Source organism: Solanum dulcamara, chromosome 4 (genome assembly GCF_947179165.1).
Source record: "Solanum dulcamara chromosome 4, daSolDulc1.2, whole genome shotgun sequence".
Lineage (NCBI taxonomy): Eukaryota > Viridiplantae > Streptophyta > Magnoliopsida > Solanales > Solanaceae > Solanum > Solanum dulcamara.
The window spans coordinates 58,815,871-58,887,959 of record NC_077240.1 but is presented as its reverse complement, the minus strand read 5'-3'; the positions used below and the strand labels follow the sequence as shown (position 1 = coordinate 58,887,959).

At 37.2% G+C, this 72,089-nt stretch overlaps 1 protein-coding gene and 1 pseudogene across 1 annotated transcript; both read right to left on the bottom strand.

Moving 5' to 3' along the window:
* Positions 1 to 37,404: 37,404 nt before the first annotated feature.
* LOC129888196 (5S ribosomal RNA) lies at positions 37,405 to 37,527 on the bottom strand (annotated as a pseudogene).
* A 16,499-nt stretch (positions 37,528 to 54,026) lies between these two features.
* On the bottom strand, positions 54,027 to 58,359 carry LOC129887458 (probable serine/threonine-protein kinase PBL16). Its single transcript, XM_055962569.1, has 6 exons — positions 58,159 to 58,359; positions 56,868 to 57,175; positions 56,639 to 56,774; positions 55,111 to 55,247; positions 54,891 to 55,014; positions 54,027 to 54,579 (listed from the first exon to the last, which is right to left on the bottom strand). Exons 1-6 carry the CDS (start codon positions 58,220 to 58,222, stop codon positions 54,182 to 54,184), a joined length of 1,167 nt encoding a protein of 388 aa, XP_055818544.1. The 5' UTR covers positions 58,223 to 58,359; the 3' UTR covers positions 54,027 to 54,181.
* Between the last annotated feature and the right edge of the window lie 13,730 nt (positions 58,360 to 72,089).

Genomic DNA, 72,089 nt, shown 5'->3' with positions numbered 1-72,089 from the left:
ATTTTCTTTAGATTGCGAATCATATGTCTATGTGATCTATATAAATATAAATAATCATAGTAAACTTCTTCCTTTAAATTTATGATACACATGTACTCTGTAGCTTCTAAGACATTCACTGATGACACATACATTGACGTTAAATGTATGACTTTCCTATCTTGAAAAAGAGTACTATAACTGTATAGGTTAAGACCTCCAACATGGGATGATTTGCAAAGTAGGAATACTTCTTCATGTAATCTCATACGACATTTATATTAGGAATATGCGACTCTAGGTTGTTCCTTAATAGCGAAAGAGGTTTTAGCTTTGCATACCTTACTTGAGGACATATTGTCTTACATCGTGTCATCAAACGCATTTTCTAACAACTTTATCTATAACATGGCATCATATAGGTAAGTATAAGAAACTAATAGAAATGTGCAAAAAGGCCTAATAACACAATATGTCATGACCCGACCTAGGACCTAGTCGTAACACAATGACCGAAACCCCGAAGGTTCCAACAATGCCTCTTGACATATTAGAAAGCATACATAAGGTAAAGTAAATGTGGAAACAACATAAAAAGAGTCTAAACATGAATCATAAAGAGATTGTAAAGTTGACTATATAGACTTGTCACGACCCGACCTAAGGCCTAGTCGTAACACAGCGATCAAAACCCTAAAAGGCTCCAACCAAGCCTTTTGTACATATCATAATCATACATAACGTAAAGTAGAAGAGGAAATAACATAAGAGAGTCTAAACAAATAAATAGTAAATGAAGAATGTCACATAACAACATAGACTCAAAACATTTGTCCAACTAGCTAGACGCCTCTAGTCATGAATATGGGCGGCGGCTAAGACATGTCCCTAGCTCACCTTCAATATGAAATATAACAAAAGTCTTTGAAACAATACCAACTCGATGACTAGTCCCCAATAAATGAGGATTCACTACAAACATCGCCAGATAGAAAAACTTAACTTGTCACGTGGACGAATATGATCTTCAACCTCAACCCCTATATTATAAGACAATGTAGGCAAAAGTATGCATTAGTACGTTGAAATATACTAAGTATGTAGGCAATGCAATGCATAGAAAACCATGTTTGTACAAATGACCATTTTAAATAGAATGATAGGAGAAGTAGTCAAAAATTATAAGTAGTCTTCAAGAAGGATCAATGCATAATAAATCATAAGAGTATCATATAAAGTAAAAGATAGGATTAGTCATTTAGAACATAAACAGGATCATACATATGTGGGATAGGAACCATAATTGACAATAAGACCATATGATCTATACCATGGAATCCCAATATTACCCCTACATCGGAGGAAAAGAGGAGACTACTTGCCAAGGTAGACTCCTAAATGCCTAATTAGATCCACTAAGTAGTTATGTGAACCGGATAGTCACCCCTAGTTCTTAGACTCAGGATCTCACCTCTAAGACTTGATATTTTGGGTACTCACCTCTTAAAGATTTGGGTATTCACCTCTAATCCTTTTGTACCTACAGCGGCACGTAGTTATACGACAAGAGATTTTATATAAGGACCCCATATTTCAAGCCCCCACCTCAAATTCACATTCGGTGCTAAGTCAAATCCCTAGGAATACATACATAGCATAGAAATCATAATGAAATCTATCATAGTCATGATCATAGGTTTGAAAATACTAGAGTAGCTCATTTTCATAACATAAGTGCAATGCGGGAATTATCCTTCAACATTACAAATCATACATACATAAACATAATTCATGCTTGGAAATTCATGATCATAGCTTATACTTGAAATTAGGGTAAGACATTAATGCATGATCAATTGACTTGAAAATCATGAAATTAACTTGAAAACATGCATGATCATAAACTTTATATCAGCTCATACGTAATTCATAAAGATAATATAATTAGGAAGTATAATTGAAAATAATCATATTTTACATCATGAACCCTAGAAATTAAAATAGGAGAATTCATAGAAAAACTCTTTAATTCAATACAATAACCATCAATTTATATCAAAATAGACTCATGATCATACTTTGAATCATAATTCATGCAATAGGAATGGGGATCATAAAATCCATAAAATACCATACTTTAATTTGATAGAAAATCTTAAGAAATTAATTGGGATTCATGAATGAAACTATCCATGAATCAATATCCACATACCTTAAGTAAGAAAACCAAATAATTTAGAAGAACTTGAGAGTTTTGAGGGAGAGCATGAGTGAATTTACTTGAAGTCTTCAATGGAGCCCTTGATAGTCTTTTGTAGAGAGAGAAATATTTAAGTAGGTGAATTGTAGAAGAATGAATAGAATTAAGGGTTTTGGTTAATTTATAGAGTTGGATTAGTTCCTAAAAATGTCTAGGTTCATTAGCTAATAATTTGGAAAAAGTCTAAAACTCCCTTACTAAAAACTCAACTCGGCCAGAAAACCCTTGCTAGGTCTGCGACGTGGACTTGGCACGGATCTTTCTATTTTGTGCAGTTTTTCCTAAAAATCTATCTTTCGATATATGGGTCCTAAAAATCCACCAAAACTATTTTCCCGGAGATTTTGACCCCCTGATCGATATTTTGTACTCGAATTTGCCAAAATATTAAGGATAATGCATTATATGAGCAGCCTATTCCTAAGGCATTCTTAAGGCACTTGTGAGCATTTTGAGGGATGTTACTAGACATTAAATGTTTCATCCAACGAATGCCTCTACTATACTAGAAGGGAGGGGGATAACACATGTCTCTAGTTCACCCTCAATTCTGAGTGAAGTAAAAAGTCTTTCAAAGAACCAACACATACTAGTGCTCGATAGATGAGGACTCATCAATAATTCGCCGGTTGGAAGCTCATTTGCCACGTACAACAATATGGTCCTCAACCCCTACATTATGAGACAATGTAGGCAACAAATATGTATTAGTATATTTGAATGTACTAAGTATGTGGGCATGACATGAAATATAAACTATAAGATGCAATGATCAAAGAACGTACATTGTAAAAAAAGATAAGTGAAGTTGTGATAAAACCATAGTGATCAAAGTATTTAAAGGACATAGTTGAAACCATAAATGAACATAAGAATAATATATATATGTGGGCTGGAACCATAACCAAAAATAAGACCGTGCGAGCTATAACATGGAATCTCGATGTCTCTCCTACAATGGAAAAAAGGGGAATCTACTTGCCAAGATATACAATACCCCGCTAGGTGGTAATGTACATACGCTATATATGGATCCATTTGTTAGGCCATAGAGGCATATCCTATGGTGACACGTAGTTATGAGACTAGAGAATTTATATAAAGACCTTGTAGATCAATCCCCCACCTCAAGTCATCATTAAGTGCTAAGTAAAATCCCTCAAATTGCATACATAATTATCATACTTAACATATGTCATGAAACTTGTACATAGACTTAACATTCACAAAGTCGGTTGTTTTCATAATATACTTTCAATGTGAGTATTATAATTTCGACATTATAATGTTGTAAAACCCTAAAAGTCAAAAAGTAAAACCAAGGAGAAAATTTGGGCTGACTTCAAGTCTAGGAGTCTCCTTATGACTCGTATAGATTCCTACGACTCCTAGAAACCAATTGTAGGGTGAATCTTTGAACTTGTTCAGGGCCATCCATTGAAGAAGGTTCTATGACTCGTCAGGATGATTCATCATCAAAACAAAGAGTAATAAAGATGATTTGTAGCAATATATTAGAGGTTCAATTTTCGCAGGCTTTCAGGACCTGCAGGATGAGTGGACAATATGAGTCGTAGACTCCAAGATGACTCGTAGACATGACTTGTAGCAAAACTTCAGATACCCAAATTTCAAGTCTTTTTTAGGGCCTGCAGGACGAGTTGTTCCTATGACTCATCACTTTGTCAATGAATCATAGAGTGCCATAGTAGGGTTGACCGAAAAGAATTGAATGAGGGTAGTTTTGGTCTTTTTCCTAAATTCTATTAATGTATGTAGATGTTTTTGGCATTAGATTCATTATAAAACTACCTAAATTCTATTAATGTATGTGGATGTTTTTGAAATTAGATTCATTACAAAATAATTCCTAAATACTCGTAAGCCTATTCTTTTCAAACATTAACTCCCAATCAATTTTTAGATTTCTCTCCAAAGGTTCTTCAAGAGTTCATCATCTTCATCAAGCTTTGGTTAGGGTTTCTTCAAGATGAAGTCTTGTTTTTCAATTTCTAGTTCAATTTGAAACCAAGGTATGTGGGAATTGATCCATGGGCTTCTTTCACCAATAAAATCCCAAGGTTTTCCTTAAAAATCTCATGAAATTTTATTACCTTTGAACTCTAATTTTTATAAATTGTGTTGGGTTGTTTCATTTACGTTTTTAATCATTACCTATGATCATTATAACTATGATTTCACATTAATTTCATTATTTCAAGTTGAATAATGAATGCCCATGCATGAAACTATTTTCAATAATGATATACATTAGTATTGTTATGAATTCAATGATTATTAGTATTATCATGATTTTTATCCAAATTGACTATGTAGTTTTACTCTAAATTTAAGAATGAATTATGATTATGAAATATAATTATGTTCAAATTATGAATTACATGCAAGTTATGAAGAGTGGTGGCTTAGCGCCCTATTTGGGTGACCTAGGAGCCTAATGGCATGAATTATGCAAGTATGAGATTGTAATGTGCAAAGGCTTATGCTCACATTGCAAGTATGTTATGAAAATGCTTTATTCTATGAATCATGAAATTTATGAACAAGTTATGATATATGCTAAGTATGATAATTATAGTATGTATTCCGTGGGATTTGACTTAGCACCGAGTGGACTTTGAGGTGGAGGCCCTACCACAATGCTTTGTAGAAGCATCAAGTCCCTTAAACTATATGCCACCATAGGTTGCCTTCATGGATTAGCTAGTCGATTCACATATAGCCTATGTACATGACTTGCCTAGCGGGGTAGAGTCTATCTTGGCAAGTAGATTCTCTTTTTTCCATTGTATGTAGAGACATCGGGATTCCATATTACAGCTCTCATGATATTATTGTCGGTTATAGTTCCTATCCCACATATATATACTATTCTTATGTTATTTTACATTTTTAACTATATCTCCAAAATGCTTTGATTTGTATGGTTTTCTCATGACTTTACTTATCCTTTTATTATGTACTTTATTTGATCATTGCATCTCATGATTTATATTGTATGTCATGCCCACATACTTAGTACATTCAAATGTACTAACGTATATTGTTTCCTATATTTTCTCATAATGTAGGGGTTGAGGATCATATACATACATGTGGCTAGTTGAGCTTTCTCATCGATGGAGTTGTGGTGAGTCTTCATATATCGAGGACTAGTTATGAGTTGTTGTTTTTACTTCAAAATCATTTGTTATGTTGTGATTTGAGGGTGATAAAGGGACGTGTCTTAGCCCCCACCCATTTTCTTTAGTAGAGGCATTTGTTGGACAAAACATATAGAGTCTATGTAGTCGGATTACACTCGCTTTTATGCTTTATGGTGTACTCTTTCTTACTCTATGTTCCGCTTTACTTTACCTTATGTATTCATAATGATATTCCAAGAGGCTTGGTTGAAGCCCTTCGGGGTTAGAATCGCTGTGTTACGACTAGGCCCTTGGTCGGGTCTTGAGAAATGTCGTACTTGCATAATTCATATCATTAGGTTCGTTGGTCACCAACATAGGGCCCTAAGTCATCTTTTCCATAACTTTCATAAAATCCATAATTTGACATAATTGAAATTTATAATCATAATTCATACTTGAAATTAGATTAAAACTCATATACATGGTCAATTTGGATGAAAACCATGAGAATACCTGAAACCATTGAACTCCTAATCATACTTCATGTATATCATTATTGAAAATAGCTTCACACATGAGAATTAATAATTCAACTTGAAATCATGATATTAATGTAAAATAATACTTATAATGAATATTTATAACAATTAAAAAAAGTAATTGAAATAGCCCAACACAATTCGTAAAAATTATAGTTTAAAGTTAATGAAATTTCATAAGATTTTTGAGGAAAACCTTGGGACTACATGGGTGAAAAGAACCCATGGATCAATTCCCGCATACCTTGGTAAAATTAACCTAAAATTGGAGAGGAACCTTGATGAATTTGAAACCCTACCTTTAAATTTGAAGAAGAAGCTTTGAGAGGATCTCTTAGTCTTGCCTTAGGGAAAATTTGAAGAGTGAATTGAATAGGAGGAGAATTTGAAGAATTAGGTATATATAGACTTTGAACTTTGCCATAAAAGTGTTTAGGTTCATTGAACCGAAATTGGAAGAAAATAAAATTAACCTTCATTAAAACATGGTCGGACCACCCTATGAGGGTACTCTACAAATGTATGCTTTTAACATTCTTAGTGCATTCCATGTACGAACACATAATTTTCGCCTACATTGTATCATAATATAAGATAGGATGATCACGCTTCTACCATTTCTGGCTAGAGCCTCATATTGCTATCATCACTTAATTTATGAGTCCTCATGTCCCAAGGCATAACCAACATGAGTTTTATCTTCTTTTAATGTGATATTTCTTTCTTCGTTGGATGAGCTAGTAACAAGTATTATGTCCCCATTTAGACTAAAGTAGAGGCATGTTTTAGAATATCATGAGTTGTAGTTACGATTGTTCGAATATGTTGCTTTATACTTTCTTCTTATTGATTAATTTAGACTTATCTTTCACTTATTTATTTTTCATTGATCTTTTAAGCTACCTTATGTAAAAGATATATGCTAACATTCATGGTTGGGGTCCCTCAAAATTTTAATCGATGTGTAATGCCTAGGGCCTAGCTTGGGTCATCGTTACAAGATGTGTGCCAAAATATCTTGAATTGACTATGTCAAAAGGTCCTACTTAGCTCTCCAAATTTGTTTCCTAAAATGGAACACACTTCGGTGCTCAAAACAGCCACACAAGCATCATGCAAAATTGAAAATTAAGGCTAAAGAGAAGATGGTTGGCAGCCTCTTTAAAGCCAAAATTACCTCAACCGAATGTCCCCCGACAGTCCCCGAACACTCTAACATGTTCCCACAAACTTTTGGAACACCCTAAACTTCGAATTACCTCAAATGGACCTTTGTAGCTTTCAAAATTGCCAATTGATGTTTCTTAGGAAGAGTTGATCGCGTCTAAAAGTTTAAATAGAAAACCAGACGGAATTGACCTTATCTAATGTGGCCAAGAAAGTCCGCGAACGCTGAGGTTCTGCATCACTTTTATGCCTTCTCAGAGGTGCTCTAAGTTTGTCCTAAATCACCTGGACTCTATCAAAGCCTCTGAAGCAAATTTGTACCACACGACCAAGGCTATAAATATTGAAACCAACCAACTAGAGAGCAAAAATATCTAACATATATGGCCTCAAACGGAGCAAACTAAATGCTCGAGTGGCAGCTATTATTGTATGAGAACTCTGTCATAAACAAATGTTGGTCGTACTAACCCTAAAAGTTTAAAACACAAGCACTCAACATAAAAACACTAGAATAGTACACACTGACTGCCCATCGGTCTGCAGATGAAAAGTTATGACAAGATCAATATGAGTACCTAACTCACCTTGAAAGATCCTTAAAATGATGGAGGTGAACTAAGAACCCCTATCTTAGATAATAAACAAAAGAACCTCATGGAGACAACCACCATCTGGATGTAGATATGAGCTAACCTTTCCACACTAAAGAAGGTTTGAAAGGAAAGAAAGTGTGTTGACTTGTTCAATTAACCAGGATGACACAAAGATATTCTTTTTCTTTTCAGACAAAAAATTAAAACCCTAGCTCATCTTACCCCATCTCCTTGGAGTTTTCCCCTATTCCTATGATTAAGCAGTCATTTTTCTTTCCTGAAATTATTTGCTTTTTTTCTTGTTCTTCCAATGGTGAACGTATTAATGGAGTTAAGAATTTAATGTTTTAATACCACTCTATAAATACTTGAAAACAAATTTAAGACCTTGTAAGTTGGAAAGTTTGAATCAAGGAGAAAATTCTCAAAAATCTTGGACTGAACCATGTGAACGAGTCACTCTACGACTCATAGGGCTTTCTACGGCTCGTAAAGTTGAGTCGTAGAGTAACCCCTCAAGAACAATGAGATGTTTCCCTCATGAGAGGTTCTATGACTTGCCAGGATAAGTCATCAAAGATGTTACGGATAGTTAGAACGACTCGTGACAAAACTTTAGAGCTCTCCAATTGCAGGTTTTTGGATCCAGCAGGACGAGCCCAAAGGAAAGCTCATAGACTAGTTGACGGGTTGTAAGCATGACCCGTTCCCAAACTTCAAAAACTTAATTTTTTTCACTCTTTTCAGACCTGCAGGACGATTCATTTAGAGGACCCATTATCCCTTAAACGACCCATAGAAGGTGATCTCTAGGTTCAAAATTTGAAATTTAATGAGGGGTATTGTTTTTTATTTCTATAGTTCGGATCAATGAACTTGGACACTTTTATGGACAAGTTCAAAGTCTATAAATATTAAATTTTTTAAACCCCTTCTATTCAATTCATTCTCTCAAAATTTCCTAAGGCAAGAACTCTCAAAGTCTCTCAAGGTTTTTCTTGAAAGTTCAAGCTAGGGTTTTCAGATTTCTTCAAGATTCTTCTTGAATTCTTAGTGAATTCACGCAAGGTATGTGGGGATTGATTCATGGAAAATTTCATTCATGAATTCCCAAACATTTTTCAAGTTTTTATTCAATTTTAAATTGATTATGAACCCTAGTTTTGATGAATTGCATTGGGCTCATTAAATTTCAGTTTTAGATGTTATCAATGATCATTATATGCATGTTCTCATATGAATTGCATGATTTAAGTAGAATTATGAATGCTCATGCATAAAGCTATTCTCATTCTATGATTATGAGTTAAAGACAATTTTATGAGTTGATCATGAGTTAAATAATTTTCAATGAAAGTTTTATGAGTTAAAAATAAAAGTACAATTTTGAAAGATGAAGTTAGTATGATGATCAAATTTAAGATCAAATATGTTATTAAAGATGGTGATAAGTACAATTCTCACCGATTTTGTAGATTCGTAAGAATCACTAGGTTAATGAGCTATTCATATATGTTTTAAGGATGGATTATGTTACACCCCACCTTTTTTTTAAACTCGGAATGTCTCATAAGTTCTTTGGACATTATCATGTGAGCCGAATAAGCTACGACACTATCAAACGACTCTAAGGAAGGGAGAATGTGATACCCTATAGTAGAGAAGGTTGGAAATGGAGTCATAAGAATCCGAAAGGAATTGGAGGCCAAGTAATGAGTCGTAGGACTCGATTTACCTACATAAGCTACTAACTTGGAAGTCATACATACTTAGGCTATTGGAGTACGTACCAATCTTGTGTAGCATGGGTTACATAGGCTCTTAAAATAAGACAAGATTACGAACCTATGAGAGGGAGCAGAAACTAGTTTCCGAAATTATGAAAGTCAAGCAAGCAGATGACAAGCAAGCACCTAAAGCAAGAAGGTGACAAGCAAGCAGGTGACTCACCTGCCTGCTTGGGGGGGTGGACCCCTCTTCCACGTGGTGATATGTGATAGGCCGCATGAACCTAGGTGGCGTTCTAGGGGGGCTGCCACGTGTCACCCTAAGGGGCTTCCATGTGGCACCTTATTAAAAGGTGGATATATGTGTGTGGATGACTATTAAGTCATTTTGAACTCAAAAATCAGTCCAAAACATAGAGAGAAAAACGTTGGACGAAGAAGAGAAAGGGACAGCCATGGTTTCTAAGAATTTAAGGTGAGTTCTTCATTATTTCTCCGCGCATTAATTGTCTATGGTGTTCTTGAAACACGTGGGGGTGTATATATGTATATTGGGATGCTTATGGAATCATTTAATCAGCTTAGAACTAGGAAGAGATAAGGAGAAGTTGAAGGAAAACCTTAGGAACAACAAAGAGGGAGCTATGAGTTTGGGAAAAAAAAGGGGTAAGTCCCATTTTCATTCCGTACATTAATTAATTATCATATACTATGATGATATGGAGGTATTAGTAGTATAAAATTAAGGTTTGGTGCAGCAAAAATCGGAGAGCAAGCTGCCACGATGTTACAACGCGTTAAACAAAGTTCTGAGGCACAATTTCGGCAAGTTCTAGCCAATTTCGGGAAAGGTAAGTTCTTCCCCTCAAATTTGAAGTTTATGATGTTAAATTAGGGTGTATTACACGCCTTAGGGGCTTCTGGAAGTTAGGTAAAAGGTTTGAAAAGATCAGCGTTCAAAATAAGCAAAATTGGAGTCGCTATAGTTGAATTGTCGTCGAAATAAAGTATTGCTCTTGTGAGGTGCTCCTGCAGGGGTGTGGCTTGTTGTTCCAGGGCCTAAATATGTCATAATGTGGGTTATGGTTCTGCTGGTCTGAGCCAAATGATCCCCCGTTGTGTATAATTCAAGGCGTTAAAAAATAAAGGCTAGACGCCCTATTGTGATATCTTATTTTTGAATAAGTCATTTGGAGTTTATGTTGTATATTGTTGGTGTGAATTGCTGCAGGTTGTTGTTGTTGGTTGGATGTAGGTATTAGGGACCTAATTGGAAATTTGTATAGGGCACATTATAGGGGAGGTGCTGCCCAATTTTCGTCAACCCCTTAGCGAATAACAGAACTAGTCGAGGAAAATGACTAAGGAAATAGATTACATTAATACTAAGGTGTAACCTAGGGTGCTGGAAAGTTAAAAGGGGTTGATGTTCATATTACTTTCATGTTGAATAGGTTCAAAGGACGGCGAGGCAAACAGGATAAGGAATAATTCAGACAAGGTATGTAAAGCTTCCTCTTGACATGTTTTGTCATAGGTAAGTAAAGCTTATTCTCTTTCTTCTGTTGGCATGTCCTAGTTGTAAGCTGAATGTGATACGAGCTCCGGGGTAATTCCATTCTTGAGTATCTCTTATTTACCACTGAATGTTGAACTATATGGTAGTTAAACTATTTCCCTAGAAACTCTTATATGTTAAAGAGGTATGAATGTACTGACTCCGAGTCTTAAAACTATTAGATAACAAATGTTCTGGTCCCATAAGTGAATTGGCCTTACTTTAGTATGCGTCTAGGGTCCCTGAGATCCTAACTTATATAACTCCGAGTGACAGTTAGAGGGCACTTAAAACAATTGATTCTACTAAGCTCTAGTTTGTAAAAAAAAGAAAGGCTCTGAGATAACCAATGCTCGGACTGCTATAAGATATTTTACATTGGTATATGTCTAAGATTTCCAAAAACTCCTTTTTTTACATAGTCCTCGGTAATAGTTAGAGAGTATACGTCAGATACCTTCTGCCCTGATCCTAGGTGATGGTTCACTTGATGACTTCATTGAGTCTCAGATAATGATTTAAACTGTGTTTTGTTTCTCACTACTCTACTCGTGTATACTGTAACACTTCTTCTCTGAGTCCCGGGCCAGTTGTCAGATTCGTGCAATTCACTGCATTGTTCACCGAGTCCCTCGCTTGAAGGCCGGCATCCGTATGTATTTATATGATGGCCTAGGACCTGATTTGATACTATGATGATGTGTTGTAATAAGTTGGAAATGGCCTGGGGCCTGACACTAATATTATGATAATGTGTTGTGATAAGGTGACGATGGCATGGGGCCTGATACTGATACTACATATATGATTCACCGGACCCCTGACGGGGCCGACTATATTGAAAATTTGAGCATGCATGTTTTTGTGATTCGCAGAGTACTGGTGCATGTTTCTGATTTGACATTTTATCCCCAGCTTCTCTACTTCAGATATGCTTCTAGTTCTATTATGTTACATTTTACGTACTCAGTACATATGTCGTACTGGCCCCCTTTCTCGGGGGGCTGCGTTGATGCCCATAGGTACAGATACTAGTTTTGGGAGTCCATCAGCTTAGGATTCCATGCAGCTCAACTGGAAGAGGCTCCATTGTATAACATTATTTTGTCCACTGATGTACAACATTATTTTGTCCATTCGGGGGTACGGCGGGGGCCTTGTCCCACCATATGTTGTCATTTACATTTTTAGTGGTCTGCAGACATGTATATGTGGGTTGTGTATGTCAGTTTGATTCAGCTAGGTCTACCTAATATATGATATATGTGATTATGTTATGGCAGCCTTGTCAGCTTGCGTGCCCTATCATGTTATGATACAAATGAAAAGGGATACAGGTTTATGAAAATATTATCGCCCAGTGGGGCTCTGTTACATGATATTGTCTTATTTACGATTCAATGTGAACACAGCTAATAGATATGTGTACAGGGGGTCTAAGTCGAACCCTAGTCGCGGCCTACGGGGTTTGGTCGTGACAGAAGTGGTATCAGAGCAGTTCGTCCTTAGATTGTCTGCAGACCGTGTCTAGTAGAGTCTTGGTTATCGATGTGTTGTGCGCCACATCTATAAATAGGAAGCTATAGGACATTTAGGATGTTACCTTTCTTCTACATCTGAGATCGTGCTATAGATTTGAGTCATAGGAAAATTCCTTATACTAACTTTGGATCTTAACAGAAGGATGACATCAACCGAAGGAAGTAATTGACGACATGGGACATTATGAAGCACGTAGGTAAGTAAAGTTAAGGCATAGAAGATATCCGTCAGGTAAGGTATTGAAGTAATATTGAAATGTAAAGTTGAAACCACAAAGGAAAGCAGACCGGAAGTGCAACAGATGCAGTTTGAAGTTGGATATACGAGGTAAGTCCAGTATTTTTGTATTATTATTGATATTGAAAGCCCTGTGTGGCTGCGATATGAGATTATATTGACAGCCCTGTGCGGCTGTGATAGGATATGAATATATATATGTGTTGGCCCCGTGAGGCATTGTTGGTATTTTCTCGTGCAGGTTGTGGGATAGTAAGAAGTGTAGAGGAAACCCTGCCGAAAATTTTCTAGGACAAGAAAAGGAAATGAAGCAAAGACTTTTAGTATGCCTTAAAAATTGATACCAAGTACCCCTACTGTGTTTAACTAAAGCTGTAAGAGGTATACTTCAGGTTGCCGATAAGGGGCACCCTTTTCACTTGAAGAATTTTATTTCGGAGGAACAAAAGCTTATTTAAGTAGAAAGTTCGAACTACGGTATCTCCAGCCGTATTTGTAATGTAGGAATATAAAAAGAGGGCTCAGGGTAAATGATAAGATGTCCCGCGAATGAGTTTCACTCTTTTTGGAAAAGAAATACCAAGCCCTCAACTCCTATTGTAAATTAGACGAGTTGTTCATAACTCGAAGATAAACTCGGAAGGGGACCAAGTAGGTCAAGTATTAACAGAAGTACGGTGAAGTTTAAGAGATTCTGGTTTCTTCCAATAATGGTTGGAAAATGGTTTACGATAACAATTTATAGTTCTCCACCGACTAATTAGGGAAAGAGCTTCGAACAGAAGCACCTCAAAGAGATGTCAGGAACTGAACACGAATACGAATTAAAAGGGGGATATGTACGTATGAATTGAACAGTGTGATATGAGTATGTAGGGACAAAGTGGAACCACTAATAAGACGCACTTAGTACGCATTGACTAAGTTAAAGGCCTGCGTTGAGAACACATAAGATCATGGGGCTTAAGATATAAAAAAAATGACGCGTATACACAACGTCACCCCAGAAATAGTGGAACCCTTAAGGAACGAGGATGAAAAACTTAAGGAAAAAATGGCGCAACTTCTATTCACCCCAAGAAGAAAAGGATATAGGTTGGGATAAAGTTACTACTTCAAGAAAACCTTAAATAGTTATCGCCGGAATACTAGCACTGCCTAATTGGAATTGGAACGACTACAGGTGCGAAGTAATTCTGGGAAAAGGAAAAGTAGAAGGTGGCCTTGGATGAATTGTTCCTTGGGTCACATTATTCAAGTACCAATTAGTAGATAGGACATCACATTAAATATGGAAAGGTTCTCGTCGCTTCGTAATTTAGCCACGGCTCCATACGCGGATAGTTTGATTATAAAATATGAAGATAAATGGAGACATGATGCAGTACCAAGTAGATTGGAGGAAGAGATTGGGCGAAATTGAGACTGGACAAAGGGACATAGAGCAAGGTACAAGCAGATGAAAGTACGAGTACCCTCTAAAGGGGGGAAGTTAATGAGAAAATGGCGAAGGTAGGAGAAGGAAATTGATATAGCAATATATATGAGATAGACATCTAAACTCCAATAAGATATCTTGCTGAACCAAGTTAGAAAGGTCCGGAAGCTACCAATAATTGAATGGAAGCCAGAATGCTACCTAAGGTAGCATTAAGAAGTTTGTGACAAGACCCTGAACAACATAACACTAGAAGGTGGCTGCGTACAAAAACAAAAGAGTGTAACCATGAAAGGATATCAACCAACTTAAGAGACATTACGAAGGATAATGACAGCATGCTAGACCAAAGCCAAAATGTTGGTTATAGAGTTAGTCACAAATGATGTTGTGATAGATAAATAACCACAGAAAAAGGAATAGAAAGCCTCTTGTAGTAGAAAATGAGGAGAATACAAAGTGAATAGAGGATAATGGAGCTAAAGGTCTACGCCGATACTGGATGCAAGATAACAGACGAAAGGGCAGGGCAAAACATAAAGACTCGCGAGACAATGCTAAGGTAAATCTGGAGCTAAATTGAGTGCCCCATATATTATGTCAAGGATTACAATGAAACGCGAGACGAAGACTTCCCAGGGAGGTCACCCATCCCTATATTACTCTCGCCCCAGCACGCTTAACTTTGAAATTCTGATGGAACTTAATGCGTTAGTGCTGGTGTGATCGCGCGAGATGGAAGAATATGAACTAGCGATGGAGAAACGATATGAGATTATGTACCCAGAGTATTATAAGATACGTTAAGGCAATTGTAACAAGGGCTTAAGCAAAATAAGAAGGATTAGCTAATTGCTAACTGACGACACACTCAAATGCCATAGCTCTTCAACATAGAACCAGTTAATGAATGGAAAATCACAGAATGACTAGATGGGCCAGTGGGCGAGAGAATTTCGACACCACTTGGCAGCCAACTCTTAGGGCGAAAAAGCAAAACCCAAAAGGTAAGGGTACCAGCTGATGTAATTTACGAATGACAGGAAGCAATACCCAAGGTCAAAAATTCCACAATATGATCAGGACTACAAGACTCACTTCGCACTCCAGCGCCAGATGAATCTGGAGGGAATGTTACTTATGGATTAACGAAATTAGTCCCTGCTCCTTTGATCCAAGGTTACCTACTCCACCGAGAAGGTGTAAAATTGTAGAGTAAAAGAGTGGTAGGACCTTACGGAGTCCCCACAGCTATTTTCCTAGGCAAGGGAGCCCAAGTTGTAATTGACTATCGAGAGACACAAAGATAGGTTAATCTAAATTACCGAGATGGAATTAGTTCTACGGGTGGAGTAAGACGTGGCCACAAGTGGACCAAAGATCTACCCTAACATCGAGTGTAGGATAAGGGTGAAAAAGGCAGGGTAAAACATGAGGACTAGCGAGGTAACGCTAAGATGCTTCTTGTACCCTCTCATATTCTTGTAAAAGTAGAGAATGACACAAGATAATGTGTCTCGAGGATTACAAGCGGGGGTAAGGGAAATTGTGAAAGGGTCTAAGTAAAAACTGGCAGAACTAACTGGTTACTATAGGATGATGAGCTTATATGCCAAAACTCTTTTGGAATTATACCAAATCATGCTTGACAAAGCAAAGAACGACTATGAGGGGACTGCAGCATTATTCGGTAGACAACCCTAAAGATTGGAAAAAAAGGGGAAGAAGGACCCAAAAGATCGAATGCCAGTTAAAGTTCTGAAAAGAGTCAAGAAGGACTATACGAGGCTAACGGTTCCTAAATTATCAACATCGTTATGAACCTATTTTGTACTCTGTAAAAGTAGGGTGCTATGGGTTATTATGAGTAGGCTAATAAATCAGCCTATTTGCTTCCAATCAAAGAGCACCTATGCAGCTAATATTAGGTGGAGTTAGACAATATGGAGGTAGTAAGGTTCTGTGAGGTTTCCCCAACTAATATCTTAGATGGAAGAACTTCAATTAAGATTAACATTAGGACATCAGTCCAAGAAAAGATCGGGAACACAGGTAGGTCTTAGTACCCTAGTTTTTCCCCTCGAGCTGCTGAATAGACTGAGCATACTATTAGACGTTAGAAGATATATTGCAGACTAATATGGTTGGCTTTAAGAGTAACTGAGACGATCGCCCACCACTTATTGAATTTGCCTACGAGAAGGGCTACCATTCTAATATTCAGATAACCCCCTACAAGATGTTGTAAGGCAAAGTGTATAAGTCCCCCTGTTGGGGAAAAAGACTAAGTTGGTAGGCCAAACAGGATTAAACAAACTATTGACTAACAACCCAGAGTCGGCCGAAGTGATGTATAGATAATCAATATCACCATTCAAAGTTCAAATTGATGATTGGATGTTCATAACGGAATCCCCCAGAAAAGGAAACTTGACCCAAAATATATTAGGCTGTATCAAGTTACTCATAAGGTAGGCAACGTGGATGGTAAGTTGAGCTTACCACCTCATTTGGAAACTATACGCCCAGTCCATCAGATAGGAATGCTTCGCAAAGAAACTGACGAGACACCCAAGGTATATTCTATAGATGAGGTACAGGAGATGGAATCCTGTAAGGGAAAAAAACCTATCGCCATCTTAGATCGGCAAACTAGAAGATTGTAGACTAAAGATGTGCCTTCCATCAAGATACGATGGAAAATCAAAACCAGAAAGAGAATGATTGGGGAACTGAAGAGAACATAAAATACAAGTATTTGCACCAGTAATCGATATTTACAGGTAACCCCGATTCCTGAAACATGTATATGAAGTACTGGTATGGGAGTATGGGTTAAGAAAACAGCAAAGAATCTCCCTACGATTTGTATAAGGTGCTAAGAGAAGTTTTATCTAACATTCGAGGACGAATGTTCTAATGGGGGGAAGGATGTTACACCCCACCTTTTTTTTAAAACTCGGAATGTCTCATAAGTTCCTTGGACATTATCATGTGAGCCGAATATGCTACGACACTATCAAACAACTCTAAGGAAGGGAGAATGTGATACCCCATAGTAGAGAAGGTTGGAAATGGAGTCATAAGAATCCGGAAGGAATTGAAGGCCAAGTAATGAGTCGTAGGACTCGATTTACCTACGTAAGCTACTAACTTGGAAGTCTTACATACTTAGGCTATTGGAGTACGTACCAATCTTGTGTAGCATGGGTTACATAGGCTCTTAAAATAAGACGAGATTACGAACCTATGAGAGGGAGCAGAAACTAGTTTCCGAAATTATGAAAGTCAAGCAAGCAGATGACAAGCAAGCACCTAAAGAAAGAAGGTGACAAGGAAGCAGGTGACTCACCTGCCTGCTTGGGGGGGTGGACCCCTCTTCCACGTGGTGATATGTGATAGGCCGCATGAACCTAGGTGGCGTTCTAGGGGGCTGTCATGTCTCACCCTAAGGGGCTGCCATGTGGCACCTTATTAAAAGGTGGATATATGTGTGTGGATGACTATTAAATCATTTTGAACTCAAAAATCAGTCCAAAACATAGAGAAAAAAATGTTGGAAGAAGAAGAGATAGGGGCAGCCATGGTTTCTAAGAATTTAAGACGAGTTCTTCATTTCTTCTCCGTGAATTAATTATCTACGGTATTCCTCAAACACGTGGGGGTGTATATATGTATATTGGGATGATTATGGAATCATTTATTCATCTTAGAACTTGGAACAGATAAGGAGAAGTTGAAGGAAAACCTTAGGAACAACAAAGAGGGAGCTACGGGTTTGGGGAAAAAAATGGGGTAAGTCCCATTTTCGTTCCATAAATTAATTACTTAGAGTATAATATGATGATATGTAGGTATTATTAGTATAAAATTAAGGTTTGGTGCATCAAAAATCGGACAGCAAGCTGCCACGACGTTACAACACGATAAAGAAAGTTCAGAGGCACAATTTCGGCAAGTTCTAGCCAATTTCGGGAAAGGTAAGTTCTTCTCCTCAAATTTGAAGTTTATGATGTTAAATTAGGGTGTATTACACGCCTTATGGGCTGCTGGAATTTAGGTAAAAGGTTTGAAAAGTTCGGCGTTCGAAATAAGCGAAATTGGAGTCGCTATAGTTGAATTGTCGTCGAAATAAAGTATTGCTCTTGTGAGGTGCTCCTGCAAGGGTGTGGCTTGTTGTTCCAGGGACTAAATATGTCATAATGTGGGTTATGGTTCTGCTGGTCAGAGCCAACTGAGCCCCCATTGCGTATAATTAAAGGCGTTACAAAATAAAGGCTAGACGCCCTATTGTGATATCGTATTTTTGAATAAGTCGTTTGGAGTTTATGTTGTATATTGTTGGTGTGAATTGCTGCAGGTTGTTGTTTTTGTTTGGATGTAGGTATTAGGGACCTAATTGGAAATTTGTATAGGGCACATTATAGGGGAGGTGCTGCCCAATTTTTGTCAATGCCTTAGCGAATAACAGAACTAGTCGAGGAAAACGACTAAGGAAATAGATTCCATTAATACTAAGGTGTAACCTAGGGTGTTGGAAAGTTAAAAGGGGTTGATGTTCATATTACTTTCATGTTGAATAGGTTCAAAGGACGGCGAGGCAAACAGGATAAGGAATAATTCAGACAAGGTATGTGAAGCTTCCTCTTGACATATTTTATCATAGGTAAGTGAAGCTCATTCTCTTTCTTCTGTTGGCATGTCCTAGTTGTAAGCTGAATGTGATATGAGCTTCGAGGTAATTCCATTCTAGAGTATCTCTTATTTACCACTGAATGTTGAACTATATGATAGTTAAACTATTTCCCTGGAAACTCCTATATGTTAAAGAGGTATGAATGTACAGACTCCGAGTCTTAAAACTATTAGATAACAAATGTTCTAGTCCCATAAGTGAATTGGCCTTACTTTAGTATTCGTCTAGGGTCCCTGAGATCCTAACTTATATAACCCCGAGTGACAGTTAGAGGGCACTTAAAACAATTGATTCGACAAAGCTCTTGTTTATAAAAAAACAAAAGCTCTGAGATAACCAATGTTCGGACTGCTATAAGATATTTCACATTGGTATATGTCTAAGATTTCCAAAAACTCTTTTTTTTACATAGTCCTCAGTAAAAGTTAGAGAGTATACGTTAGATACCTTCTGCCCTAATCCCCAGGTAATGGTTCACTTGATGACTTCATTGAGTCTCAGATAATGATATAAACTGTGTTTTGTTTATCATTACTCTACTCGTGTATACTGTAACACTTCTTCTCCGAGTCCCGAGTCGGTTGTCAGATTTGTGCAATTCACTGCATTATTCACCGAGTCCCTCGCTAGAGGGCCGGCATCCGTATGTATATATATGATGGCCTAGGTCCTGATACTGATACTATGATGATATGTTCTAATAAGGTAGAGATGGCCAGGGGCCTGATACTGATATTATGATGATGTGTTGTGATAAGGTGACGATGGCATGGGGCCTGATACTGATACTACATATATGATTCACCAGACCCCTGACTGGGCCGGCTATATTGAAAATTTAAGCATACATGTTTTTGTGATTCGCAGAGTACTGGTGCATGTTTCTGATTTGATATTTTATCCCCTGCTTCTCTACTTAAGATATGCTTCCAATTCTATTATATTACGTTTTACGTACTCAGTACATATGTCATACTGACCCCCTTTCTCGGGGGGCTGCGTTCTTGCCCGTAGGTACAGATACAGGTTTTGGGAGTCTGTCAGCTTAGGATTCCACGCAGCTCAGCTGGAAGAGGCTCCATTGTATTGGGGCCTAGTTTTTGATGTTGTCCACTGATGTATAACATTATTTTTTCCATTCGGGGGTACGGCGGGGGCCTTGTCCCACCATATGTTGTCATTTACATTTTTAGTGGTCTGCAGACATGTATATGTGGGTTGTGTATGTCAGTTTGATTCATCTAGGTCTACCTAATATATGATATATGTGATTATGTTATGGCAGCCTTGTCAGCTTGCGTGCCCTATCATGTTATGATACAAATGAAAAGGGATACAGGTTTATGAAAATATTATCGCCCAGTGGGGCTCTGTTACATGATATTGTCTTATTTATGATTCAATGTGACCACAGCTAATAGATATGTGTACGGGGTTGGGTCGTGACAGATTGATAGGGAGTATGCCCTGGAATGGAAGCCTCCCCTTTCTTGATGTAGGAGTAATCATCTTGTCTCAATGCAGGAGTCATCAGATTCCATGTAATAGCTTGCATGGTTCTAGATGTCGATTAAAGGTCTTATCCCACACAAATCGAAATTAATTTATGAGTTTAAAGTTGAAGTTGTATGATATGCATTGACCATGAGTTTCGTATGTCTTAAAATACTTTAATTATTTACTCATGTTCATTATGGTTGATCATGCATCTTATGGAATATTCATTACGTTCTTTTACTTTTTCATGCATGCCTCATATACTTCATACATTGAAATGTACTAACGCATATTTTACCTACATTGTCTCATAATGTAGGGGTGAACGACACTCATAACGATCCTATTCGTGGCTAGAGATTGCTCTAGATTTTTATAAATATTGAGGACATGACATTTATTCGTGTTGCTATTACTAGACTAGAGGCATGATTAGCTGACTTATAATGTAGTCCGGTTTGGACGTCTATTATGTTGAATTTCCTTAGTCCCATTTTCCACTTGATGGCTACTTCCACTTATCTTTTCATTTCTTTATTTTATGTATGCGATGTATCCTAAGATGACTTATGGTTGGCGTCCCTCGCATCCCGATCGTCGTGTCGCGGTTTGGCCCTATTTTGATCGTGACAAAAAACCACAAAATGAAACTCAATTTTTCTTTTCTTTTTATGTTTTGACTTAAGAAACTAATTTGAATCTAATTGATTATTTTTTATTTTTGCACTTCATGAATTTTAAGTATTTCATAACTTTTGTTTTTATTAAAGTAGTTCTCAGTTAAATGTGAAGCTCTTTTTCCATGTTTTAATCAAAAGAGTGAAAAAGTGACCTAATTTTGTAACAATACAAAAATTATAACATACTTTAGATTACAAATCTTTAAAATCTTATAACTATAAAAATGTATTATAATTTTTAAATTAAATTATGTCATACAAATAGAAACAAAGCCAATACTTTTCTTTTTTGGAGATTATTAAACTCAATTTTTGAAGAGATACAAGATATTTTTCAAAAATATAATATAAAAAATGAAAATAGATAAAAGGAATTTTTTTTCAAAATGAATGTTTTCGCCGAATTGGAATCGAATCAAATTAAGAGAATGACCAATTCTCCGCAAAGAGAGAAGAAAAAAAGGAAGAAAAGGAAGAGAACTAGTATAAAAATTAAATTAAAAAAAGAAGAAGAGAACAGTAAGTGCATGACTACTATTTTTTAAGAACATTTCGACCAAGTTCATTTCAGATTCATAAAATAGGCTACATATTAACAGTTATACAAAAAAAAGTCTAAATTAAAACAACTTGAATGACCTAGTACATCATATGAAGTTTTACACTCAGAAGCTAACATTTAAATATACTGAGTCTGCGCATCCTGGAATTTGAAGGTGAAATATTGTGGGATGGACTTGCTCCCGAAGGAACTTCATGCAAGGATAACTGAAAGTTTCTTGAAACTCTTAAATACGCTAAAGATCGAAAAATATCTTTGATTTTTAAAGATTTTATTGAAACATTTTCAATTCTGATAGCAATAACTTCTATTGATGCATTGAGAAGGAGAAGAACAACAACAAACAGAAAGAAATAAAATTTATTCATTTTCAGTAAAAAAGATATATTTTTTCTTCTTATGTGTGTTTTTCCTTTTATGATTCCTTCTTTATATAGTGAGCCAAACTTTTCAATTTTGATTCACTATCCTTATTTTTTATGGCTAGAAAACATGCATTAAATAAAATTCCATTTATGTCATTTCTCTTTGTCATTATCTTTATTTTTTTCTTAAATTTCTGCCCTTTTAACTTTTAATTTTTTGTCCTTTATGGCTACAAAATCTTCATTAAATTAAATACATTTAATTTCTGTAATCTCTCATTATTATCATCTATTTATTTTTCAAAAAGGTTCAGTTTTTAGTTCATATTTCATCAACCAATCCTTCCTAATTCACATCTTTGTTGAAATAATTTCTTTTGTAATTCCTTGCAGAAGGATTCAGGAAATACCGGATCGCCACCTACACATTTTTCCCTCTTTATACTTTTAATATTTTACCATTTTTCATCACTTGGGCATGAATATGTGCAAACTTATTTTTCTTTGTTCTCCCGATCTATATAAGTATGACATGACATCTCTTCTAACACAAGATTTATATTTATTTAAAAAGCAAACACACATGTGTCACAGTCCAATTTCTCGAGTTATGATGACACCTATTATAACCGACTAGTAGGTAAGTCAACGTGTATCCCAAAATTATAAGTAATGGGATTAAGGGTAGTAACCATAAAAGAATAAACAATTTATAAAAATAATTGAAAGGTGAAAGCAATCACAAACACCTATATATACAACAAAAAGATCCCTCTTAGAACATAGAAGTTACATGTACAGAGCTAATACTAAATTAAAACAAGTCCCAAAAGTGGACAACAAAAATAAAGACTTGTATAAAAATGCAAAAGACTAATCAACTATATGCAAAAAAAGACAGGTATGATCCAGGACGCCATATGATCACCCTCACTATCGAATATGACAACTATTGACGCGATCTCAATGCTAATAGCTAGTACTCAAACCTTCATGACAAAAACAGATGCAAAGTGTAATATGAGTACCAATATGAAGTGCTAGAATTAAACACAACAAAGTTCAAAGAGACAAAAAATTTACAAGAATGTACACGGGTGTATTTAGAATAGAAAAGAAAAAAAGCACAACTAACTAAATCCAACTGGGCACCCATAAGCACAGAGGGTACACTCACGTGCAAGTTAAAGTAAAACCCAAACGGACTCCATATGTCCCCAGATGCACATAAGGGTTAAGAATTTTGAAGAGGATCGAAGGATACTTCTAGTATTAATATAACCTTTCACGAACTTGGAATGAGTCAACCAAATGCCAAGGACTTTAATTAAGGTGATGAGTAAGCAGAGGATACTAACAAAGGCTGAAGGTACGCCAAGGACTCTAACCGAGGTGAAAGATATGCCAAGGACTCTAACTAAGGAGAAAGATATGCCAAGGAATCTAACCAAGGTGAGAGATACTCTAACTACTATAAACAAGGCAAAATATATGCCAAGGACTCAATCCAAGGGGATGATCCTGGGCAGGGAGTTTAATCGTAACCCAGACAAATGAATCAGGGACTTTAACCGCCAATATAGATAAACCAGCTAGATTTTGGATCAACGGACAATCAATCATCAAGGGGAGGAACCCACACAGAGTTCCATCAAATAAATCACTCCAAGCCCCAACCATATACAACCAGAATCGATAAGCGGCTAAGAAACAAAAAGACAGTACATTGGAGCCGATGTAAGAAGGGGATTGTGGATATAAGATCTCAAGAATTGGGTTATCACCTAGCTAAGACTTAGAATACAACATTCATGTATGCTATATTAGTCTACATGGAGCTAAGTGGTCTGAAGCAACATCAAAGAGATATTCTAAGGCCTATCGACCCCAAATTATGCAAGTCTATGGAAATCAATAGTCTAAGCCTAGACTAAGGACAAACATGCTAAGTATCAACCGATAAACATATATCAAACACACCACAAGGTAAGTATTAAACAACAAAGCTAGGATGATCTCAGTCCCCAAAAACTGATAAAGTAGCCTAAAACATGGATTATAGCTAACTAAGCATGATCAAATTAATTACCACCCCTAATTCAAAAAAATCAACATATATTTACATATTCATGCTCAATCTAAGGAATGAGAATTCAGTGCCTACCTTTAGGTTAATCGCGATTCTCTAAATCACGTCTCTAGAGCTTTTTTCATCCAAAATGCCTCTGAATTTTGCCATGATATAAATTATAGAATTACATCGCCAATACGGTATTTTAGACACTAAATTCATATAAAATAATGAAGGAACAATTTTAAAGTCTAAAATAGAAATATAGGACTTGTGTTAGAATTTCTGGAATTGGCTCCATCAATAGGTTCTATTTAGGTATGAAAATTTGTGTCCTCAAATAGAACACAATTCGGGGCTCAGAACAGCCAAAACAAGCATTATGCATAATTTCACAGATAAGGCTAAAGAGAACAGGGCTTGCAACCCCTTTAAAGCTAAAATTTCCTCTACCGAAGGTGCCCTGAAAGTCCCCAAACACTTGACACGTTCCCATAAACCTTCTGAACACTTCATACTTAATATCGTGAAATGAACCTTTGTAGATCTCAAATTTTCCAACATAAGTTTCTTCCAAGGATCTAATCGCATCTAATATTTTAAATAAAAGACCAGATGGAATTGACCCTGCTGCAAGCCAGAGATTGCGAAGGTTCATAGGCCCGACCTCTACAGAAGTGGAGAAGCATCCGTGATTGAATTTATGGATCTAGAATTCCGTGAATGTAAAAGCCTTCACCCTAATGTGAAAGGATACAATCTATGCCTTTATGAACATTTCTAGAGAGCCTTTATGAATGTTTCTATGGAGACTCGTTAACCTCGCTTGCACAAATTCATTCCATGCCCGCGAATACAAAGGGAAAATGTGGCCTGCACTAGATGAGTTTCATCAGCTAGTTTTGTCCAATTCCAACTTTCTGATGGAATGCTTCAGATTCATTCACAACCCCGTGAGTAAAATAAGATATGCAATGTAAACTTGACATTATAGACTCAACATCATAGTTGAAGCTTCCATTCGAGGTTGTCTCCACAAAAAATAGGTTTCATACCCATATGCTATTTTTTCCAGTTTCCACAATGGCGCTCAAAATTAGACCAGAAGCCACAAGAATAGCCTAAATGGTCCTTCTAGACTAAATCAATGTTTAAAAGCGAGCAGAACCATCAGAATTCAGTTCTGAGGCCGTTTATGAAATGTATTGACATAAATCAACTATTCAAGATTCAAAAGCTCTAAATAATAAAAACTTTCATAAAAATAACACGAACAACTAGGCGACCGAATGATTATTTCTAGCAAGTCAAAAATGACTTTGGGTCACTACTAGAATGCTGTAAATGATGAAAAGAAGTAAATTTCACAGAAATGACCATGAGGGTCATTACGACATCCACTACAAAAAAGGACTTTCATCCATGAAAGTATATTCAAGAAATACCTAAAGGCTCAAATAAGCCGGGGAACTGTTTATGTTACTCTTGCTCCATCTTAGAAGTTAGATTCAATGGATCTTAAACAAAGTAATGGCTCTAAATCGTAACAATATAACATCTTTGGAAAAAATAGCAACTGGCTCCATCACGAAAGTCAAGCAATCATCCAACTCAACTCAATCATACATGTCCTCAAAATTTCAAATGGCCCAATATCCCTAGGGCTAAGTTTTCCCTGCCTCCCATATCTCATTACGCTCTTTGGTATTACATGGGTGAAAGGTACCCATGGATGAAGTCCCACATAGATTTACCTTGATGAGCCCTAAATTGTAGAGATTTAAATCTTGACCTTGAATACCTTTGAATTTCTTGAGGGAGAAGAACACTTTGAGAGAAAGCTTGAGAGATAAGGTTTTATGATTGTGGGATTTATGGAGAGATTAGGAGGGTTAGAAGAATTTAGGGTAGTTAATGGTTAGGAATCTAGTCCCAAAAACTGTCCACATTCATTAATGAAATATAGGGAAAAGACTAAAATTCCATCATTAAATCTGAATTCGAAACCCAAAATGGGCCCTCACCATGGACCGTTATGGGTACTACATCCATGGTCCCCTCCATGGTAAGGGACATAGGATATTTTATAAGGGGGTTTTAGGAGGTTTCCTACAACGAGACCACCACGGCCCATAAAGGGTACCACGGTGCATGGTGGTCTTCCGTGGTGGAAAACATAGACTTGAACTTTTTGGGGTTTGTAGGAAAGTTTCAAGACTTCTTCAATGGAGATCTTCACAGTCCATAGAGGTCACTATGGTCCTCGATCCAAAGGTGTGGTGTAGGACCTCTAGAAGGGGTTCACCATAGAGGCCATTACGGTATGTGGACCGCACCACTAGTCGTGGTGGCCTGTCATGGTCCTCAACTCAGGAAACCACTTGGTTGGGCAGGAACCACGGTAGCCTTTCACGGCCTGTGGTCCACTTCACGGCCTTTATTACATCTCTGAGGACCATCTAATGTCCAAAAGCTGAGTTTTCTTGAGTTTTATCTTTTGTTCCTCAATTTTTGACTTTCCTAGTTCTGGAATCTTATACTAAGTATGTGAGATATTCATGAACAATTGACAGAAAATGAGGAATATGACATAGGAAAACTTCATCTTTAGCATACAATTTTTGTAGGATAAGACCTTCAACTAACATCTAAGGCCATGTGAGCTGTAACATAGAACCGTTTGTAACTCTACATCGAAAAGAGAGAGGCTACATTCCAAGGTAGATTCCATGAGAACAACTTAACATCTTGATCTATATGTTGATCCAATATCTAAGCCATAAGGCGACCTATGTTGGCAATATAGTTTGGGATTTTACGTTAATACTAGGATCTCTTGGGTATCTAACTATGTTACTGGATGGAACCCCACCTAAAATTCCTCTTGGTGCTTAGTTAATATCCTAATGGAATTCATTAAAACATTTCAACATCATCATTAACTTCATCATAAAAGTAATCATAGTAGTAGCTCATTAACTTGGGGATTCGTAAAAATCCATAATGTTAGTACGAATTGTCCTTATCACCATCTAAACATAATTGTGTGAGAATTGTACTTAACACACCATAATATCTTCTTGGATCATATTTGATCATCATTATAACTTTCATCATTCAATCATAAATCTCAACTCTTTCATAAAAGCTTTCTTTGAAAATCATTGAACTTCAAAATCATAATTCATGTAATTCATCATTGAAAATAGCTTCATGTATGGACATACATAATTCAACTTGAAATCATGCAATTAATGCAAAATTATGCCTATAATGATCATTAATAACAACTAAACACATAATTGGAATAGCCCAATGCAATTCATCAAAACTAGGGTTAGAAATTAATTGAAACTCAAGAGATATTTTGAAGAAACCTTGGGACTCCATGGGAGAAAGAAACCTTGGATAAATTCCCACATACCTTGATTAAATCAACTCAGAAATTGATAAAGAAACTGATTTCTCTTGATACTCTACCTTGAGTGTGTGAGAGAACCTTGAGAGAATTGATTGATCTTGCATTAGGGAATTTAGGAGAATGAATTAAACTATGAGGGGAATTTGAAGGGTGGGGTAGTTATAGCCTTTGAACTTGGCCCAAAAGATGTCTAGATACATTGAACCAAACTTGGGCAAAAGATAATATTACCCCTCACTAAACCCAAATTTTGGTCCTATGAATTGGACTCTACGAGTCGTCAAAACCTATACAACTCATCAACTTTGAGTCGTCCTGTAGGTATGAGATTTTGGGTCTCTAATTCCTTTCTATGAGTCATGGTTATGACTCGTCAACATTCTTATGGGTCATAGACCCTTGTCATCCTGCAGATCTGCGAACCTGTATATTTTCCTGTGTGTGAAGTTTTATTATGATTCAATGTTATGACTCATCAACAAGCCTACAACTCATCCTACGAGTTGTAGGAATGGTTACAAGTCATAGAGTGACTCATAAACTTGAGGACAATCAATATTTTGAGAGATTCTCTTTGGTTCCAACTTTCTGACTTCCCAGGTCTTACATCTCCTAACTCCATCTTTCTCATCCTAACACCCAAATCACAAAAACAATTCTCTAAAAGTTCCCTCAAGGTCTTCTTCTTCCTCAAGCATAGAATCTCAATGGTTTCAAGGTCAAGTCTCCAATTTAAGTGCATTAGGTCTCCCAAAGTGTCTAAGGTATGTGGGAATTCATCCATGAATCCTTCCATCTATAGAGTCCCAAGGTTTTCTTCAAATCTCTTTTATGAATTCTTCTTCTAAACCCTAATTTTCATGAAATTTCATTTGGTCATCTTAATGGTGATTTATCTTATCATTATTGATCAATTTATGCATAATTCAACTCATATTGCATGATTTCAAGTTGATTTTCATAGACCCATGCTATATGCTATTTTCAAGTAGGATTTCAAGGTTTATGATCATTATTTATAAAGGGAATGACCTATGAATATTTACCAAGGCTTATGAATGACTCAGGAAAGTAATGAATTATGATCTCAATGATGTTTCAAGCAAAGTATAAAGTTGGTGATGGTTTTTACTCACACACTCATGTTAAAGATGGTGAATGATTCTCTCACTGACTCATGAATTCTTATGAATCAATCATGTTAATGAACTACTCTTATGATTATCTTATGATGAAGATTGATATCTATTATTGTATTTCCTGATAAAGTTAATGACTATGATTTATGACTTTTCATTGGGATATGACTAAGAACTGAGAGGACTTTAAGGTGCGGTTCGGTCCGGTAGTTCAAGTAGCTATCCAAGGGAATCCTAGTAGCAACCTTTAGTCCCTAAATACGTTGCCCGCATAGGTTTATGCCAATATGTCCTAACTAGTAGATCCACATATACCTTAATGTTAAAGAAAGGTTGTCAAATAGTCTACCTTAGCAAAGTGGTCTCTCTCTTCTTGATGTGCGAATCACATCGAGTTCTATATAATATCTTGCATGGTCTTATATGTCGATTAAATTTACTATACCATACAAAGGTATATGAAATTCTATAGTCCTCATAATGTTTATGATGCATTGTCCACATGATTATGATACAATTTTCTAATGTTTTTCAAGTTTTACTTATGTTTTCAAGATATTTGTCATGCATTCCATGTTCATATTGCTCATATCCTATTGTCTTGTTCATGCATTCTTTTCACATAGTTAGTGCATTCCATGTACTAAAACATATTTTTTCCTACATTGCATCATAATGTAGGGTTTGACGATCACGCTTATCCTCCAATTTGTGGCTAGAGTTTATTATTACTCTTATTGCTGGTGAGTCCTCATGTTTTGAGGAAGTTACAATATATCTCTTTCTTACATTCTTATGACTTTTCTTATGTGTTTTAGGTGAGATAGGAGCTTCTCTTATGCCCTCACCTAGACTAGTAGATACATGTTAGATGTTCATGGAGTCTATATTGTCTTTCTATTTGAGATTTATTCTCTTTTACTGAGACTATTCATGTTGAGACTTACTTCTATATCTATGTTTCATCTTTATTGCTTTATCTACCTGATGTATGCTCATGAATGATATTTTAAGAGGTAATGGTTGTGATCATTCGGGGTTTCAATCTCCATGTCACGCCTAGGGCCTAGCTTGGGTCATGGCAAGAAGTTATGAAAGATAAATACCCTCATCTATTCGCTCCTTCTAGTGTTGATGATGAAGGTAACACTCCTTTTCCTATCTCATATTTAGTGTATTTTTGAATATTTTAATTTTTTCATTACATTCGCGCCTTGTGTAAATCCTTAGCTTGGTTAACGTTCGAGGATGAATGATCCAAAGGGAGAGATATTGTAACACCCTAAAATATTCTAACTTAACTCAATCCAAAGTGTTTTCATCAGAGCCCCGCTATGAATTCCATCTATAGCCAGTAGAAGCTACTACGGAGTATAGGAAGGACTCGTAGGTCACTCCTATACTTGGTCAAAAATTGGGTTTATTGAGACTCTTTTATGGATGGATTTTACAGTCCATAAAAGTGTCTATGACCTATATAAGGGACTTGTAGACCCAGCCTCGCAATTTCACTAGCTATTAAAATGTGCACACATTTCTACATCCAAGTTCTACAACCTATATGAAGGTCTACAACCCATAGAAGGGTCCTCAAAGTCCCTCAGTTTGATCCTACGACTAACATTCATGAATTATAGAAAGGTTTACGACCCGTAGACAGAGTCGTTAGACCCAACCTTTGAAATAACAGTAGGTCCAATTTCGGGCACCCAGTTTCTACGAGTAGTCTTCTACTACCCGTAGAAAGTTCCACGGTCCATAAGCCAACCCGTAAACACCAAGTTCAAATTTTTATGAACATTAATTTGACCATTTTCCAACCTTTCCAAAATAAAACCATGAAATTTTAGGACTAAATTAAGTCCCTTATCAGTACCCTACATGCCTTCTTCACTCATTAATAGTTCAAACATATAGAGCGAGGATAAAAAAAAGAGAAAACGCTAGGATTTAAGTGTGGTCAGTGAGTTCTTCGATTTTCTCCAAGAACATCATTCTTTCGGGTGTATAAGGTTAATCATAGCATTGGACTGAGTTCATCTATGTGCCCAACATCTAAATTTAGTTAGTATGAGTTCAAGTTTGATTTTAATCTTATCATATTGAGTTTTCAAGTGAGTTATGATGCCTATCGTTGAGCTCTCTGTATATTTACTTTTATTGTAATTATTCTCATAATTTAAATTCTTAAATTGTTTTTCATGATCACATTCACAGTAACCCTAGTTGAGTATCCACATTACTTCACATTATGCGTTGTTTTGAGTTGAAGAATGATGTATTTTCATGTCTTAATTGAGAAAGGATTTTTGAGTACATTATATTACTTGAATTATAGAATTTTACATTACTAAGTTTATGCATTAATTTTTCTAAGTCTAAATGAGTTAGAGTATTATGCATTATTTTGAGAATGAACTTCAATATAACACGAGTAGTTCAAAAATGTGTATTGGTTATTAAAAGAGTATTTCAAGAGTTTTGAGAAACAAATTTAAGGTTATCTAAATAAAGTCCGATGAGACTAAATAAGACATTTTGAATATTTTCACTCATCGGAGTATATGAGCATTGTTGTATATTTTTTGGGAGTAGTATTGAGCATTGATTTAGGTAAGAGTTCAGATAACTCAAACACCATAAACTACATAGACATCATAGGATAGGATCGTGCCATTGATTTGAGTGACTCCTCACTTCAGTCCCTGATACAGACTTTTATATGGATCCATGAGTTGAGTTTGTGTTCCTTATCCTGGTAAGGTAACTAATGGCTTTAGAAATGTGAGCAATAATTTGTATCATAACGAGGCTCATAGTGATGGTTGTCGGTTAGAGAAACTCCAAAAAAGAGAAAACATTACTTTTATATTGAGTTACATTTTTTACTTATATTTTGTATAGCATTGACATATTTCCATACTTGCATGTTTATCCAAGTCTAGCTATTTTAGTATTTTCTTATGAGTATTCCAATTCAATTATTTCCTTTCTCAACTATTTTTGTAAGACCCCGCAAGTTGGAAAGTCTAAAACCGAAGTTCAGAAGAAGTTTCTCAAAAAAATCTCATCTTTTGGTACCAGATGGACTTCACGAAACCCTTCACGATCCTTGGAAAGATCATGTAGTCCAACCTTGGAAGTGGTCACTTAGGGGTGGAGGACCACGAGAGGATTCACAGACGGTGGGGTGCACCACTGTCACAACCCAAGCATAAGGCCTAGATGTGACATGGCGAATGAGGAATCCGAAAGTACCTCAAATAAGCTTCTTAGCATTATTTTAGCTTTTCATAGATAATGACAATAAATAAATAAGCAGAAATCATAATAGTAAATCTTCAACTTACATATGTCTAACAATATCTCTAACTTTTAGATTTAACGGGGCTAAGACAAGTCCCTAGCTAACCCTCAATCATAATAGAAAGAAATACCATAGTAAGTGTCTAAATATCTCAACATATCATAATCTAGAAAGATAAAGGAATCTTGTTTCCAAAATATGGGAACTCACCAAAAGTAGTCTTCAAACGAAATCTCAACTAGCCGCGTGGACGAGAATGAGGAGGAGCACCATTCCCTACATGGTGATATCATGTAGGCCAAAGAGTATGTGTTAGTACTTTGAATGTAATAAGTATGTAAGCAATGCATGAACATTGAGGAAACATTAAAACATTTATGTAATATGAAACATAATGCAATGCATGCATAATCAATCATATACATATCCTTTAAAATATTCATTTTGTGGAAAAATGACCATAACCGATATATAAGACCATGCGATCTATTACATGAAATCAAAAATAACCCCCTACATTGGCTGGGGAGACTACTTCCTGGGGAGAACTCCGTCAACTTCATTCATTTCTTTAACTTTAACTTTAAGGGCTTTCATGGATCTATTAGCCTAAGCCTACAAGGTCTCCTATGTTGTTACATAGTTAACGAGACAAGGGGTTTCTAGTAGGATTCTCTTACTGAATTCTACCTCAATACCTCATTCGGTTCTAAGTCAATCCCACAGAATAGTTTAAAACTTTAAAATATTTATAGCATGTAGCTTGAAAATTCAAAACATCACATTCGGTGGAATAGCTCATTAAAATCTTTAGTGATTCAAATATGCAAGAATTGTCCTTATAGCATAAAGAATCCATCATTCATAGCATTTCATCATTTTTTTATTTTATAAGACTCCCTTTTTATCATAGACATTGCTTTCATAAATATTTATTTGGAGTCAAAGCTTTTAAGTCAAACATCATTGAAAATATAGTAAAACTCGGTGTGTTTAAATCACTTCAACTTTCAAACATGTATGTAAATGAAATTATGCATAAATAAATTTGAAATTCATTAATTAAAAATCATGCTTTAAACAACCCACCATGAATTTCAAGAACCTTTAAAGAGCTAAATATGGAAAAATACTTGAAAACCATCAATTCATACATATAGAATCATTTTCATCAAAATCGATCAATAAACATTAGTTTAACCATGATTCATGATATTAAGTAGAAATAACAATGACCCATAAGAAAATATTACTTGAAATCAAGAGATTTAGTTGAAAGAATTTTGAACTACATGGGTGGAAGAACCCATGGATAAACACCCACATAACTTAGAGTAAAGCTTAAAGAAAATAAACATAATTTATCATATAATCAAAATACTTTAGCATGAGAGTGGAAGGAATACTCTCATTGAAACCTTACATACCTGAAATCCAAAGAGTTACTCACAATCGAAGGACTTAATAAACACTCTTGAATCCTAACATTTTCTCCTCGCCGGAGTGTTTTTTGTACTACCCGGAATATATGAATCACCAGAATAGTATTTCTACACTACTAACAACTAAAACTATATTTTGGTAATGAGTAAAGAAATGTATAGAGAGAAGAGTTTCTTGATAAAGCTTGATGAAAGTAGGTATTTATACGTATGAAGGAGGGACCTAACAATAATTAAAATAATTATAAAGAAAAATCTAAAAATTTAATGGAAGATTGTGATGTCATGAGTTGTCACAACCCAACCCCGTAGGCCGTGACTGGGGTTCGACCGGGACCCTCGTATATATAACTATCAGATGTACCAATCGATATAAGAACTATACATAAGAACCCCAGTGGGCCATAGCATTTCCATGTACATGTAGCCGCTTTCATTTGTATCTTATCATGAAAGGGCATGCAAGCCGATAAGGCTGCCATAACATCTTAATATTTGCCATTCACCATATGGACATAAATGAACAAAACTTATATATACAACCCACACATATGTCTACAGACCTCTAAGAATATTAACAGTAACATCTAGCGGGACAGGGCCCTGCCGTACCCTTGAATAAACAAATATATACATTAGAAGATCAACACCAAAAGCTGGGCTCCAAAATAGTGGAGCACCTCCAACATAGCTGAGTGGAAACCTTAAGCTGACGGATCCCTAAAATGAATATCTGTACCTGCAGGCATGAAATGCAGCCCCCCCGAGGAAAAGGGAGTCAGTACAATATATGTACTAGGTATATAAAGCATAACATAACATAACTGAGCTAACAACTGAAGTAGGGATGCAGGAAACAAATATAACATTTAACAAATTTCTCTACCTGCATCTTATGACATGAGGGCATGTATATCTTTTTTACATACCATACCTGGCCCGCTGTGGGACTTGGTGCTATAAGTGTATCACTATATTTTCACATGCATGCCTACAACTGTATCCGTTCCTTCAGTGAGGGACTCAGTGAAGTTTTGATTTCATTGTGTATCATGTCCGGCCTTTTATGGGATGCGGTGAATAATCATTTCATCATATATCATGCCCGGCCCTTCATGGGATGCGGCGAATCAACATTTCATCATTTATCAAGCCCAACCCTTCATGGGACGTGGTGAATGATCATTTCATCGTGTATCATGCTCGTCCCTTCATAAGATGCGGTGAATAATTATTTCATCATATATCATGCCCGGCCCTTTATGGGATGCGGTGAATCAGTATTTCATCATTTATCAAGCCTAGACCTTCATGGGACGCGGTGAATCTCAATTTCATCATTTATCATGCTCGGCCCTTCAGGGGATGCAGTGAATAATCATTTTATCATATATCATGCCCGGCCCTTCATGGGACGCGGTGAATAAGCATTTTATCATTTATCATGCCTGACCCTTTATGGGACGTGGTGAATAATGTATTAACAGTATGCGCGAGTGGAGTAGTGAATAACCATATGAAAATAAATTCATCATTTAAGGCTCAATGAAATGGTCAAATGAACTATCACTTGGAAAACAGGGTAGGAATCATCTCCAGTACCCTCTAGATACCATTAGGGACTATGTCAACTGGAGCCTCAACTTCATAGTCATATGTTACTATAGTATGAACCATCTTATAGAAGTTCGAGTATTGGCTATCTCAGAGCCTTTTAAATAGAGGAGCTTTTTCATACCAATCACTATTCAATCATATAGAAGACTTGAGGAATAAGATCTTAACTCCTTTAAGAGTCTTAACATCTATAAGTGAACAAAAAACATGTATCAAGGAAGTTCCCAACAACTTATGGAACCGAGGACATTTGTTATTATAGGGTCCTTAGGAATAAGAGCTTATGAATAGAGTTACCCCAAGCTTCATATACATATCATTTGTAACCTATATCTAAGACATGCCAAAAAAAGAAAAGGGATGGGCTTTACATACATTTGAAACATGCCAAACCAAGGGAGAGATAGGCCTTACATACTTACTACTTCCCTTCTTACAGAAGACTTGAAAGGCAATATCTCACTTATTGTAGGAGTTCTAACATCAAGAAATAGGTCAGAGTCATGAATCATTCTCGAAGATCTATGAATGGAATTATCCATAGAGCACATATTACATTCCACTTATAGCTAAGACATGCCCAAAAGAAGAGAAGGATAGCTTCACATACCTCTTATCGATTGCTTTTAACCCGACTTGTCGTGTCGTCCTCTTAACGTATTTAAAAACAAGGTAACACTAATATTAACAACCTTTAACTTTACAGCTTCTAAATCCACAACCAAGCACCCACAAGAATCAATTCCTTATCATCCTTGCTCGACTGGTCTCGACTAGTGTTTTAGTTAGTTAAGGAGTTAGTAGAAATCGGGCAGCATCTCCTCTATAACTTCCCCTATCAAAAATTTCAATTTAATCCCCAAACCTTAGCATCCAACCAAAAAAAAATCAGCAGCTCATATGCAATTAAAATATGGCAATATTATGCAATACAAGCTGCCAACAACTCGCTTAAAATTACGAGACCAAAATAGGGTTTTTAGTCACTATTTCATAAAATCTCGTGTGGCTGAAACCAGAAGCTCCCATACACCTTTTGGAATGTTTTCCATACCTGCAACATACAATAAAAGCACCTACAATCCCAGCACAACAGCCACAACACCCTACTCGACAATTGATTTAACTATTACGGCCTTAGTTTAGTTTATTTCCAACGTCAAGCATCCTTGTGCAATTTTTATAGTTCCAGCCACGTATAAGATATGTAATACACTCCATAAACACACCATAAACTCCAAATTTAAAGGAAAACCCTTACCTTACTCGAAATTGGCCAAAGCTTGCCAAATTTTGCCTCGGAAGTTCTTCCAGCGCGGCTGAAACATCGTGGCTTCTTGTTACACTTTTGATGCTTATCCAAACAGCAACTTTAAATTATTAACACCTTCATATATTTTCCAAAACCTTACCAAAAAGTGAAAGAAGAGAACCAAGCCATACCTTACTAAAACTTATCTCGGAAGTTCTCTTAACATGCTGAAAATTAACGGACTGTTTGTATCTCTTCCTTGCTGCCCCAAAATGATATTTTATGCTATTAAATACGTTCATGTAGCCGTGGGATACCTTGAATAATTATTTCATGAAACAAAATCAGAGGGCTTACCTTGCTTGACCAAATCTGTAGCTCTCTCTCCATGTTCTCTAAGTTTTTTTCTCCAATTTTTATAAGTGTAAAGATGCTAAAAATAAGACCCTTAGTCATAAGATGACTAATATATAACCTTCCTTAGAGGGTGACATGTGGAATCCCCTAAGGGGTGACACATGTCAAGCCCTTAGGCAGCCACATCATCTCATGCAACCAATCATAAGCCTCCACGTGGTAGGTGGGGTCCACCCCAAGCAGGTGAGTCACCTACTTGGTCCAAGTAGGTGCATCACCTACTTGTCACCTGCTTTCTTCATTTTCATGGATTCGTAATCTCGTCTTATTTTAAGAGCCTATATATTCCTTGCTACTTAAGCTCGATATCTACTCAAGTAACTTAATAATGTAAGAAGTCCAAGTTGGTGGCGTACGTGAGTAAGTCGAGTCCTACGACCCATTACTTGGCCTCCAACTCCTTCCAGATTCTTATAACCCTATTTCCAATCTTCCCTATTATTGGGGTATCTCATTCTCCCCTCCTTAGAGTTGTTTGATATCGTTATAGATTATCCAACTCACATGACAACTTCTAAGAAACTTAAGAGCCTCCCCAGAAACTTAAGAAGCTTAAAAAGCGTTCCAAGGTACCAAAATATGGGGTGTAACATCCTTCCCCCCTTTAGAACATTTGTCCTCAAATGTGAACCAAAACCTTCCTCCGGATCTTATACCGACTATATGGAGAGTTCCTCTATCCCGTTGCCATAACATATACTTTCATCAAGCAATCAATATCAGAGTTCCAAAGGTTAGGATTACTTGTGTTTTATTTCCTCTTTCATTTCCCGGAGGGGTCACCCATCCTAGTACTATTCTCGCCCAAGCACGCTTAACTTTGGAGTTCTGATGGGATCCAGTGCGTTAGTGCTGGTATGATCGCATCCATCCCTTATGGGATCTCGTTTGAAGTTTAAGCGTTCCCATTTACATATGATAGGGTCAGTTGATTTTCTCTTACACTTGTACTTCTCTTATCCACTTCCCCCCTTTAGGGTGTATCCATGTCATTGCCTGTTTATTTATAACTTTCCAAATGCATATGAGTCCTTTCCAACCTATTTAGTATACTGCGCTATTTCCATATCTTCCTTTACATCACCTATACTTTAGGTTACCCATGTACGAAACCTTAATATAATCATGAGGTACTTAGAATCCTCAATATACAGTACCAACTCTAGTCTGAACACTGGTACTTGAGTAATATCCTTAATGTAGTAGTGCATTTAATGCCATATTCCATTCTTCACAATCAGTAATTAGCTCATAACCATTTATCCCGGTGTATCAACTCAGTCGGTGCCTTAATATGTCGTTCTATCCAGATCTAGGTATCATCTCTAAATCATCTTCTTATTATCATAAGTCTTTTCCAACTTCTTTTTACCATACTAGTATCGTCCTCCTAGTAACTATTGCCATCCAGTCAGCAATTACCTCATTCCTCGAGGTCATCCATACTCACAATTTAGTCAAATCTTATCATTATGGTGGACACGACTTTTCACGACATATTACAATCCTGTAGCTCATTCTCTTTTTATTTCTTGAAAACTTTTAGCAGAGTTTCCTCTGTATTTCTTACTATATCAAAACCTACATGCAGAAAATACCAACAATGCCTTCCGGGGACAATATATATACTCATATAATATCATATCGCAGCTACACAGGGCGCCTAATATCAACAGTATGAAAATGGACTTACCTTGTATGTCTACTCAAACTGCACCTATTGTACTTTCCTGTTTACTTTCCCTTTTACTTTTCAACTTTACATGTCAATCATATTTCCATACCTTACCTGGCATATCTCCTACCTTCCTTTGCTTACCTGCATGCTCTATAACTTCTAATATCGTTAGTTACTTTCTCCTATCGATGTTGTCCTTCTACTGAAATCACCGGTTAGTATGAGGAATTTCATTCCCTAGGACTCGGGTCTATCGCATGATCTTATATATGAAAGAAAGTAACATTCTAAATGTCCTGTAGCCTCCTGTTGATAGATGTGGTGCACAAGACACCGATAAACAAGACTCTACTAGACACGGTCTGTAGACATTCCAAGGACGAACTGCTCTGATACCAATTCTGTCATGACCCAACCCCATAGGCCATGATTGGGGTCCAACCTGGACCCCCATATATATAACTATCAGATGTACCAATCGATATAAGAACTCTACATAAGAACCCCAGTGGGTCATAACATTTCCATGTACATGTAGATATTTTATTTGTATCTTATCATGAAAGGGTGTGCAAGCCGACAAGGCTGCCATAACGTCTTAAAATTTGCCATTCACCATATGGACATAACTGAACAGAACTTACACGTACAACCCACAAACATGTCTACAGACCTCTAAGAATATTAACAGTAACATATGGCAAGTCAGGTCCCCCGCTGTACCCCTGAATAAACAAATGTATATATTAGAAGATCAGCACCAAAAGCTGGGCTCCAGAACAGTGGAGCACCTCCGACATAGCTGAGTGGAAACCTTAAGCTGGTGGATCTTTAAAATGAATATATGTACCTGCAGGCATGAAATGCAGTCCCCCCCTCCCCCCGAGGAAAGAGGGGTCAGTACGATATATGTACTAGGTATATAAAGCATAACATAACATAACTGAGCTAACAACTGAAGTAGGGATGCAGGAAACAAATATAACAGTTAACAAATTTCTCTACCTGCATCTTATGACATGAGGGCATGTATATCTTTTTTACATACCGTACCTGGCCCTCTAGGGGACTTGGTGCTATAAGTGTATCACTATATTTTCACATGCATGCCTACATAGTGTATCTGGCCCTTCAGTGAGGGACTCGATGAAGTTGTCATTTTATCATATATCATGCCCGGCCTTTCATGGGATGCGGTGAATAATCTTTTCATCATATATCATGCCCGACCCTTCATGGGACGTGGTGAATCAGCATTTCATCGTTTATCATGCCCGGCCCTTCATGGGATGCAGTGAATAATCATTTTATCATATATCATATCTGGTCCTTCATGGGACGTGGTGAATTAGCATTTGATCATTTATCATGCCCTTTCCTTCATGAGACGTGGTGAATAATCATTTCATCATATATCATGCTCGACCCTTCATGGGATGCGGTGAATACGCATTTCATCACTTATCATGCCCGGCCCTTTATGGGATGCGGTGAATAATGTATTAGTAGTATGCGCGAGCGGAGTAGTGAATAACCATATGTAAATAAATTCATCATTTAAGGCTCAACAAAATGGTCAAATGAACCATCACTTGGAAACCAGGGTAGGAATCAGCTTCAGTACTCTCTAATGCCATTAGGTACTATGTCAACTAGAGCCTCAACTCCATAGTCATATGTTACTATAGTATGAACCATCTTATAGAAGTTTGAGTATTGGCTATCTCAGAGACTTTTAAACAGAGGAGGTTTTTCATACCAATCACTATTCAATTGTATAGAAGACTTCAAGAATAGGAGCTTAACTCCTTTAAGAGTCTTAACAGCTATAAGTGAACCAGAAACATGTATCAAGAAAGTGCCCAGAAGCTTATAGAACCGAGGACATTTGTTATTATAGGGTCCTTAGTAATAAGATCTTATGAATAGAGTTACCCCAAGGTTCATATACATATCGTTTGTAACTTATATCTAAGACATGCCAAAAAAGAAAAGGAATGGGCTTTACATACATTTGAAACATGTCAAACCAAGGGAGAGATAGGCCTTACATACTTACTACTTCCCTTCATACAGAAGCCTTGATAGGCAATATCTCACTTATAGTAGGAGTTCTAACATCAAGAAATAGGTCAGAGGCATGAATCATTCTCAAAGCTCTATGAATGGAATTATCCTCATAGCACATATTACATTTCACTTATAGCTAAGACATGCCCAAAAGAAGAGAAGGATAGGTTCACATACCTCTTATCGATTTCTTTTAACTTTCCAGCTTCTAAATCCACAACCAAGCACCCACAGGAATCAATTCCTTATCCGCCTTGCTTGACTGGTCTCGACTAGTGTTTTAGTTAGTTAAGTAGTTATTGGAAATCAGGCAGCATCTTCTTTATAACTTCTCCTATCTGAACTTTCAATTTAATCCTCAAACCTTAGCAGCCAACAAACAACAACAATCAGAAGGTCATATGCAATTAAATATGGCAACAATATGCAATACAATCTTCCAACAACTTGCTTAAAATTACGAGACCAAACTAGGGTTTTTAGTCGCTATTTCATAAAATCTTTAACCGTATGGAAAGGAGGGTCATGTGGATAGAACCAGAAGCTTCCACAACCTTTTGGAATGTGTTCCATCCCTATAACATACAATAAAAGCACCATCAAGCCCATCACAACAGCCACAACACCCTACTCGACACTCGATTTAACTATGACGGCCTTAGTTTAGTTTGTTTCCAACGTCAAGCATCCTTGTGCAATTTTTATAGTTCCAAACATGTATAAGATGTGTAATACACTCCATAACCAAACCATAAAATCCAAATTTAAAGAAAAACCCTTACCTTACCCGAAATTGGCCAAAGCTTGTCAAAATTCGCCTCGGAAGTTCTTCCAGCGCGGTGGAAATGTTGTGGCTGATTCTTACCCTTTTGATGCTGCTCCAAACCGAAACTTTAAATTATTAAAACCTTCATATCATGTCCAAAACCTTACCAAAAAGTGAAAGAAGAGAACCAAGCCATACCTTACTAAAACTTATCTCAGAAGTTCTCTTAACGAGCTGAAAATTAACGGACTATTTGTATCTCTTCCTTGCTGCCCCAAAATGATATTTTATGCTATTAAATATTGTCATGTAGCCGTGGGATACCTTGGATAATTAGTTCATGGAATTAAATCAGAGGTCTTACCTTGCTTGACCAAATCCGTAGCTCTCTCTCCATGTTCTCTAAGTTTTTCTCCAATTTTTCTAAGTGTAAAGATGTTGAAAATAATACCCTTAGTCATAAGATGACAAATATATAACCTTCCTTTGAGGGTGACATGTGGAATCCCCTAACGGTGACACATGTCAAGCCCTTAGGAAGCCACGTCATCTCATGCAACCAATCCCAAGTAGCCACGTGCTAGGTGGGGTCCACCCCAAGCAGGTGAGTCACCTACTTGGTTCAAGTAGGTGCGTCACCTACTTGTCACCTACTTGCTTCATTTTCGTGGGTTCATAATCTCATCTTACTTTAAGAGTCTATATATTCCTTTCTACTTAAACTCAACGTGTACTCAAGTAGCTTAATCATGTAAGACGTCCAAGTTGGTGGCATACGTTAGTAAGTCAAGTCCTATGACCCATTACTTAGCCTCCAACTCTTTTCTGATTATTATAACCCTATTTCCAATCTTTCCTATTATTGGGGTATCTCATTCTCCCCTCTTTAGAGTTGTTTGATAGCGTTATAGATTATCCGACTCACATGATGACTTTTAAGAAACTTAAGAGCCTCCCCAGAAATTTAAGAAGCTTAAGAAGCATTCCAAGGTACCAAAGTATGGGGTGTAACATGAGTGATATCAAATGGAGGACTATTGATGTCATGGGTGATGTCAAATGGATCTAGATATTTCCTTTATTGGTAAGATGAACCTTCTTTTAATGGAATACCCTTTTTTGGAGCTACGTTTAAAAAAGATAACTTCCTCATGATTTAGTATCTTAATATGAATTGTTTCTCTAGAAATCTACTTTTATTTCATTGAAGAATCAACTGATTTGGAGCATCCTATAGTAAGATATGATTTTTCTTCTACAAACACTCTATTTTATCACAACACCATATCTTGCAATAATAAATTTATTTGACCTACTTAACCTCTGAAACTTAAAATATGGTTTCAAAAAGGTTATAGGTAATGATGTTGGGTTATTCAAAAATTTGAATCATATAATTTGGACCATCCTATGAAAAGTTATGCCCGTAATACAGAAGAGATATCATTTTCATTGAGAATTGAAACATCATATACAACATTTTTAGGGGGTGTTACAACCACGAGCTGTGGTGGTGTCCCATGGTCTGACCCCCTCAAGTGTCCTGAGGAGTCCACACCATGTGTGATGACCATGATTAGTAGTAGACACCATGGATAGTGGTGGTCTCCGTGGAGGAAACCCTGCCAAACTCAACTTCCCTAGAGCCAAGTCCCTCACCAAGACCACCACCACGAGCCGTGGTGAGATTCACGGACTATTGTGGGTGCTCTGTCCAGGTAAAGTTTCAGTTTAATTTAGTGTTTTGATCTTTTCCTGTATTTTCATTAATGAATGTGGATAATTTTGGGGGAGTTAGACTAACCTATTAGCTACCCTAAGCCCTCCTAACCATCTCATTATCACCCAAACACTCAAAAATCAAAATCCTCTCTTCAAAATTGTTTACCCAAGAGTGTTCTTCTTTTTCAAGCAATCCAAAGGATTTATTCACGATCAAACTTCAATTCTCTTCAATTTAGGGCTCCTAAGATCAAAGGTATGTGAGAATTCATTCATGGGACCTTTTACCTATGGAATCTCAAGTTTTCTCTCAAAATCTCTTATGAATTCTTCTTCTGAAACTCCTAATTTCATGATTTTGCATTGGGTATTTTTAATCATGATATATCTTATGATTATTGATTAAATTATGCATAATTCATATCATGTTGCATGAATTCAAGATGAATTTCAATAACCTATGTTATATGCGAGTTTCAAGTATGTTTTCAATGAACTATGATCATGAATTTCAAAAGATTTCAATGAAAGTTTTATGAATGATTACCAAGGTTTATGAATGACTCATGAAAGACTATGAATGATGTTTCAATGATGCTTTAACCAAAGAGTTATAGTACGATATGGTCAATCCTCGCACAATCATGTTAAAGAGGTGATAAGGATAATTCTCATCAACTCATGAATTCTTATGAATCAATCATGGTAATGAGCTATTCTTATGATTTTCTTATGATGGGGTTTCATATCTATTATTTTGTTTCTTATATGATGTTAATAACTATGTTTTTATGAAGTTCTTTTGGGATAATGACTAAGTACCAAGAGGAATTTAAGGTGGAATTTGGTCTGTAGCCATTGTAGCTACCCAAGGGAATCCTAGTAGCAAACTTTAGTCCTTAACTACATTGCTAGTGTAGGTTTATGATGTCAACATTGTGAAGCTAGTAGATCCACATATAGCACAGAGTTAGAGGAAGTATCATCACAAAGTCTACCCTAGAAAGGTATCTTTCCCCTTCTTGATATGGGGATCATCAGATTCCATGTTATAGCTCGCATGGTCCTATATATCGATTAAAGGTCCTATCCCATACCAAGTTAAAGAAAAAGGTATAAGGTTATTCCGATTATGTTTTGATCCATTGACTAATAATTATGATGCTTTAAGTTTTTCATGGTTTCACTAATATTTTAAGATATTGGTCTTGCATCTCATGATCCATATTGATTATTTCATATATTCATTGTTCATGCATACTTCTCACATACTCAGATAATTCCATGTGATAACACATACTTTTGCTTACATTAATATATGGTCCGAAGATTACGCTCATCCTCCTATTCATGGCTAGAGCTTATTACATTTGTACTGGTTGAGAGCCTTTATGTTTTGAGGAAAACACATTCACTTTATCATTTTTATGCCTTTTCTTATGTTGTAATATCCCGAGTATGAGAAATTTAGAGTACGACATAATAAGATGAATAATTAGCCTTAGCGAATCCATTGGTAGGTTAAGAAAGATTTTCATTAATGGCAAAGTGGTATTTTCCCTATTTTTATAGGGGGAATGAATCAAGAAAATTTTTGGGATAGGTTACTAATATATTTAATCCCCAAAGCTCTTAAGTTTTCTTCATTCATTCACTAATCACCCATCCTAAAAATCTTCTCTCTACAAAAGCTTCTCTAGTCCACTGAAGACCTAGCAAGAATCTTCTTAAATTCTCCATTGATCTTCAAGTTCTTCTTCAAGTTTTCTTCATAATTTGTATTCAAGGTATGTAGGATTCATCCATGGGTACCTTTCACCCATGGCACACAAAGAATTTCTTAAATCTTCCATGAGTTTCAATTAAAACTTTGAATCTTCTTAATTTTAACTTCAATTGCATGGACTATGATGGATCTTGTGAATTCATATCTATTTTGGCATAAATTAATTGGTAATTGCATGGTATTGATAGATCCTTCATAAATATTCAGTATATAGTTAATTAAGGATTAGGATCTCATTATAGGGGATGAATACTCATGAAAAATAATGAAAAATCTGGAATTTGCTGGGAAAATACTAGGGCAGTGCACAACTATCGCACCAGGATTGGGTCTCTGTAGTTTGCCTCCTCGCGCAATGCATCACTATAGTGCCTGCAGAGCGCTCAGTATTTTACACTTGGCGCGACGTACCATTATAGTGCCATCGCCCAATTTTCCATAAAATGCATTCACCAAATGTGACTTATGTGATAAAATTCTTTTTTTATGTTTTATTTTGAGGGTGAGATAGGGACATGTCTTAGACCCCGCCCATGTTCATGAGTAGAGGCATCTAGTTGGATAAATATTTCGATTCTATGTTGTCATGTGACATTCTTCATTTTCCATTCATGGTTTAGACTCTCTATGTTTTTCCGCTTTTACTTTGCCTTATATATTCTTATGATATGAACAAAAGGCTTAGTTGGAGCCTTTCGGGGTTTCGATCCCCATGTTATGACTAAGCCCTAGGTTGGGTCGTGACAAACTCTGAATCAGAGTATGAGGTTCAAGTGTCCTAAAGAGTCCAACATGCCGCGTCAAGTAGAGTCTTACTCATGGTTGTGAAGCGCGCCACATTTATGAATAGTAGGATATGAGACATTTTAGGAATTTTTACTTCTTTCATGATCTATGTCATGCTATAGAGTTTACCATTAGACTTTTTTTCCCTAATGGTCTTTCTTTGTGATTTTCAAAAGAATGGCTCAAAGAAGACCATCGTTTCCAAGGGGAAATAATGCTAACAAAGCCCAAGCTCCCCCATCTCCTCGAGACAATGGTCCTCTACTGGACTAAGTGACTAATGCAGAATTCTGAACCATTATTACTATGATATCCCAAGGGATTACGGCTCCTCCTAATGTTCCTACTCCGGCCTCAAGAGTAAGGAACTTTGCACAAATGAATCCTCTGGAGTTTCATGGCTCAAAAATTGATAAGGGTCCTCAATAGTTCATTGATGAGGTCTACAAGATAGTGAGTATTATGGGTGTGACTTCGGAAGAAAAAACAGAGTTGGCGGCTTACCAACTTAAGGGTGTTGCTCAAGTTTGGTAAACTCAATGGAAGTGGGAGAGGGCGGATGAAGTTTCTATTGAATGGGAAACTTTCAAACTTGCTTTCCTTGATCACTTTTTCCCTTTTGAGTTAAGGGAGGCTAAAGTGTTAGAGTTTATAAATCTTCAACAAGGAAATATAGGGATGAGAGACTATTCCCTTAATTTTACTAAGCTATCCAAGTATGCTCCTTCATTGGTTGCTGATCCACATGCCCGAATGAGTCAATTCATATCGGAGGTGTCCAACTTGGTTGCTAAGTAATATTGTACCTCTATTCTTATTAAGAAGATGGACATATCTCAGCTCATGACTTTTGTCAAACAAATTGAAGGAGAAAAGCTCAAGAAGATGAAGACAAGAGATTCTAAGAGGGCCCGTTATGAAGGTGGGTTCTCTAATGCTAGGACCAGTGGTAATAGTAGACGCTGTCATCAAGGCCAAAGCTCGGGGAAGAAGTTGCTAAGGATAGGGTTCCAGACCCTAAAGCTCAAGGAGGAGGAGATGTCAATGCTAATATCCCTTTTTTCCCTAAGTGTGGAATGTATAATACAGGGAAATGTTTGATGGGAATGGGTTCTTGTTATGGATGTGGCATGATGGGACATAACCAATCTGAGTGCCTTTATGTTCCCAACAAGGGTGGAGAAGGTCATCCTCTAAGAGACCAAGTACAACAAAGTGCCCAAGCTCAACCAAAAAGTGGACAGAATTGATTGGTAATTTCATGGGATTGGTAGATCCTTCATATATATTCATTATATTGTTAATTAGGGCTTAGTATCTCATTATAGGGGATGAAGACTCATGAAAAATGATGAAAAATTTGGGAATTTGCTGGGAAAACGCTGGGGTGGCGTCGCACCAGGAATGGGTCTTTGTATTTTGCCTCCTAGCGCGATGCGTCACTATTGCACCTATAGAGAACCTAGTGTTTTACACCTTGGCGCGACGCGCCACTATATTGCCATCACCCAGTCTTCCATAAAATGCATTCACCAAATGCGACGTATGTGATAAAATTCTTTCATTTTGTTTTGTTGATCCTTAATTCTCATCAACTACTTTTTCAAGTGCATGAATTACACTTCATTTATGATTTAACCTCTCAACTAATGTAACATTCCTCAAAAATGCTTATAAGTGTCTTAAGAATGTCTTGGGAATAGACCGCTCAAGTAATATATTATCTTTAATCTTTTTGGAAAATTCGAGTTTGAAATATCGATCAGGGGGTCAAAACCTATGGGAAAATAGTTTCAGTGGATTTTTAGGACCCGTAGATCAAAAGATAGATTTCTTAAGAAACTGCACAAAATAGAAAGGTCCGCGACAAGTCTGCATCGCGGACCTGGCAGGGGTTTTCTGGCCGACTTGGATTTTTAGTAAGGGTGTTTTAGACTTTTCCTAAATTATTAGGTAATGAACCTAGATGTTTTTAGGACCTAATTCAACTCTATAAATTAACCTAAACCTCTAATTCTATTCATTCTTCTACGATTCACCTACTCAAATATTTCTCTCTACAAAAGACTCTCAAGGACTCCATTTAAGACTTCAAGTAAATTTACTCAAGCTCACCATCAAAACTCTCAAGTTCTTCTAAATTAATTGGTGTTCTCATTTAAGGTATGTGGGTATTGATTCATGGATCCTTTCATCCATGAAGCCCAATCAATTTCTCAAATTTTCTATCAAATTAAAGCATGGTATTTTATGGGTTTTATGATCTCTATTCCTATTGCATGAATTATGATTCAAAGTATGATCATTAGTCTATTTTGATATAAATTGATGGTTATTTCATTGAATTGAAGAGTTTTTCCATGAATTCTCCTATTTTGATTTCTAGGGTTCCTTATGTAAAATATGAGTATTTTTAATTATATTTCCTAATGATACTATCTATATAAATTATGTATGGGTTGATATAAAGTTTATGATCATGCATATTTTCAAGTCAATTACATTATTTTCAAGTCAATTGATCATGCATTCATGTCTTACCCTAATTTCAAGTATAAGCTATGATCATGAATCTCCAAGTATGAATTATGTCTATGTAAGTATGATTGTAATGATGAAAGGACAATTCTCACATTACAAGTATGTTATGAAAATGAGCTACTCCTTGATTTCAAACCTATGATCATGACTATGATATATGAAATTATGATTTCTATGATATGTATCTATTTTGTGGGATTTGACTTAGCACCGAATGTGGACTTGAGGTGGGGGATCGAAGTACGAGGTCCTTATATAAAGTCTCTTGTCTCATAACTATGTGCCACTGTAGGATTTCCTTCATGGCCTAGCTAGTGGATCCACATATAGCATATGCATGACCCGCTTAGCGGGGTAGAGTCTGCCTTGGCAAGTAGATTCCTCTTTTTCTTCGTTGTATGGGGAGACAACATGATTCCATGTTATAGCTCGCATGGTCTTATTATCGGTTATGGTTTTTATCCCACCTATGTATGATCTCTTATGTACGCTATGATTTTAAACTATGTTTTTTAAATACTTTGGTCAATATGATTTTCCTCATGTCTTTACTTACCTTATCCTATCATGTGATTTACTTGACTATTGCATTCCATGATTTATGTTGCATGCCATGCCCACATACTTTGTACATTCCAAGGTACTAATGAATACTTTTTTCCTACATTGTCTCATAATATAGGGGTTGAGGTTGAAGATCACACCCATCCACATGGATAGTTAAGCTTGCCTATCGCAGCGGTTGTGGTGAGTCCTCATTTAATCGGAGACTAGTTGTCGAGCTTGTTATTATTTTCAAAGGATTTTTCTATATTTTATATTGAGGGTGAGCTAGGGACATGTGTTAACCCTCGCCCATATTTATGAATAGAGGCATCTAGTTGGACAAATGTTTTGAGCTTATGTTGACATGTGTCGTTCTTAAATTTCTATTCATGATTTGGACTCTCTTATGATGTTTTCTCTTTTGCTTTATCTTATGAGTGCTTATGATATGTACAAGAGGCTCAGTTGGAGCCCTTCAGAGTTTCGATCATCATGTTACAACTAGGCCCTAGGTCGGGTCATGATAACTAAGCATGAGTTACTCCTTAATTACATGAATTTACTTTCAAGCATGACTATTCAAGTATGAATTTCAAGTATGTTTCAAATTATGTTTTCTTCATGCAAATTATGGAAAAGGTGACTTAGGGCCCTATGTGATGACTTAAGGCCTAATGATATGAATTATGTATGCATGATTTGTAATGTGGAAGGACAATACTCATATTGCACTATGTTATAAAATGAGCTACTCTATGAATTTCAAACCTATGATCATGTCTATGATATGTTAACCAATATTACTTTGCTATATATGTATTACGTGGGATTTGACTTAGCACCGAGTGGATAGGAGGTAGGGGTCCTACCAAAAGCCTTAGTAGCAGCCTCCTGTCCCATAAACTATATGCCATCGTAGGTTGACTTATGGTTTAGCTAGTGGATCCATATATAGCGTATGTACATGACCCGCCTGGCAGGGTAGAGTCTACCTTGGCAAGTAGATTCCCTCTTTCTTCGTTGTATGGGGTGTTATACCCCGTACTTTTGTACCTTGAAAGGTTCTTCAATTTCTTAAGCTTCTTAAACTTTTTAAGTTTCTTGAAAGGTTCTTAAGCTTCTTATAATTTACCATGTGAGACGGATAAGCTATAACTCTATCAAATAACTCTAAGGAAAGAAGAATGTGATATCCCATAATAAGGAAGATTGGAGATAGGGTTATAAGAATCTAGAAGGAATTGGAGGCCAAGTAGTAAGTCGTAGGACTTGACTTACTTTTGTAAGATATTACTTTGGATGTGTTACATACTTAAGCTACTTGAGTACATGCCAAGCATACGTAGCAAGTATTACATAGGTTCGTAAAGTAAGACGAGATTACGAACTCACGAGAAGGAAAGGAGAGTGACACATGGCAGCATGAGAGAGTGCCACATGGAAGAAGTTGTAAGTGACATGTGGCAGCATGTGGAGCAAGGGGGTGGACCCCACCTGCCATGTGGTAGCCCAGGATTGGAGGAGGGGATGCGATGTCCTAATGAGGGCTTGATATATGTCACCACTTAGGGGTTGATATATGTCACCACTTAGGAGTTGACACGTGTCACCCCCCCTAAGGTAGCCTATATATATATTATGAGTCATTCTTATCTACAACCAAATTCATTCTTATCTACAAACTTCTAGAGAAAAAAAGAAGAGAAGAGAAACCTTGAGCTAGAGAAGAGAGAGCCACAGGTTGGAGAAAAAAAGGGTATGTCCTCCGATTTCGTTCCCTGAATTAATTATCTACAGTATAACAAAATGAAATGAAGGTTTTAGTAAAGTAAATTTATGATTTGGGGAAGCACCAAAAGGACAACAAGCAGCCACAAAGTTTTAGTCGCGCTAAAGGAACTTCTGAGGCGAGTTTTGGCGAGTTTGGCGAGTTTCGGGCAAGGTATGGTTTTCCCTTTCAAATTGGAGTTTATGATGATGTTATGAGGTATATTACATGTCTTAAATAATATTGGAAGTGGAAAAATTGCATAAGGATGCTTGATGTTAGAAACGAACTAAATTGAAGTCGTTATAGTTAAATCGAAGTCGGGTAGTGTGTTGTGATTGTGGTGCTGCAGTTGCAGCTGGTTTGGTTGAGTGGTGCAGGGCTGGAAGGTGTTTTAAAAATGGTGTGGGTGCTTCTTTTTTCATCCATATGACCCTCCATTTCATATTGTTAAAGGTTTTACGAAATAAAGATTAAAACCTCTATTTTGGTATCGTAGTTAAGCGAGTTGTTTGGAGTTTATATTCTGTAAAGTTGAAATGATTTACTTGTAAATATGCTTCTAATTTTTTTTGTTGGTATGGTTGTTGATATTTTGGCCGAGTTGAAATCTCGGGAATTTTAAAGTTATAGGGGAGATGCTGCCCAATTTTCGGCAACTTCAAGGCTAGTAATAAGCTAGTTAAGGGAAATGGATAAGGAAATGATTCATATGGATACGTGGTTGTAGAGTTGGAAATTGGAAAGTGAAAGGTTATTAATCTTAGTATTACTCTCATGTTAAATAGGTTCAAAATACAACAAGGCGAACGTGGTTAAGAGGTATGTGAAGCTACCTTCTTTCTCTTGGCATGTTTTTGGCATAGGTATGTAAAGCTAACCCTTTCTTCTCTTGGCATGTTTTGAGATAAGTATTACATGATATAAGTTTTGGGGGTTATCCCATTCATAAATCTCCGGGCATGATTTATGACTCTTATCTACTTCTTAATGTTAGAACTTCCATAATAATAGAGCTATGGCTCTCAAGTCTTCTATATGATGGAGAGTAGTAAAAAAATATGAAGCTATCTTCCTTTCTTTGGCATGGTCTTTATCAAACAAATATATGATTTTTATATGCTTCCAAGTAAGTTCCAATTCTTAGAGCCACTTGGATGGCCAATGTTTTAGATTTTCAGAGGTTCTATTTTGATGCAATCTATAATAACATTCAAAAGGTACTTGATATGGCGCTTGTCTTGATTTTTGAATGATAACTCATTTTGATCATTCCATCGAGTCTCAAATATGATTTAAATTGCATTTAGTTTCTCACTACTCTACTCGTGGATGCCTCAATGCTTCCTTCACTGAGCTCGGGCCAGGAGATACATGATCGTACGTACTTATCTGCCTTGTTCACTATGCCCCAACGTGAGGGGGCAGGTACGCCCTGTACATGGTTTGTGGAGTTATGATGTGCCATGTACACATATGTTGATGTCTGATGATATGATATGATATGATATGGCCATCTGATATGATATGATATGTTATAGAGATATTTCTACTCTGGAGTTATGTTGTGCTGTGGCGCCGGTGATGGGATGACAACCACATTTTGTTCACCACGTCCCGTAATGGGGCTGGATATGACATATGTTTTTTCACATGCATTATCTGTGTTTGTGATAAGTATTTTGACATTATGGATATTTCGCTCATTTTCTGCACATTCTGTTCTGGTTATGACTTTATTTATTACAGTACATGCTTTACATATTCAGTACATTTTCCGTATTGATCCCCTTTCCTCGGAGGCTGTGTTACATGCCCGCAGGTACAGACATTTGAGTTGCCAATCCGCTTGCTTAGGAAATCCACTCTGTGTTTGACAGTGCTCCTTTTGTCCGGAGCCCATATTTTGGTACTGACCTTTCTGTAGCCTATATGTATACGTTGGTCAGGGGTACAATGGGGCCCTGTCCTGTCATATGATTATGTTATCATTCTGTAGAGGTCTGTAGATATGTATTTGTGGGTTCTGTATATGTTTTGGGCTTTTGTGTTCCGTGACGGCCTTATCGGCTTTCGTAAGCTGCATCTGTTTTCGTGCGCTATCTAGTGACCTTAGTTAATTTCTATATTTATTTATTCTGCTAATATGCTAATTTGTGTTAAGGTTACGTATGAGTGTGCAACTCGGGCGCGAGTCTAGATCGCATGATCTTAATATCGTTTATGGTTCCTATCCCACATATATTTATGACTATTATGCTACTTGATGATCTTCAACTATGTCCTTTGAATGCTTTGATCATCACAGTATTCCCATGACTTTACTTAACCTTTGTATCATGTATAATCTTGATCACTACATCTTATGATTTATGTTGCATGTCATGCCCACATACTTAGTACATTACAACATACTAATGCATACTTTTTGCCTACATTGTCTCATAATGTAGGGGTTGAGGTTGAGGATCATATTCATCCACGTGGCTAGTTAAGCTTTTCTATCCGGCGAAGTTGTGGTGAGTCCTTATTCATCAGGAACTAATTATTGAGTTGGTTATTGTTTCCAAAGACTTTTGTTAAGTTTCATTTTGACGGTGAGCTGGGAACATGTCTTAGCCCCTGCCCATGTTCATGAGTAGAGGCATCTAGTTGAATAAATGTTTCGAGTCTATATTGTCATGTGACATTCTTCATTTTCCATTCATGGTTTAGACTTTTTATTATGTTTCCGCTTTTACTTTACCTTATGTATGCTTATGATAGGAACAAGAGGGTTGGTTGGAGTCTTCAGGGTTTCGATTGCCATGTTACAACTAGGCCCTAGGTCGGATCGTGACATATGTTATCATGGGTGAGCTAGGATCTTGTCTTATGCCCCCAACTAGTTAGTAGAGGCATGTTAGATGAGTGTATGTTGTCTTTAATTCGAGTTTGAGATTCATTCTCCTTTATAGAGACTTTCATGTTGAGACTATATTTCCGCATTTATATCTTTCTTTATTGCTTTACTTACCTTATGTATGCTCATGTATGATATGCAAAGAGGCTTGGTTGGAGTCCTCCGGGATTCCAATCGTCGTGTCGCACCTAGTGTCCAGCTTGGGTCTTGACAATTTTACATACCGTACATTTCATGTACTGACGTATTTCGATGCTGCATCATTTTATAATAAAGATAGAGGTGTTAGAGATCCTCAACAGGCGCATCATTGAAGATCACATTCATCCAGCTTTTGGTGAGACCTCCTTGCTTTTTGAGGTACTATTTTAGTTTCTTTATTTACTAGTATTTTGAGGTGGTCGAAGGCCTTTCCCGATACCCGTCTTTAGTAGTTAGAGGCTTCATAGATACAGCATAGAGTTATTCCAGTTTTCAAAGATTATGTTTTGAAACGTCCTTTATTATTATATCCAGAAAAATTTCAGTTTATTATTTAAAGATTATGTCTATGCTTTAAATTGCCCATCTGAATTAGCTTTTGCTGTTGAGTTGAATCTCCCGCGGAGTAGTTAGCTAGGCCAAGGATTTGCTTGGGACCAACAATGATTTACGAGTGTCGGTCACACCTAGGGTGTAGACTGAGGGTGTGACACTTGTGATGTGTGAGTTGGCGGTTCTAACCTCATTGTAGATAAAAGTCTGGTTTTAAGTGTAGAAAGATAATGCGTAGACCCATTATCCATCGAGTTTCAACAGTACGATTAAAAAAATGGAAAACTGCTTATATTGAAAGACCAAATAAAAACTCTGTTTATTTGTATTACAAAAAAAGTCAAACATTGTAATGTATTACAGGAAAGTAAAATATTGTACCAAATCATTCTAATAATGCTACGTAAGTTGGAAAACCTTGTAATCATGTTAAAGTTTGCACCTTCTCTTTGATAACTCCATTGGGCGTATCAGTGATGACAGTCAAAGTAGGCTTCTGACTTGTTGGAACTTCACCAGGTATCTGAAGAGGCTCTAAGGAATCTACAATGTCTCTCATTAACGGTCGTGCTTTCGGGTTGCGATTTAAGCAATGATAAGCAAGCATTGCAGCCTTATGAACAGATTTTATGGGATAATCTCCATCAAGTCTTGGATCTATAATATTGAGCAGTTTTTTCTTTTCTCTAAGCAATGGTACAGCCCAATCTGTAAGGTTTTGTTCTCGGGCTGGTTTGGATTTGTCAAGTGATCGTCTTCCCGTGAGAAGCTCGAGAAGAACAACTCCAAAACTATAAACATCACTCCTAGGAGTCAAATGACCTACAGATAAAGCAAAAGCATTAGATGTCATAAAGAAATGAAAACAATATTAGGTAGACCACTGGATATCATTCAAGGATGACAGTATGATTGTGTCAGCTTATTTCCACCAAACACGGCTAATTTTCAACTTATACCATTTCTATCCAAACACTAAATTCAGTTTCAACACTTCAAAATTGCTTTTTAGCACTTGGTGCTTAAAAGCTACTCAAATTCAGGTAAACTCTATGTTGTTTTAGTTCGGATAACATTTTTGCACTTATTTTCTTAAAAGAGACGATATGTATCTAAAAGACTGATAAATTTACCTGTCATTATATATTCAGGGGCAGCATATCCATAGGTTCCCATTATGCGAGTAGAAACATGAGATTTGTCCCCTACTGGTCCATCTTTAGCTAGGCCAAAATCAGAGAGTTTTGTATTGTACTCCTGTATATGTAAAGATTGCAGTATATGCTCACTCTAAGCTGAAGACATTTGGGTGAAATCATGCATGAATGAAATATGGATATGTAGAACACTTACCAGATCTAACAGGATATTAGATGTCTTAAAATCTCGATAGATAACAGGTTTTTCAGCTTCATGCAGAAAAGCAAGTCCTTTAGCTGCGCCAAAGGCAATCTTCATTCTAATGGACCATGGAAGAGGAAGCAATACTCCTGCAACCAAGAAACCTTGCATAAGCATAGTGACATGTAATAACAACTCACTTAAATAAGAAACAGACATTCATGAGAATATAAGCTTAACTTATTAATACCATTTACTAAAGACTTTTGGTAAATCTCAAAATAAGTAGTTCCCATCATCCTTTCTGATGAGGGAAGTGTATCTCTGACGAATCAGTGCCTCAGAAGCAATTCAAATGCTTTAGAGGTTTGTTCCCTGCTTCTAATGTATACTCTACAAGCAAAAAGGTAACAAAACCAAGTAGTAACTAAGAAGATGTATTTCTGATTCAATCATAAGAATAGATTCTACGCATCTTGACAACAGACAAATTTGAAAGCTAGTTGTCCAGATCCCAACATTTTCGTAATCAAGCCGTGTAAAACAACTAATATTATTCTCAAAAGGCTGAGTAAAAATTAATTATGAAAGAGGAGTCGTAAAGATGGAAATTCTTCTTCTTCGTTGAGAAAATTAGTGTTCAAGAAGAAACTTTTACAAATGTAAATTCCAAAGAGTGAACCCTGTCCAACAGGGGAGCAACATGATAATTAATACTTGAGCATCTGATAAAACTTCTGCCAAAATATACTTGTCATTTTTGGGTAGAAGGGACTTTAGTATTTAAGTGAAATTATTGAAACGAACATACCATATTAATTAATTTTCTTTTATGCTTTCTCATATAGAAATCGAAACCATAAACGTGTAAAAGCTTTCTATCAGAGGAGAAATCTTAACTTTTAAAAGGAAGAGTAGGGGGAGGAGGAGAGGAGGGGGGTCACAGTTAGTCATTAAACAAAATGTTAGTGATTGTACAAGGTCAGAAAGGGACCACATATGCGCTGATCCAGAATATCATGGAAAAACATATCAATTACCTTCTTTTTTCCTTTTGGTTGCACTTTTTAGAAGAGTTCAAGATAGTATTATTTAAACACATAGACGGATGTCCCTAGTTGAAAGTAGCTCCAGTTGAAGATAATATCATAGTTTAGATATCCTTGTCCATGGCCCCCTTTATGGAAAGTTTGTCACTTCTCATGCTTGAGAACAATGAACACTAATCATAGCACAGCTTAATGGGGAATGATATCATGAAAGTACATCTAGACTCATGAAGGCGATTGGAGATAAGAGGGTAAGGATGGATTTCAAATTAGAGCAAGGGCACGCTGAGATAAACGAATAACAGATAGGTGAAAGGCTTTGGAGGGATGGAATCAGGATGCACTTCAAAAGCTTTTCCTAATGTCCAAACCATCCACAACCTTTGCATGTGTCTAGAACAACTTAGTTCTAGAATTTTCCATTACGTATCATTACTACAGATCATTAAAATGAACATCGAAAGTATCGCATTCTAGAAAACAGTACGTACTTGAGAACAAATTGTTTTCAACACTTCCCCGAGCCATATACTCGTATATAAGTACCCGATGATCAGCTTCACAGCAGTATCCAATCAACTTGACTAAATTTGGATGCGAAAGTTGACCCAGAAATATCACTTCAGCCTAGAACATATGAAAGAACACAGAGTGAGAAATCTATTCAGAAAATTCAAGAAAACATAAATCATATGGAAGAATTTTCACGAGGCTAATTACCAGCCATTCCCTATGGCCCTGATAACTGTTATCTCCATCATGAACCTTAACAGCTACTGTAATTGGTTGAAATCCTTCCCTCAAATCTTGAGTAATATATCCTTTATAAACATTTCCAAATCCTCCTCCACCCAGCATGTAATCTTGTCTAAAGTTGCCTGTTATTAACTTAAGTTCATCAAAGGAGAACGCAATCAATGGATTTGTAGCTGAACTACGACGCAGATCTTCTACTTCTTCAGGATTTGAAGGCATCTTAGTGTGATCGATCCTTGCCTTTTGAGATGGACTCTCATCCTTAGGAGACTCTGAAATGAGGTAAAATTGAAATTGAGGCGCATATTGACATTTATTTTGAACAGTTCTGAAACAGAGAAGGAAACCATAAGTGGTTTCTGTTTCTCTGAAACTACCTATCAAGTGAAGTATCAAATATTTCAAATTTAATCAGAAACATGCTAACAAACTCTGCAATATTTTGCATTTTAACGAAGCAACAAACCACAATCCGTTTTTAGTGTTATTACAGATCACATCGATTAAAAAAATTAAATAACATACACCATATCCTTTAAGTATTTTTCTCTAAATAAAGGTTTTCCTCCCCTCGCACGTCCATGTCAAGGTTAATAACTTTTATCCTAGACTAAGAAAAAGGAAGGAAATAATTAGAAGTACATATGAATGAAACTGATAAATTTGAAATTAAATTCGTATTCAAGAACCAAAAGGTTTTCCTGTGAGGAAGAGTACTTGCAGAAATTTTGAATTTTTTAGATTACAGATTTGACATAGTAGGGATTCTATTATTAAGATCTAAAAGATAAAAAGTAAAACCTTAATCATTATATCGTAAAAGATTCAACAGTAGAAATGAAGTACTAAAATCGTATAGTAAGAACCAAACGAGTAAGCATAAAAGCATTAAACCCTTTTTCCTTTTTTATGTTGCATAGCTTGACAAGTATAATGAAATCCAAACTCATCGAAAAGCCAATATGAACCTTTAATAGGAAAGAGGAGAGAAGGAAAAAGCAGAGGAAAAATGAAAACATATGAATCTTTGAAAGTGCTAAACTGAACGTTTATTAGAAAACCAAAGATATACTATCCAAAAAATCATCTAACACAAAATTAATTTTACCGGGACTAAAGTAATTACAAAAAAACAATTTAAAACTGAATGAATACCATAGAATTTTCTTTGATGGAAAAGAAAAATCAACTGACCGTATGGGAGAAAAAATAGCATAAAAGTGAGCTAGTGATGGAATTTAGGAGGAAGACTGACCCGATTTTGCATTAGAAGAGACTCTGTATATTGATGGTCGCCCCCTAGAGCAGCAATTTCCCATTATAGTACACCCTAAGTCTAAACCCCAACTTTTTCAAAAATAGAATTGACGACCCATTACAAAAATGAGGCAGATAAACAAGAAGATTAGCCAAAATCCAAGAAAAAGAAAGGATCTTTAGATGAAGAAACTAATATAGTAACCTGGTTCTTTGCATATTTGTGTATGAAAATGGATTTCTTTTCCTTGATGACAATGATGGAGAAAAAAGTGGGAAGTGGAAGTGGTGTTGTGTTGTCTGTAGCACAAATGAGTTGCATTCTTGTTGGGATCTCTTTTTGTGCGCCTTCCTTTTCAATATTTCTGTTGGGGTCCTAGTGCCTCCTATTTTATTTAAAATATTATACACGTTCATATTTTTTATCACATAACTAATATCTTCCCGTTTCTATGATCATATTATAGTTCCACACAAAAGTTAATAAAATAAAGAAAATTTTAAATTGTGTATTTATATTTAAAATTAAATCAAATTTTATATTTTAATTTTGTAAATTTAAATATGTTATATGAAAAATTAAATTTAAAAAATTACTAAAATATAAAATAGATATTTTTTTAAACGGACTAAAAGGAGAAGTATAACAAATTCCATGGCAAAGATATTGAGATCGACTAAATTCATTGATTGTATGTTATATCATCAAATACTACTAGTTTTATTAGAAAATTTTGATTTAATTATATAAAAATAACTAGTAAATATTATTGCGCTTTGCGCAGTTATTTTGAATAATAATATTTATACATTTATGAAATTAAATTGCATTCTCATCTATTAAAAATGAAAATTAAATTACATTATCATTTATATATATATCACACCAATAATAATTAGGATAAATACATCACCAAATGTCGCTCATATTTGTCTTTTTTTTTGTATGAGCATATTTTATAGAATTCAAAGATTCAGTTACTCGTCATAACAATGTATTATCATTTATACTTCTAAATTGTATTAAATGTGTTTGGAAGAGATATATTTAGTGAGTTCTAGAACACATTTCTTTTGAATAAAGGGGAAGGGGGAAGAGGTAGAAAATGATTTTTTGTTTTTTTTTTTTAAAAAAAGATGTAAGGATAGTAAACGACTAAAATTTAACAAAATCAGACAGTTAAAACCTTTGATCCTAGTTCCTTACAAACCTCTATTTATTTACTATAAAAATAAGTACCTAATTTTCGTTCTTTCATGTAATAGTTTGTTCTAACTTAATATTTTTCTCTAAATACAAAAGAATTAGATCTTAATTTTACTTTTACATTTTTTTGTGTTCTAGGAGAAAATAAATTACATAGAAAATTATTTTCTATCATTTTTCATTTCATTAAATGCTTTTAGAAATTTTTGAATGCTTTGATGATATTTTCCTATTATAGTAGATATATTTGGCTATATTTTTTTTATAAAAAATACCTTCATTTCCTAATAAGCATTATTTGCTCTCATCATTTTTTGTTAATAATCACCTTTAGGCTTAAGCGAATCTGAATGAAATGACATTAAACTCAATTACCATTAAATATTTTTTTCGACAATAAATATTACAGCTAAAAGAAAAATCTATTGTCATCAAATATCTCTAAATCACAATTTATCCTTAAAATGTCAATTAAAAGTCAAATAATTAATATCCCTAAATATAAATTTATTCAAACGTTGAATCAACACACCATTTAGCCAGTAAAACAAAATTATAAAACCAAAATTTAATAAATCTAAAGCTAACATGCTAAGCACAATTTATATTTCAATTTTGTGCGATTAAAGCAGGGAAAAGCTACAAAACACAGTTCTAGAATGAAATATTCTCAATTAAGATCAACAAAAATAGAAAAACTAAAAATATATAAATAAATAATAACAATTGGATATTACAACTTCCATCGTTTTTAGTTGTAAAGGTCTCAAGCACACATCAAAACCTCACAAATTCATTTTACAATGAATAAAGAAGGTAAGAAGAAGAATATATTGTACCACCCCGGATTTTTTTTTCGCCAAAACTCGAGCCGTTCTTCTTGTGCGTGTAGGATCGAACTCGATTACTTATAGTTTCATTTATGAGTTAGGATCAATTCCTAAATATTTTAAGTGTATTAGAGGTGTTTTAGGATCATAAGGGATCTTTAACACCAAACCAAGTCTAAGGAGTTTCTATTGATTAAGTTTCCGAATGAGTTTCTATAAGGGTCAACTTCAAACGACCATATCTCCTATAATATAATGAATTGTGTGTCCCATAACTTATCAAATTCTTTGAGTCTTCTTTCCAATACCACCAAGATTGCATTTTTTGGAGTTCTGAGTCAAAAGTTACGACCATTTTACGATAGACTATAACTGCAGAAATTTTAGGCTTGGCGCTGGAGTGGTGCCCGGCGCCACTATAGCGCCAGAAACTAGCCTCAGAAGTTTGGTCCATCGCGCTACGCGCCACTAAAGCACCTGCAGGGTTTTTAAGCCCATTTTCCAGATTTCAGAAATTTCAGGCTTGGCGCTGCAGTGGCGCGACGTGCCACTATAGCGCCGGCAGGGTTTTAGCCCATTTTCCCAAATTTTTGATGAAGGAAAATTTGGACATTTTTCCTAAACATATATACACAACTTGGTCACATTTTTGGGATGATATTTTCAGTCTTTTGCCCCTCCAAAGAACCCTAACCTTCACCCTCTTCTCTCTCAAATCATCTCCAACAAGATTTGCCCTCAAAAATTCAAGGATTCAAGCTTCCCATTGAAGACCTAACAACAAGGTTTTTTCAAAATCTACTCTAAGATATGTAAGGCTAATCTAAAATATGGATTGAGTTCTTTCATATGACCCATAGATGTGTTGGATGAAAATTGTGAAAGAATTGAACTTTTATGAATGTTTTCTTGGATTTTTCCTAAACCCTAGTGTAACACCCCACAAAATATTTCCCTAAGATTCGGACCTTTCTTGTAAACGTGTAAGGTCGAACTCGGGTATTGTGAAGCAATTTCATGAGTAAGATGAGTCTTTGAGAAATTGAGCAGCGTTAGAGGTGATGTGGGGTCATGAAAGACCCCTAGGACCAAGCTAAGTCCAAAAGATCCATCGTGGCTAAGCTTTAGGACGAGTTCGTAAATGGGATCGACTTCTAATGACCCCATATTTTGAAAGATGATGATCTGGATGGCCCACGACCTATCAAATTAAAGGTCGTCGAGTCTTCTTTCCAACGCCACCAAGAAGGTAATTTTCGGAGTTCAAAGTCGAAAGATATGACGATCCTAAGATGTACTAGTACAACAGAGTTTCAGGCTTGGGTTGCAATAGCTGGAAAACTGGGCTTGGCGCCGCAGTGGCGCGACGCGCGACTATCGCGCCAGAAACATGCCTCAGTAATTTGGTCTCTGGCGCGGCGTGCCACTAAAAGGTGTGCAGGGTTTTTCAAGCCAAATTTCCAAGACCCAGGAACAATGGCCTTGGCGCTGTAAGGGCGCGATGCGCCACTATTGTGCCAGAAACATGCCTCAATAGTTTGGTCCCTGGCGCGGCGCGCCATTACGAGGTGTACAAGTTTTTTGGCGAAATCAGCCTGGCGCTGTAATGGCGCAACGCGCCAAGAGCATTTTGGCCTATTTTCAGAACTTTTGAAGAGGGGCAATTTGGGAACTTACCCAAATTATATATGTATTACCCTTGGTCTTTTGGGAACACATTTTACAGCCTCACTCTCTCTCTAAAAGCCCTAGGAGCTTCTCTCTGTCTCTCTTCTTCTTCTTCTTCTCCATTTCCAACAAGAAGAGTTCCAAGAGCTTCAAGATTCGAGTTCTCCATTGAAGACCCAACACCAAGGTCTTCTTCAAGTCTTCACTAAGGTATGTAAGGCTATCCAAAACATGGGTTAGGTCCACCCATGTACCCTACTCTTGCTTTGAGGTTAGATGTCCATGAAAATGGATTTTATTGGTATGGTCTATGTTTGAATGAGTTTTGTCCCCTATTTATTGGATGCTATATGTGTTGATGTTATTGGGCTAAGAAGTTCCTAAAACGTTCATGTTAGTATGAGTTGATGGAGATGACTTGTTATTATGTTTTGTTGATTTCTTTAGCCATGTAATTATGTTGCTTAAGTCAATTTCCTTAAATGTGTTATTCTACTTGAATTGTTGAGCTAAAGCCATAGAGTGGTGATGAGTCTTGAGGAGATGTCATAAATGCTTATCTAAATGAGGCTTAAATGAGTTGAAATGAGGATAGAGTTGATGAGTTGGCAATGTCCCACATGAAACTAGCCGTGAGGGCTTATTTGAGATGATTGGAGGGAGTCTTATGAGCATCGAGTCATGGGAGGAGTATCGAGCACCGAGGCAGGTGAGAGTATAGTCCGTACTCGAACTCCAGAAACTATGCCACCAACGTAGGTAGGGATGAAACCGTTAAAGTCGGATGCTTCCCATGGGATAGAACCGTTAAAGTCGGATGTTTCCCATTTATTTGTCATGAAATGATAGGACTTGACTAATCGATGGAATCTATGATTAGGGAGGCGTTCATGCCCTGGCAAGGTATGGATGGATGTGGCAACGACGTCTGATTGTTGTACTATCACTGGCTCATAAGTAATGGTTGTCGGATAAGAGAAACTCCTATTTAGGTCTTGATAGTACTCCGAGTCAGTTGAGTTGAGTGGCATGAGATTTGGTCCGGTCTAAATCTCTTCTTGTTAGACTTAGGACACTTGAGTGAGTTGTTATGCATATATATATGACTTGAGATCCTGAGTTAATATTGATGCTTTCTTGATGTTTGTTTCTTCCGGCCATTTTACATACTCGTACATTCTATGTACTGACGCCAATTGGCTTGCATCATTTCATGATGCAAAGACAGGTACTAGAGATCATCAACCGGCGCTCCGTTGAAGATCCACATACACTTCCCGCTAGTTGGTGAGTCCTCCTAGTTCTCGGAGGATGTTGAGCCTTCTTGTGCAGTTTTGTTGTCATTTTCCTCATTTTGATTGTTGGTAGCCATGGACTTGTCATTGACACCTTTTAGACTTTGATAGAGGCTTCATAGACTGGAGTGTGGGGAGGTTGAACGGTTATTTTGAGGAGTCTTATTATATTTGTTTGTTGAGTTGATGAATGTTTGGCCTTCGGCCCCCATATTGTGAATAGTATTTCATTAATTGAGTTTCCGTTAAGAGAATATGATTGAATGAATGTGTGACTGGACCAGGTGGTTCGCTCGGAGGTCAGAAATGGACTTCGGGTGCCGGTTACGTCTAGGGTACCCTTCCGGGGCGTGACAAACATAGTATCAGAGCCTAGAGTTCAAGTGTCCTAGGGAGTCTATGAAGCCGTGTCTAATAGAGTCTTGTTTATGGGTGTGTTGTGCACCACACTTATAAGCAGGAGGCTATAGGACATTAGGAATTGTTTCCCCTCTTTTATACTCTGAATTCGTGCGATGGAGTTAAACTCTATGAAACTTCCCTTCTAATTCGTGCGTTTATACGTTATAGATAATGCCTCCAAAACGTACTGCTAGCCAGAGGAATGCCGATAATGCAGAGATACCCCAGTCTGAGGTACGCTCGGCAAGGGCTAGAGGCCGACCTGCGAGGTATGAGGAGGCGCCCCAAGTGCCTGCTACTCCGCCTGCACCCACGTCAGAGGCAGAATTTAGAGGGGCGATTATAATGCTCACTCAACTAATGGCTGCCCGAAATGGTAACTAGAGTTCGCTGACTCTTAGCTCTAGTTCCCAAGAGCCGTCTGCTGCCGCCAGAATTCGCGACTTTCTGAGGATGAATCCGCCGGCATTCACGGGTTCTAAGGTTGATGAAGACCCTCAAAACTTTATTGACGAGATATGGAAAATTCTGAAAGCTATGCATGCTATGGAAATTGAGGGGGTTGAGTTGGTATCTTATCAATTCAAGGATGTGGAAAACATTTGGTATAACCAATGGGAGCAAGGTAGAGGTGAGGATGATGAACCTGCTTGGTGGGATAAATTTGAGGGAGCTTTTCTTGACCACTTCTTTCCCCGAGAGTTGAGGGAAGTGAAAGTGGAGGAATTTGTGAATCTGAAACAAGAAGGCATGGCTGTTAAGGAGTATGGCCTGAAGTTCATCCAGCTGTCCAGGTATGCTCCAGAAATGATCCCAGATATGAGGTCAAAGATGAGGAAATTCGTCTCTGGATTAGGGAGCCATGTGAAGAAGGAGTGTAAAGCAGCATTGTTGATCTCGGACAGGCATGTGAAGAAGGAGTGTAAAGCAGTATTGTTGATCTCGGACATGGATATTTTGAGACTAATGGTGTATGCTCAACAGGTAGAGGATGAGAAGAGAAAAGACAGAGAGGAGCATCTGAGCAAGAAGGCAAGATCAGCTGGGCATGAGAATGAACAGATACAAAATAAGGGCAACAGGTCCTTCTTCCAGAAGAGGCCTCCCAACTATGCCTCGTCCACAGCAAGTGCGCCTATGCCACAGAACAGGTATGATCGGCAGGGACAGAGTCACCAGAGTTTTAGACCCCAGGGTTCTTAATCCCAGGCCAGCGTAAGTCAAGGCTTGAGAGGGAAGCCGCCATGCGGCAAGTGTGGTAGGCTCTACCTAGGAGAATGTAGAGCGAGAAGGGTTGGTTGTTACAAGTGTGGCCAAATGGGCCATTTTCAGAGGGAGTGTCCAACAGGGGGAAATAGAACCCAGCATTCTACCACCGCACCACTGGCTAGAGGTAATAAGAGGGGCACTAGTTTTGGCACCAGCGGAGGTACAAACCGCCTATATGCCATGGGTAGTCATCAAGATCAAGAGGACTCTCCAAACATCATGACGGGTACGATACGAGTCTCTTCTCTTAATTGTTATGTTTTGATGGATCCGGGTACCACCTTATCTTTTGTAACTCCTTACGTGGCTAGTAAATTCAATAAAATTCCCGAACGTCTTCTTGAGCCTTTCTGTGTAGCTACTCCTGTCGGTGATTCTGTCTTAGCTGAGAGAGTCTATAGAGATTGCACTGTGTCAATTCATCACAAGGATACCTTGGCTGACTTGGTTGAGTTGGACATGGTTGATTTCGATGTGATCCTTGGAATGGACTGACTTTATGTCTGTTATGCCTCTATCGATTGTAGGACTCGGATTGTTAAGTTCAAATTCCCGAACGAAGCTGTCATAGAGTGGAGGGGTAGTCCTGTTATGCCTAAGGGTAAGTTTATTTTATACCTTAGGGCCAGGAAGCTAATCTCAAAAGGGTGTGTTTATCACATTGTCCGAGTGAAAGATGACAGTATTGAGTCACCATCCCTTAAGTCGGTTCCGATTGTCAATGAGTTTCCGGATGTTTTTCCTGAAGATCTGCCTGGAGTCTCTCCTGATAGGGAGATTGACTTTGGGATTGATGTTCTTTCTGATACCCAGCCTATCTTAATTCCTCCCTATAGAATGGCTCCAGCCGAGTTGAAGGAGTTGAAAGAACAGTTGAAGGACTTGTTAGATAAGGGATTCATTAGGCTGAGTGTCTCACCATGGGGTGCTCCGGTCCTATTCGTGCGAAAGAAGGATGGGTCTCTTAGAATGTGTATTGACTATAGGCAGCTGAATAAGGTCACCGTAAAGAACAAATACCCTCTCCCCAGAATAGACGACTTATTCGATCAACTTCAGGGTGCCACTTGCTTCTCAAAGATAGACCTGAGATATGCCTACCATTAGTTGAAGGTGAGGGAGTGTGATATTCCCAAGACAGCGTTTTGGACCCGTTATGGCCATTTTGAATTTTTGGTCATGTCCTTCGGGTTGACTAATGCCCCCGCAGCTTTCATGGATCTGATTAACCGAGTGTTTAAACCATATCTTGATATGTTTCTGATTATATTCATAGATGATATTCTGGTCTACTCCAAGAATGAAGAGGAGCACGCCTATCATCTTAGAGTCATTTTACAAACCTTGAGTGACCAGGTATTGTATGTAAAGTTCTCTAAATGTGAATTTTGGCTTGCATCAGTGGCCTTCTTAGGCCATATTATATCTGGAGATGGTATTTAGGTTGATGCCTAGAAGATTGACTAAGCTGACTCAAAAGAAGGTTAAGTTCCAATGGTCCGATGCTTGTGAGGAGAGTTTCTAGAAATTGAAGACTAAGCTAACCACTGCTCCTGTCCTGACCGTGCCCGATGGAACAGAGGGATTTGTGGTCTACTGTGATGCATCCAGAATTGGTTTGGGTTGTGTGTTGATGCAAAGGGGAAAGGTGATAACCTATGCTTCGAGACAGCTTAAGGTTCATGAGAGGAATTATCCAACTCATGACCTTGAGCTGGCAGCTGTAGTATTCGCGCTTAAAATCTGGCGCCACTACTTGTATAGAGTGCATATTGACGTATTCACCGATCACAAGAGCTTACAATATGTCTTCAGCCAGAAGGAACTCAACCTGAGGCAAAGGCGATGGCTCGAGCTACTCAAGGACTACGACATGAGCATCCTCTACCATCCAGGTAAAGCTAATGTTATTGCTGATGATCTTAGCAGGTTGTCCATGGGTAGCACTGCCCATATGGAGAAGGGAAGGAAGGAATTGGCGAAGAAGGTACATAGATTAGCCCGATTGGGAGTTCGACTCGAAGAGAACAATGAAGGTGGAGTAAACGTTCGAGATGGGGCTACGTCCTCACTTGTAGCAGAGGTAAAGGAGAAACAAGATCAGGATCTCATCCTCCTTCGGTTGAAAGAAGTTTTTCACAAACAAGGGGTGATGGTTTTCACCAAAGGGGGAGATGGTGTGTTGAGGTACCGAAGTAGATTGTGTGTACCTGATGTCGATGATGTTCGAGAGAGGATTATGGCCGAAGCGCATAGTTCCAGATACTCTATTCATCCAGGCTCCACAAAAATAAATCATGACGTGAGGGAAATCTATTGGTGGAGTGGGATGAATAGGGATATTGCAGAATTTGTTTCCAATTGCCCGAATTGCCAATAGGTGAAGGTTGAGCATCAAACGCCATGTGGTTTAGCCCAAAACATAGAAATTCTAGAATGGAAGTGGGAGATGATCAATATGGACTTTATTACAGGCTTGCCGAGGTCCCAAAAGCAACACGATTCCATTAGGGTGATTGTGGATAGAATGACAAAATCAGCTCACTTCTTGGCGGTTAAGACTACTGACACCACAGAATATTATGCAAAGTTGTACAAACAGGAGATCGTCATATTGCATGGGGTCCCTTTGTCTATCATCTCAGACAGAGGAGCCCAATTCACTTCCTAATTTTGGAAATCCTTTCAGAAGGGATTAGGTTCGAGGGTGAACTTGAGTACAGCCTTCCATCCCCAAATAGATGGCCAGGCAGAGCACACCATCCAGACATTGGAAGATATGTTGAGGGCATGTGTGCTTGACTTCAAGGGAAATTGGGATGATCACTTACCTCTCATAGAGTTTGCGTACAACAATAGCTATCATGCAAGCATCCAAATGGCTCCTTATGAAGCTTTGCATGGGAGGAGGTGTAGATCTCCCATTAGGTGGTTTGAAGTTGGTGAAGCCGAGTTGATTGGGCCTGACCTTGTTCACCAAGCCATGGAGAAAGTGAGAATTATTCAAGATAGGCTAAAGACAGCCCAAAGCCGCCAAAAATCTTACACCGACGTGAGGAGGAGAGATTTGGAGTTTGAGGTGGGTGATTGGGTATACTTGAAGGTGTCACCCATGAAGGGAGTCATGAGGTTCGGAAGGAAGGGGAAACTCAGTCCTCGGTACATCGGTCCTTACCAGATTTCGAGGCGGATTTGGAGTATTGCCTATGAATTAGAGTTACCCTCAGAGCTAGCCTCTATTCATCCGGTGTTCCATGTTTTAATGTTGAAAAAGTGCTTGGGCGATCCCTTGTTGGTAGTCCCCATTGATAGCATTGGAATTAAGGATAGCTTATCTTATGAGGAGGTTCTGGTCCAAATCCTTGATCGCCAAATTCGCAAACTGAGAAATAAAGAGATCGCCTCAATCAAAGTCCTGTGGAGGAACCAAATTGTTGAGGAAGCCACATGGGAAGTGGAGGAAGCCATGAAATCTAAATATCCACATCTATTCGTGCCTACCGAGGAGAATGTTGAAGGTAATAACCATTTCCTTGACTTGAATTCATTTGTGCATTTTGAGTTTTCATTGGTAATTGTTTGAGAATTTGATTGGTTGAATGACTGAAATTTTGACTGTGATTTATACCCCGAGTCCATTATTGGTTGCTTGTCATTCGAGGACGAATGATCCCAAGGGGGAGATAATGTAACACCCCTCAAAATTTTCCCCTAAGATTCGGAACTTTCTTGTACACGTGTAAGGTCGAACTCGGGTATTGTGAAGAAATTTCATGAGTAAGATGAGTCTTTGAGAAATTGAGCAGCGTTAGAGGTGATGTGGGGTCATAAAGGACCCCTAGGACCAAGCTAAGTCCAAAAGATCCGTCGTGGCTAAGCTTTAGGACTAGTTCGTAAAAGGGATCGACTTCTAACGACCCTATATTTTGAAAGACGATGATCTGGGTGGCCCACGACCTATCAAATTAAAGGTCATCGAGTCTTCTTTCCAACTCCACCAAGAAGGTAATTTTCGGTGTTCGGAGTCGAAAGATATGACGATCCTAAGATGAACTAGTACAGTAGAGTTTTAGGCCTGGGTTGCAATTGCTGGAAAATTGGGCTTGGCGCCGCAGTGGCGTGATACGCCACTATCGCACCAGAAACATGCCTCAGTAGTTTGGGCTCTGGAGCGGCGTGCCACTAAAAGGTGTGCAGGGTTTTTTAAGCCAAATTTCCAAGACCCAGGAACAATGGCCTTGGCGCTATAAGGGCGCGACACGCCACTATCGCGCCAGAAATATGCCTCAGTAGTTTGGTCCTTGGCGCAGCGCACCACTACGAGGTGTGCAGGTTTTTAGGCGAAATCAGCCTGGCGCTGCAATGGCGCGATGTGCCACTATCGCGCCAGGAGCATTTTTGGCCTATTTTCAGAACTTTTGAGGAGGGGCAATTTGGGAACTTACCCAAATTATATATGTATTACCCTTGGTCTTTTAGGAACACATTTTACAGCCTCACTCTCTCTCTAAAAGCCCTAGGATCTTCTCTCTCTCTCTCTTCTTCTTCTTCTTCTCCATTTCCAACAAGAAGAGTTCCAAGAACTTCAGGATTTGAGTTCTCCATTGAAGACCCAACACCAAGGTCTTCTTCAAGTCTTCACTAAGGTATGTAAGGCTATCCAAAACATGGGTTGAGTCCACCCATGTGCCCTATTCTTGCTTTGAGGTTAGATGTCCATGAAAATGGAGTTTCTTGGTATGGTCTATGTTTGAATGAGTTTTGTCTCCTATTTATTGGATGCTATATGTGTTGATGTTGTTGAGCTAAGAAGTTCCTAAAACCTTCATGTTAGTATGAGTTGATGGAGATGACTTGTTATTATGTTTTGTTGATCTCTTTAGCCATGTAATTATGTTGCTTAAGTCAATTTCCTTAAATATGTTATTCTACTTGAATTGTTGAGCTAAAGCCATAGAGTGGTGATGAGTCTTGAGGAGATGTCATAAATGCTTATCTAAATGAGGCTTAAATGAGTTGAAATGAGGATAGAGTTGATGAGTTGGCAATGTCCCATATGAAATTAGCCGTGAGGGCTTGTTTAAGATGATTGGAGGGAGTCTTATGAGCATCGAGTCATGGAACCGTTAAAGTTGGATGCTTCCCATGGGATTGAACCATTAAAGTCAGATGTACCCATTTATTTGTCCTGAAATGATAGGACTTGACTAATCGATGGAATCTATGATTAGAGAGGCGTTCATGCCCTGGCAAGGTATGGACGAACGTGGCAACGACGTCTGATTATTGTACTATCACTGGCTTATAAGTGATGGTTGTTGGATAAGAGAAACTCTCATTTAGGTCTTGATAGTACTCCGAGTCAGTTGAGTTGAGTGGCACGAGATTTGGTCCAGTCTAAATCTCTTCTTGTTAGACTTAGGATACTTGAGTGAGTTGTTATGTATATATATATGAGTTGAGATCCTGTGTTGATATTGATGCTTTCTTGATATTTGTTTCTTCCGGCCATTTTACATACTCGTACATTCCATGTACTAACGCCAGTTGGCCTGCATCGTTTCATGATACAGAGACAAGTACTAGAGATCATCACCCGGCGCTCCGTTGAAGATCCACATACACTTCCCGCTAGTTGGTGAGTCCTCCTAGTTCCTGGAGGATGTTGAGCCTTTTTGTACAGTTTTGTTGTCATTTCCCTCATTTTGATTGTTGGTAGCCATGGACTTGTCATTGACACCTTTTAGACTTTGATTGAGGCTTCATAGACTGGAGTGTGGGGAGGTTGAACGGTTATTTTGAGGAGTCTTATTATATTTGTTCATTGAGTTGATGAATGTTTGGCCTTCGGCCCCCCATATTGTGAATAGTATTTCATTAATTGAGCTTCCATTAAGAGAATGTGATTGAATGAATGTGTGACTGGACCAGATGGTTCGCTCGGAGGTCAGAAATGGCCTTTGGGTGCCGGTTACGTCTAGGGTACCCTCCCGGAACGTGGCACCTAGAATATTATTAATATGTGTTAATGATGTTCTTGAGTTGAGTTTGTTGAGATTATGGATTCATGTCTTCATCCACATGAAACCAATATGAGATTTCTTTTTGTTATAATTTATCTTGAGGTTGAGATTGATAGTTCTTATGTAAATATTGCTTTCAAAGGGAGATGATGTATTTTTGTTAATGAGTGTGAATGAAATTCAATATAGGGGTAAATGGGGATTTTGCAGAAAGATGTTTGATGATGATGTGAATGATGAGGTTTGATGATGAGGTGAATGATGTTTATTTAATTAAGGAAAATGATTGATGAAGAGGTTATATTGATGATGACGTTTTGATATGAAATGGATTGGAGTCCAATGTGACTACATGATATGTGATTTGCATAATTTGATTTGATTGGAGTCATATGAGTATAAATGATTTTTTGAGAAGGAGTTTTAAATAAATGATTTATGAACATTTTTGCATAAACTATTTATACACTATTTTAAGTTTAAAGAATAATTATTTTCATCTTTGATTTAAAAAGAGTTTAAGCATGAATTGAGTTTGAAAAGTCTCTTAATTATCATTTTGAACATGAGTATTTTGAATATAAATGAGTTGAGTATTTTTACATAAAAATGTCTATTTTGAGTTTGAGTTGAGGAGTTGAAATTATGTTTTAAATGCATCTAATATTTTCTGCATTCATGGAGTTGAGATGGTATCAAATTTGAAGAGAAGAGTTTGATGATTGAGATGAGTTGATTTGGAAGAAGGTCAAATGAGGCCAAATTTGATTGAGTTTTGAAAAGAGTCCAATGAGACTAAATGAGTTGATTTGAAAGAGTCCAATGAGACTAAATGAGTATTTTGAGTATTTTACTCACTTGATAGATATGAGCATATTGAGTCTTGGGAGGAGTATTGAGCACCGAATTGGGTAAGAATATAGTCCATACTTAAATCCCATGAACTACATAGCCAACGTAGGAAGGGATTGGACCGTTAAAGCCGGATGTTTCCCATTTCATTGTCCTGAAAAGATAGGACTTGATTGATTGATGGATCCATGATTGGTTGATTCGTTCATACCCTGGAAAAGTATGAACAAATATGGCAACAACATTGGCTTATTGTACATCACTAGCTCATAGGTGATGGTTGTCGGTTAGAAAAACTCCCAAATTGAGTGAATTGTGCATGATATGATTGGTTTGATTGTGATTGTAGATAATTGAGTTGAATGGTAAAAGTTGTTAAATTC

What these genes read in the sequence shown, in the direction of transcription:
- LOC129887458 (XM_055962569.1), bottom strand. Translation starts at nt 58,222, where the DNA reads ATGGGAAATTGCTGCTCTAGGGGGCGACCATCAATATACAGAGTCTCT. An exon ending in AGGGCCATAGGGAATGGCTG is followed by an intron (nt 56,775 to 56,867) that starts GTAATTAGCCTC and finishes CATATGTTCTAG; the next exon opens with GCTGAAGTGATATTTCTGGG. An exon ending in CTAATATCCTGTTAGATCTG is followed by an intron (nt 55,015 to 55,110) that starts GTAAGTGTTCTA and finishes TTACATATACAG; the next exon opens with GAGTACAATACAAAACTCTC.